The 72,089-nt window shown below is 39.1% G+C and overlaps 1 protein-coding gene across 1 annotated transcript; it reads left to right on the top strand.

The window, feature by feature from the left end:
- The first annotated feature begins 17,524 nt into the window (after positions 1 to 17,524).
- LOC126298844 (tubulin alpha-1 chain-like) lies at positions 17,525 to 60,202 on the top strand. The gene is made up of 4 exons (XM_049990330.1): positions 17,525 to 17,700; positions 43,749 to 43,968; positions 53,330 to 53,631; positions 59,237 to 60,202. Exons 1-4 carry the CDS (start codon positions 17,698 to 17,700, stop codon positions 60,056 to 60,058), a joined length of 1,347 nt encoding a protein of 448 aa, XP_049846287.1. The 5' UTR covers positions 17,525 to 17,697; the 3' UTR covers positions 60,059 to 60,202.
- The last annotated feature ends 11,887 nt before the right edge of the window (positions 60,203 to 72,089 follow it).

Genomic DNA, 72,089 nt, shown 5'->3' with positions numbered 1-72,089 from the left:
ACTCCCATGCCCGAGGGAAGACTCGGACCTCCGCCGGGACCAGCCGCACAGTCCATGACTGCATTTAGTAAGTGCTATTGACGTTTCAATATAGGAACACTTAGAAACTGCAACTGTGTTTAAAGGTACATCCAAAACAGCTTGTCATGTTCACAGCTATGCTCGTCAATGTAATTTAGTGCTGCAAAAGCTGCATCTATAAAGAAATCAGGTTGAATATATTTTTCTAATATCTCCGGTTTTTCAACTTTTTTCTCCTGGTCGTCGCACAGAACAAGTGTGCTAGACAGACTGAATGATAGCAGCTACAAGATGGGTGTTTAACATTTGGACAGTCAACACAGTTAAGAAGAACAAGAAAAATCTGATTGCGAGTTTAGAAGAAATTACCGTCTCTGATCGTGCAGATGACAAAACCAGACCAGAAAGTTACCGCCTCCTCTCCAATATGAAAGACCCTGAGTTCTTATTTTGGCAAGAAATTTTTCATAGGATCATGCCACACGCAAACATACTCATCACGTAATTGCAGGAATATGAAATACTGCCATTGAAGAACTTTCGTCACCTTGTGAAGAACAAAGTCGGAAGAAAAGAAAATCAGAAAATAAAGTAGCAGATGCGAAGGAAGTTTGTGACCCCATTATAAGTCGTGGTGCTGCTGCAATGGTGCAGCTTCTATTAGATAATAGTTTAGATCTATACACATTTCCACAATTATGTAAACGATTGAGGATAATTATAACAAGTCCTCTTACAACAGTTGAACATGAATGCTGTTTCTCAACAATGAGAAGGATGAAAACCTATCTTTTAAACACAATGACAGAGGACAGACTTGTGGCATTGGTAATGCTTGTAATTGAGAAAATGTTTGTGAACATACTAAAGACTTCAATCATAGAGTGAAGGAGACATTTGCGAGATTGAAAAGAAAAAATTGGTTCAAATGGTTCTGAGCACTATGGGACTTAACATCTGAGGTCATCAGGCCCCTAGAACTTAGAACCACTTAAACCTAAATAACCTAAGGACATCACATACATCCATACCCAAGGCAGGATTCGAACCTGCGACCGTAGCGGCCGCGCGGTTCCAGACTGAAGTGCCTAGAACCGCTCGGCCACAACGGCCGGCAGTGGGTAGCACATTGGACTCGCATTCGGGAGGACGACGGTTCAATCCCGCGTTCGGCTATCCTGATTTAGGCTTTCCGTGATTTCCCTTAATCGTTCCAGGCTAATTCCGGGACAGTTCCTTTGAAAGGGCACGGACGACTTCCTTCCCCGTCCTTCCCTAATCCGATGAGACCGATGACCTCGCAGTTTGGTCTCCTACCTCAAAAACAACCCAACCCAACAACAAAGTTTCACAAAGGCGAGTCTTTCTTTCGTCAGACAAGTTATGCATATTATTATTATTGACATTGAATGCAGTTGAACAAATTGGTTTATAATCACAACTGTAATACAGCACATACTGTTTCACACATTCAGGTTGATCTGAGTCTACAAGTTTGTGAACACCCAAAATGCATACTCACGAGTCGCCACTGGCCACAAATTTGCATATGTCACTAATAGGCAGTGCATCTGTACCTAAAACAGCCTATGCCTAGATATTCGCACTCAGATAATTAATTTCGAGTTAAAAATTCAGGTACCTTTATCATGGTGGGGCTATACACTGTGATTACTAAAATATACTGTGCTATTATTGGCTGTTTCCCTTTAACGAATGCCATAACTTTTTTCTCTGACACCGCCATCTTGCGTTTTTAAGCACCTTAATTGTCTGTTTCAATTTTAATGGATGCTAAAAAATTTCCCCTCTTACTTTTTTGAAGTGCTGTGAGTGGTTGAATAATTTAAAAATTTCTCGCCAGCACCATCTTGATATTTTTAAATTTCTCACAAACGTGATGGCATCGAAAGAGAGGTCTGATTTGTGACGTAATGCTGATGGCGTCATAGATAATGAGGCGCGGCTTTTGACGTCACAAATGTGAACTAATTAAAACTTTTAACTTATGAAGAAAGTGTTCTGGAAGCTCCGCAACCTTACTATCGCCACTCAGATTCACCATGCCCCTTTGTGGTTGGGTCTTCGTCTTTTTCGGTGGTTTCAGGAGGACGACGGTTCAAATCCGCATCCGGCAGCGTGATTTACGTTTCCCTTGATTTCCCTTGATCACTCCAGGAAAATGCCACGATGGTTCCTTTGCAAAGGCCAAGACAGATTTCCCTCTTCATCCTTTCATAAAACGAGCATGTGCTCTATCTCTAATGACCTCGCTGTCTTTTTTTTTTTTTTTTTTTGTCATCAGTCTTTTGATTGGTTTGATGCGGCCCGCCACGAATTCCTCCCCTGTGCTAACCTCTTCATCTCAGAGTAGCACTTGCAACCTACGTCCTCAATTATTTGCTTGACGTATTCCAACCTCTTTCTTCCTCTACAATTTTTGCCCTCTACAGCTCCCTCTAGTACCATGGAAGTCATTCCCTCATGTCTTAGCAGATATCCTATCATCCTGTCCCTTCTCCTTATCAGTGTTTTCCACATATTCCTTTCCTCTCCGATTCTGCGTAGAACCTCCTCATTCCTTACCTTATCAGTCCACCTAATTTTCAACATTCGTCTATAGCACCACATCTCAAATGCTTCGATCCGGTTTTCCCACAGTCCATGTTTCACTACCATACAATGCTGTACTCCAGACGTACATCCTCAGAAATTTCTTCCCCAAATTAAGGCCGGTATTTGATATTAGTAGACTTCTCTTGGCCAGAGATGCCTTTTTTGCCATAGCGAGTCTGCTTTTGATGTCCTCCTTGCTCCGTCCGTTATTGGTTATTTTACTGCCTGGTAGCAGAATTCCTTAACTTCATTGACTTGGTGACCATCAATCCTGATGCTAAGTTTCTCGTTGTTCTCATTTCTACTACTTCTCATTACCTTCGTCTTTCTCCGATTTACTCTCAAACCATACTGTGTACTCATTAGACTGTTCATTCCGTTCAGCAGATCATTTAATTCTCCTTCACTTTCACTCAGGATAGCAATGTCATCAGCGAATCGTATCATTGATATCCTTTCATCTTGTATTTTAATTCCACTCCTGAACCTTTCTTTTATTTCCATCATTGCTTCCTCGACGTACAGATTGAAGAGTAGGGGCGAAAGGCTACAGCCTTGTCTTACACCCTTCTTAATACGAGCACTTCGTTCTTGATCGTCCACTCTTATTATTCCCTCTTGGTTGTTGTACATATTGTATATGACCCGTCTCTCCCTATAGCTTACCCCTACTTTTTTCAGAATCTCGAACAGCTTGCACCATTTTATATTGTCGAACGCTTTTTCCAGGTCGACAAATCCTATGAACGTGTCTTGATTTTTCTTCAGCCTTGCTTCCATTATTAGCCGTAACGTCAGATTTACCTCTCTCGTGCCTTTACTTTTCCTAAAGCCAAACTGATCGTCACCTAGCGCATTCTCAATTTTCTTTTCCATTCTTCTGTATATTATTGTTGTAAGAAGGTTCGATGCATGAGCTGTTAAGCTGATTGTGCGATAATTCTCGCACTTGTCAGCTCTTGCCGTCTTCGGAATTGTGTGGATGATGTTTTTCCGAAAGTCAGATGGTATGTCGCCAGACTCATATATTCTACACACTAACGTAAATAGTCGTTTTGTTGCCACTTCCCCTAATGATTTTAGAAATTCTGATGGAATGTTATCTATCCCTTCTGCCTCATTTGACCGTAAGTCCTCCAAAGCTCTTTTAAATTCCGATTCTAATACTGGATCCCCTATCTCTTCTAAATCGACTCCTGTTTCTTATTCTATCACATCAGACAAATCTTCACCCTCATAGAGGCTTTCAATGTATTCTTTCCACCTATCTGCTCTCTTCTCTGCATTTAACAGTGGAATTCCCGTTGCACTCTTAATGTTACCACCTTTGCTTTTAATGTCACCAAAGGTTGTTTTGACTTTCCTGTATGCTGAGTCTGTCCTTCCGACAATCATATCTTTTTCGATGTCTTCACATTTCTCCTACAGCCATTTCGTCTTAGCTTCCCTGCACTTCCTATTTATTTCATTCCTCAGCGACTTGTATTTCTGTATTCCTGATTTTCCCGGAACATGTTTGTACTTCCTCCTTTCATCAATCAACTGAAGTATTTCTTCTGTTACCCATGGTTTCTTCGCAGCTACCTTCTTTGTACCTATGTTTTCTTTCCCAACTTCTGTGATGGCTCTTTTTAGATATGTCCATTCCTCTTCAATTGTGCTGCCTACTGCGCTATTCCTTATTGCTGTATCTATAGCGTTAGAGAACTTCAAACGTATCTCGTCATTCCTTAGAACTTCCGTATCCCACTTCTTAGCGTATTGATTCATCCTGATTAATGTCTTGAACTTCAACCTACTCTTCATCACTACTATATTGTGATCTGAGTCTATATCTGCTCCTGGGTATGCCTTACAATCCAGTATCTGATTTCGGAATCTCTGTCTGATCATGATGTAATCTAATTGAAATCTTCCCGTATCTCCCGGCCTTTTCCAAGTATACCTCCTCCTCTTGTGATTCTTGAACGGGGTATTCGCTATTACTACCTGAAACTTGTTACAGAACTCAATTACTCTTTCTCCTCTTTCATTCCTTGTCCCAAGCCCATATTCTTCTGTAACCTTTTCTTCTACTCCTTCCCCTACAACTGCATTCCAGTCGCCCATGACTATTAGATTTTGATCCCCCTTTACATACTGCATTACCCTTTCAATATCCTCATACACTTTCTCTATCTGTTCATCTTCAGCTTGCGACGTCGGCGTGTATACCTGAACTATCGTTGTCGGTGTTGGTCAGCTGTCGATTCTGATTAGAACAACACGTCACTGAACTGTTCACAGTAACACACCCTCTGCCCTACCTTCCTATTCATAACGAATCCTACACCTGTTATACCATTTTCTGCTGCTGTTGATATTACCCGATACTCATCTGACCAGAATTCCTTGTCTTCCTTCCTCTTCACTTCACTGACCCCTACTATATCTAGGTTGAGCCTTTGCATTTCCATTTTCAGATTTTCTAGTTTTCCTACCACGTTCAAGCTTCTGACATTCCACGCCCCGACTCGTAGAACATTATCCTTTCGTTGATTATTCAATCTTTTTCTCATGGTAACCTCCCCCTTGGCAGTCCCCTCCCGGAGATCCGAATGGGGGACTATTCCGGAATCTTTTGACAATGGAGAGATCATCATGACACTTCTTCAACTACAGGCCACATGTCCTGCGGATACACGTTACGTGTCTTTAATGCAGTGATTTCCATTGCCTTCTGCATCCTCATGTCGTTGATCATTGCTGATTCTTCCGCCTTTAGGGGCAATTTCCCACCCCTAGGACAAGAGAGTGCCCTGAACCTCTATCCGCTCCTCCGCCCTCTTTGACAAGGCCATTGGCAGAATGAGGCTGACTTCTTATGCCGGAAGTCTTCGGCCGCCAATGCTGATTATTTATCAAAATTTAGGCAGTGGCGGGGATCGAATCCGGGACCGAAGACGTTTTGATTATGAATCAAAGACGCTACCTTTTTTTTTAATCTCATTTTGATCGCATGTGTTCGTTGCATCTGTTCGGGGCGGACGTCTTAAGACATCAATTTATGTTCGTTGTTGATCGATTGACTCAGTTTTTTATTACAGAGGGCGCGTAACCCTCTGACCGAACACGCTGAGCTACCGTGCCGGCTCCCCTAGACTACGGCTACATCGCTGTCTACGGGACGTTAAACTCTAATCTCCCATCTTTTTTTTTCGGTGGTGATGAATCCATGTGTTTCCACTGCTTGCTTTGCTCCTTTGTTACGGGGTCGTACTGATATACCAAGCATTAGCCCATTGGTGATTAGGAAGCTAAATAAGTCATCTGGATTGGCCTGACACACTGCAACATTTTCGCTTATGCCTCAGTTCGAGGGGCTCTCTTTGAATGAGTGTGTGGAATCGTGGTATCCAGCCAGTGACGACGTTTTTCAAGTTCAAAATGTCGTACAAGATATTGACAACCGATCCAAAACTATTTTCACTTTTTATACTGTCTCCTCGATTACGATGCGCCTATTTCGAGAACTAGGGCTTCAGCTTCTCTTGCGACTTCCGGTTCTTTCCAGATTGACATGTCACTTTGTTCTTCACCATTCAGGCTTGTCCGAGCACAATGGAAGCGTATGCGACACAAACAACGGTGTCATATCATGACGCATTGCTACCATACGCTTACACCAACTCAGCATGTATTGTTGCAGCGTTTTCCCCTTCAGATTTAGAAAACGAATTATCTCGTGATACTCCACTTTCCCTGGTCTGCACCACTTTGTTTTGCCTCCTTTAGCGGTGTACTACGTTACTGTGGCATGGTAATTTCAATGTGCACCAGGAGTACAGACATAGACCTACGAACAAATAGACGAAATTAATTGCATAACTGGTTTTGCACCTTTGCTCAATCAACTAATTGTAAGTACACTGCGCAACACAACATCCTAGTAGATAGTGTCGGAAGTTCCATGCGGCTTTTCGCGGATGATGCTGTAGTATACAGAGAAGTTGCAACATTAGAAAATTGTAGCGAAATGCAGGAAGATCTGCAGCGGATAGGCACTTGGTGCAGGGAGTGGCAACTGACCCTTAACATAGGCAAATGTAATGTATTGCGAATACATAGAAAGAAGGATCCTTTATTGTATGATTATATGACAGCGGAACAAACACTGGTAGCAGTTACTTCTGTAAAATATCTGGGAGTATGCGTGCGGAACGATTTGAAGTGGAATGATCATATAAAATTAATTGTTGGTAAGGTGGGTACCAGGTTGAGATTCATTGGGAGAGTCCTTAGAAAATGTAGTCCATCAACAAAGGAGGTGGCTTACAAAACACTCGTTCGACCTATACTTGAGTATTGCTTATCAGTGTGGGATCCGTACCAGATCCGGTTGACGGGGGAGGTAGAGAAGAGCGGCGCGTTTCGTCACAGGGTTATTTGGTAACCGTGATAGCGATACGGAGATGTTTAGCAAACTCAAGTGGCAGACTCTGCAAGAGAGGCGCTCTGCATCGCGGTGTAGCTTGGTTTCGAGAGGGTGCGTTTCTGGATGAGGTATCGAATATATTGCTTCCCCCTACTTATAACTCCCGAGGAGATCACGAATGTAAAATTAGAGATTCGAGCCCCCACGGAGGCTTTCAGACAGTCGTTCTTCCCGCGAACCATACGCGACTGGAACAGAAAAGGGAGGTAATGACAGTGGCACGTAAAGTGCCCTCCGCCACACACCGTTGGGTGGCTTGCTTAGTATAAATGTAGATGTAGATGTTAGATGTAGAAACCTAATGCCTATCCTCGTATTAGGCGCTATAATATGGACTTCTTGAACCATGATTAAAGTGCATAGTCATGAGAAGGGAAAGAAGTCACATATTGCAACGTAGGAAGATTTGGACGATTAAGCGTCTCCTCACCATTGAGGTCACTAACGATGGAACCCAAGTTCGGATTGGACGAGGCTAGCGAAGGAAATTCAAATGGAACATGCTGACATCTGCCTGAGGAGATTTATGAAAACTCTCGAAAATCTAAATCGGTATAACTGGAAAGGGATTTGAACTTCGTTCCTCCTGCATACTATGCCAGTGCGTGAACAATAGTATCTCCTCGCCAGGAAATAATTGTGAAGGAAGTAACAGCGGTGACTAAGCGACGCGTGGCCTTGGCATTAACTACTCTCTAACCAGAAGCGAAGCGTTAATTTACATCTGAAACAGGAAACACATGTTAGTTCTCCGCTGCTATTGACGGAAGGCAGCAGCTGTTGCCTGCAGTGGAAAATCATTTACTGCTCTGACGACAGCCTTCTTCTGTTCTCGTTACCAATATTTACATTCCTTACGCTCCTAAAGCCAAAGAAATTTCTCGTTGTACACCAGGAGTAAAGTGAAGAAAAATCAGTTTTTCCCGTAATTATTAGTGGTAGAGAAAAATAAATGAAAAGCATGCGATGTAATTATCGTTGACTGACAGACTGACAGTTTAAATTGTCCCCCCCCCCCCCCCCGCCCAATTCAAAACCGTATATGTAACATATTCTTCTGGAATAGAGTGCAGAGGATTCTTGAAATCATTTAAGAGGATTCTCCAGCCGTAGAATTTGTTTCTGCTATTATGCTTGTATTTAAAGGCCCTGTTAAACTGGTTTTGCACCTTTTCTCAATCAACTATTCGTAAGTAAACTGCGTAACACAACATCCTTTTCGAAACCCCGTAATTGTCTCCCACTGCGACGCAGAAGATTGAAATTTTATTGAAAGCTGCTTATAATCTTCTTCTGTTATGGCGCAAGAGAACGGCGCCCTGCGATGTTACCCACGGGCTCGACAACGCTTCAAATTGGAAGCTGTTGACACTAGCGAAGAATTACCAGAGCTGAAGACATTCATTTGAGGTGTAAGATTTTAATGACATCAATTGGCAGAGTGTCACCACAATTTACCACAATTTTGTCCAATGCTACCGTGGACGCGTCAGATGATGGGAAGGTCGTTACACCTCTTCTTACCCACATTTCACTCCTTTTTTCGACGACTCTGTGATGGAGGTCAGAACGGCGACGCCCAGCGTAGAAATCATGCGGTTTTCTTATGTGTGGCCGAGGACAACATTTCAGACACACCACGTCTCTGTACCAACACGAAAAGGCATCAGGGTGTGGCATAAAAGGCGCCAGTCAAAGCACCAAACGTGTAATATGTTGGAACAGGACTCAAATTCCCCATTAAGCAATCCAGATTAAGGGTTTCTGTGGTTTCTCTAACATGATTACGGCAAGTTTCAATAGGGTTTTCTCGAAGGGGAAATGGTCAATTTCGTTTCCCATCTTTGACCTATCCGAACTGTACTCTGTCTCTGACGACTCCGCCGTCGACGGCATGTTAAGTATTGATCTTACTTTCTTTGGTTTTCAGACATAAAGGAGCAGTCAATGAAAAGAAGACAGATGGAAATGATTAAATAAACTGTTTATTACTGTAAGGAGTCAGGCAAATCCAACACCTTCCATGAAAACCTTGACATGATAAGCAAATCCAGTAGTATGTCACATAGCTCCGAATAAAGCGTGACATTAAATTAATCAAAGTAATACGAGTAAAGAGTGAGCAAATGGAATACCACAGACTAACACAAGAATGCCTAAATGCATGTCATACCTTCCCACCGTGAGACAGACGCAGTTCCGAGGGGAGAAACGAGAAAAGAAGCCGACAGCAGAACCGTGTTAAGCTAGAAGGCCCATGTTAAAAGCTAGAGCCCTCCAGAAGAACAGTATAGATCTTACGACAACGATAAAAGGACCACACCAGCTGCAGGTTTTAGCGTGAGACTTTTTCGCGTCTCTGTTACGTTGCAAACTTTAAAAACATTGCCCCACCACTTAAAGTATAACGTTTCTCATTGGATAGACAGAATTTTTGTAGGCGGAGCTTAAGGTTAACATTGAGACCCTGATTGGTCAGATGAAAACACAGCCAGATAGTTTTTTTTTTTAACCAACTTCGGTATTGTAGTAAGGAGAAGTTAGGAGAGGGTTGCTTCCGAGATGGCGAGGTGAGCGGAGCTATGCTACCAGCCGCTGCCCTGACGCTGCCTGAACACCGACAAGGTAATGAACGCACGCGATGCCGCAGTTTTGAGCGCATAAGGCTTCACTCAAAACTGCAGAAATCTCATCTGTTACACCCCCTTTTTGCGTAATACTGGTGTCGATCGTCAATTAAAGCTCATGGTGTTCACATTTGCCACTTCAAGTAAAAATCTGAAACGCGGTGATTTCTCTGTTATATAATTATTGAGAAGTCACATCAGCCACTGTAATTTACGACAAGTTAGATAAGTAATTAAAGATAATTGAGGGCCACTGTAGACCATTTTGATAGTTTTCTCTTTTGTGAAACTTAATTTAAACCTAGATTATAGATGTGATATGGCATAGGTCATCCTTCGATCTATTGTAGAACTTGGAAACCCATTCAGGGAATATTCGTTCACAGTTTTGTTGAACGCAGTTGGTTTTTGCCATCCTGTATTAAAATTTTTTTTTATCAATAGTGCAATTTATAAACGATGTTTTGTGAGTAGAATAAAATTTCCAATGGTAAACATAACTGCTTTTTCGACGTTATTTTACCAGCTAACCAAAAATAGTAAAGCCTTGAACCCCTTCCACTAAATTTAGTTAGTATTAAGATTCTTTTACAGGGAGTTCAGTGGAGCTGACGCTGAGATCATTGAGTATTTGGTCATATCACCGCTAGTCTCACTGAACTCTTCTGAATTCTACATGTCATGTGTGGTCTGGCGTCTCCTTACCAGCAACAGGTCCCAGGTTGAAACTAGTCAATTCCCTAAAAAACACGCTCAGAGCGTCGTTGCGCAAAAGTGGTAGGGAGACACGATATAGAACAAACAGACACCACCATGAATGTTTAGATTACTTCAAAAGTAATCACCATAACTGTTAATACATTTATTCCACTGTGAAACAAGACGATCAATGTCTTATGGAAAATTGTCTGCTGTTACCCACGGAACTATGATTCTATCCCTATGTGCGCTTCTTCGTTCGAAGCCCATCGGCGGCCACGAATGTCTCTCATCAGGGCTCCAAAAATGTGGAAATCACATGGGGAGAAATCTGGACTGTATGGAAGATGTGTAAGGGCTTAGCAGCGAAGCTTCTGCAGCGTACTCGAAACAACGTTGGCAATATGTGGGTGGTCCCACATGTTGCAGTAGTTTCGGTGGAAAACCCTTGCACATTCTCCATACAGTCCCGATCTCTGCCCATGCGATTTGCGTTTTTTCTTGGAGACCGGAAGAAAGACACTGGTATTCGTCGATTTGATTCGGACGTCGAGATGCACGCCTAGGTACAGTCATGGTTCCGTAGGCTATAGTAGTATGCTACACAGATTCAAGTCAGCGTTGTTGGACGTACATCTGGACGAGTTTCTTTCAGACACTGTTAGATCTATCGGTTGCATCTAGATTGGAAAGGGTCCTTAGAGTGTAAGTCGTTGGTCGCATCCAGCTGAGTAGTGTCCACTCTTGAACTGCGTGAGATGTTCTCTCTTGCAAGAAAGAAAGTGTCTGAAGGCTTGTGCTTGCGATAGCTCGAATAAGAGCGCCGGTGGTGTTAGTACTTGCTAGCCGTTACATTCATTTAGTCTCACAAACGGGCACTGGGTTCTGGAACTGTACAGTAATATAACCGTGAGCGTATATGTTCTGAAGATATCTTAGGAAAAACGCCAGTTTATATATTTTACGTAGCTGGATCAGCTTTTGACTCTTCAGATAGGGCAAATGACGCGTGGTTCGATAGGTTAACTGTCGCTGTTTTGATCTTTTCCTTCCAGGTCTGCCTTTTTTCCATTTTTTTGTGTTTGTGTGTGGAGCAGGAGGGGGGTAGGTTTTTCCTTTGTATGTTGTTTTATATTTTTATGTTTAGCTTCCTCAGCCTACCGATAAGAATTAATGAGCTTTATTATGCTATTTTCTGATGATTTATTTTCTTATATGGAAGAGAAAAGTAAACTTTCCAGCTTGTCTACAGCAGCTACAGTACTACGAGGCAGGCACCGGTGTTTTTGGCGATAGTAACCATTGATACATCCACTTGCACCATTACGACAGCCGTTTATCCAACATTAACTATAAAACGCATACAGTAGAATCTATATACACCGGTGTGCAAAATTTAAGGGCGAAAGTAACTGCCAAGTAACATGGCTCGATGGAACGAGGATCATGCGTAGAACGAACTGCCACGGTAGAGTACAGAAGGTAACTGAAGAAATACGCAGTGAGACGAGCAGAATAGACACTTTTATTCACTTATTTATTAAGCTTAAGTCACTGCGATTCATGATGGTCCCCTGGAAATTCGAAAAGGCGCGGCATGGATCTTATGAGGCGCGTTTGAAAAGTCCGTGCAAAGTCCGAGAGATGGCACCACCGGCGCGTATGGAGGTCATGTTAAGTTGGTAGCATCTTTGGAAAGAACGCACACCAAGTTTCAGCCATATTGGTGTATTTCTTTGTGTTTGGCATTCGTGTGAATCAAGGAAGTCGAGTGATTGTCAAAAAATGGACGAAAAAGAATTTCGTGTGGTGATGAAACATTACTTTATGAAAGGCAAAACGCCTCAGGAGAATAAAGAGAAGTTTGATAAACATTACGGCGACTCTGCACCTTCGATTAGAACGTTACAAGTAGTTTGAAATTTTTCGGACTGGCCATATGGGCAAAAGGGTTGCTGAACGTTCTGGACGCCCTGTGGATGTTACGACTCCAGAAATCATTGATAAAATCCATGGTATGGTGATGGATGACAGAAGAGTTGAGTTGGGTGAGATTGCTAGCGCTGTGGGCATCTCGAATGAACGGGTACATCATATTTTGCATAAACATTAGAAAATGAGAAAACTATCCGCAAGATAGGTTCCACGATTGGTCACGCTTGACCAAAAACGGAATCGTGTGAAGTATTGCAAGGATGGTTTGCTGCTGTTCAGGAAGGATCCGTAGGACTTTAAGCATCGTTACGTCACTGTGGATAAATTGCTATACTCCTGAGACCAAAGAACAAACTAAACAATGGGTTACCAAGGGAGAATCTGCACCAAAAAAGGCGAAGACCATTCCTTCGGCCGGAAAGGTTATAGCGACTGTCTTTTGGGATCCGCAAGGGATAATCCTCATCGACTATCTGGGAACGAGTAAAACTATTATAGGTGCATAGTATTCATCGTTATTGGACCGTTTTTTAAACCGAGCTGCAAGAAAAACGCCGGAGATTGGAGCGCAAAAAGTCCTTTTCCGTCACGACAATGCACCAGCACATACCTCAGCAGTTGTGGCCGCAAAATTAGGATTCCAATTCGTTTCATATCCCCCCTATTCTCCAGAATTGGCTCCCTCGAACTACTATATGTTCCGGAATTTGAAGAAATGGCTGGCGGGACAAAGATTTTATTCAAACTATGAGGTGGCTGCAGCAACTAATTGCTATTTTGCAGACTTGGACAATTCCTATTATTCAGAAGGGATCAACAAATTAGAACAGCGTTGGACGGAGCGTATAAGTCTAAAAGGAGACTTCGTCGAAAAATAAAAGTGGTTTACTCCAAACACGTAGGTAGTTTTTATTTTTGCACGGACTTCTCAAACGCCCCTCGTAATACGCTGTGTGATCACCACGGACGGCAGTGCATGCTCTGAAACGTGCTTCCATGCTGGCCGCAAGGTTGGTTAGAAGTTAATGTGGTAGTGCATTCCATTCCTCCACCAGCGCGACTGGCAACTGCTGGATGGTCGTTGGTGCCCGTGGAAGTGCTGCAATACTATGCTCAACACATCCCACACGTGCTCTATGGGGAGCGCAGAGGCAAGTCCATTCGCGAATATGCACTCGTTGCAAGAGCTCCTCCACCCGTGCTGTTGATGGCGCTGCGCGTGATGATTCATAAAAAATGAAGTAGTGGCCGAATACACCCCTGAAAAGACGCAAGTGGGGAAGAAGTACAATGTCACAACAACGTTGACCGATTTTAACGCCAATGTACCCACGCAACGTTATGCTTTCCCACACCACAGCACCTCAACCACCAAAACGATCATGTTCGACAATGCTCAATGCACCTTCATATGGCGAGAGGTGGGCGCACCAGTGCACCCAGCAACATTGTCTAGCATCATCGTTTTGGTGGTACAGGAATTACGGCGTGAGGAGGTATACAATGTTTCGCAAAGTGCTTCACTTTCGCGTGCAACTGTGCTGTACCCAGTGCACAGGCGTTTGAAAAACAGGTGTAGTAGTTTTTATCTGAAGCCGTTGCATGTTAAGATAAATGCTGTCGTTTTGTCCAGTGTTCCGTTTTTCTCCTTCATAATAATAACGTCTATGATCATTCTTCCTGAAATTGCACGTTCATGTTCCCGATGTTGCGGCACATTATAGTATCATTACAAAATCTGAGTATGTTATGAATTGCTCGATTATTAAGATAGTTATCCAACTTTTTTATTCCTACCTCTTTTCCTCCCTGTTGTACTGTGGCAGCGCCCATCAGATTGCTGACAATACGTGCCATCTGCATAGTTTTCAAGATACCTATTAATCCAGCTAATTCTTTCTTGGTACAAAAAAGGGGAAATATCATAATTCTTTCTCCTTTCCTAACAATGACGAACTGATTTTGATTCATTGGTACTTACTTACTGTGCTTTGGTTTCATCTTATTTGAGGATTGGTCAGGAAAACTCCCCGTTCAAAACACTCTCTTATTCTGTTTCGTGTAAATACTCTCCGGTGGTCCATCCAAACCGCTAGGATTATTAAAGTGTTGGTCGTTCTGTTCCATGAATTTAATCTCACCAGCAGCTAAGGACGTACGTTTCGTCACAGGCAGATCGCAGTATACACAATAAAGCAAAATACAACTGGATGCATCAAGCGCCGCAAAAGCTGCTGGCTAGCGACTGTTTCACATCAGCTGCCCAGTCCATGGACACGCAGCTGAAGTTGAACTTGAGATGGTTTTTGTTCTAGAGTTTGTACCTTCCTTGCTGTCTGAGTGTTAACGACAACGCCCCTGTTCTCTCTGACATAATATTCCACTGTCTTGACAGTATGTGGTTGCTGAAGAGTTCCCAGAGCTTATGGCTACAGGGGTTTGGAGGCACCAATCAGTCTCCAGTTGGGGCATCACAGGTTCGGCAAATCCAAACTCAGTCGTAGATGACTGCGATCCCTGAGCCGTTAGCTATTTGGCAGGATCCTGGAAGCACATGTAGCGTGAGCACGGTGAGAATTCTGTTTGATGAGCTTTAAAAGGTATTGGTTTCACTGTCTCTGAGAAGCGATAGTTATCGACAGACTTGGTTATTTTCGTGTGTCGTATGATCCCAAAGCGATCCCTTGAAAATGGCAGAGAAATCGTCATGTTCGCAACAATAAATTATCGCATTACTGCAGTTGTCACTGTACACGTACCATCTGCTTACAATTTTATTTGCGACCTATTTTTAGACTATATAGCAAATTACCCGTTTCGTCACAGAAAGGGGGCGGGGAGTGTATTCGTAAGAAGTAAAAATGGTGAAAACGTGTGGTTATGGCGCATATATCGGCATGATATGTAGTAGCAAATGCATTTATGAAATATTTCATATGAAACGGTAATATACGAGTACAAATGTCGACAATTCAGCTTTGATAAAGCGGATATGCTATTTATAGTTTTCAGTAAGTAACAAACGTTATTGAACTATGATCTTCAGCCTTTCTTACGCATTGTGTTTCGTCGCTACATATTCTTTAAAATTCAAATCATGAGAACGTTCTTTGCAAGTGAGAGAACACGTGTTTAGTGAATAAAACTCCAGCTTTTTTGTTTACTTATGAACTTCTTTATAATTAAATGAGTGTTATCGTTTGAATCTTTTGTACTTCGCTTAAAGAAAAATCACTGTATGTTGTCGGCATATGTATTTATAACCACTCTTATTCATTTACAGAAAGAAACTGAAGCCAAAGTAGCTAAGTGTCCGAATAATTTTTCACACTGACCGTAACACGTTATTGACTCTATCTGCATTTTCCAAAAGAGCGTTTGGACGACCCTGCATAAGTCATGCACATGTATTTAATAATGATAGCTAACCACGATCACTATCTACCCTCATTTGCATTTTCCGTGACTTTTCAAGTTTCTTCTGTGGAGTTGGGACGTTTACAAATATTCCACAAGTAATCCTTTCACATCTTTTATCTCAACATATGTCAGAGGAATAGTGATAGTTTGGATTTGTGCTATGTTTCAAGAAAGCAGGGACAGGTCAAGTTTTGTTCGTAAAATTTGTGTAAATCCGAAGCTTCCCATCATCTAAAAAATTGCGCAGGTGATGAGGAAAATGGGATTGCACATGACAGAAATTCAAAATGAGAAGATCGGGCACGAATATCTGGAGGCATTCTCAAGTCTCTCTCTAAGTTGAGTTTAAATCACGAGACTGGAAATACACAAAGCGTTTGTATTTCTGTGCTGATTAATGACGTAATTCATTTCCCTTAAGAAGATACAACATCTTCCACTTTCTCTTCGATTTGGTAGGAACGAGGTGGTCCTCTCTTCAATACAGCATAAACGTTCTGACCATTAGGATTTAAAATTTCTATCGTATTTCTAGATCACTGAGGTGAACACCCTGTAATTCCTGGACACGCCAAAACCCATTTCCTCTCCTATCCTTGAAGTATCTCTAATACCTCGAAGTCCGACAGAAAGTTGTATTCTAACCTTCCTCCCTTCTTCGACGTGTATAGAATTCTCGGGAACGATCAAAATCTATTGCAACACTCATTCTTCATTCTCAACTGAATTTATCAGATGATTTTTAAATTCAAGAACGATATCTAATGAATAGTTGAAACGTAATGAGAAATATCCTTAGAAGCATCACTCGATCATGGGGAAATAATGAATCGTTTTTCACGCTGCTAAAGACCTGGTTAGAATAAGAATGGGTATTTAGTGATCAAACTTCGCTTCTAAGTGCTCTGTAAATTCGGTTTTATGGTACAGGCATTTTAAATCCATTCTGAGAACTAGCAGAGATTGGTGATTTGAAATATGTGTAAATTAAAAAGAAAAGGTCTCCTATCTGATAAAAATGTTTACTATCGATTTTTATTAGTTTATGGTGACAACTCATTAGGTAAAGCACAATACATTAAATGTCCAGCCATTTAAGCAAATAAAAAAAAGAAACTGGATGATCACAAGATCCAATGAAAAAGTAAGTTTCACAAGGAAACTACAAATTCAAAAGCTGAGGCGACGTCAAACTGCGTTAGCAACATCTCTAGACTGAAAAGATAAAATTAATCTTGATATAAAAAGAAGTGTGCTTCACTGGTTAAAACCTAAAGAAGACAAATAGAAATATTTCAGTTGCTGTAAACAGTATTTTGGACCGCGTGCAGTATAAAGACTAACAAAGAAAAGTGGAAATTGTCCTGACGTACCCAAGTTCTTAAGGAAGCTTCCAACCGTAAGACAAGTTCATCTTTGTTTGTGAGACCTGTAGTAATTTGTATCCTGCTCAAAATTGTTCGTTCGTTAATATATTTGTGTGTGACAGGTTTGTATGTGTACTGCGGATACTTCTACCGGTGAAGTACCCCATAGTAACACGCCAAGAAAAGAACTGTAATTTCGGGAAAGAAGTCTGTTTGTGTGACTCTTCAGTACCTCAGTGACCTCTTTGCGAGAATACAGGGCAGTTTTATGTATTGGCGGCCGTGTCCGCTGCAGTTGCTTCGACTTATACTTGTCCCATCTCTCCCCGACACATAATTGAAATCCCGGTCCTCTCATTCTTCCGAAACGAGCCGCGTGTTGTCACAGTGTAGGAAGCTCCACCCTGAGGGCCATTTCTTGCGTGGCGCCCCAAAAATAAACCTTCTCCGGCCGTCTGCCAGCAGAGTCTTTAGTAGCGAAGACGCGAGTGTCTCGAATACCTGTTGCAGCGAGAGATCTTACGGAAATTGGACAAAAATGGTTGGTTTATGTACCTTATTCATTTCTTTTGAACGTAGTTATAGTTTTACGTATGTTTTATCTTTCCTCATGTTCGAAAGCTGTTGTAAGTTCAAATTTAAGGATGTGTGTGACCACGTGCATGGAACTTGTGGAGGTATGTATCTATACTCTCGTGAATGACTGTAGTTATTTCAGAATACTATCTGAACACTTAAAAGCTAAGCTGTGTAAAGGAACAAAGGAAACTGCACTATTACATTACGCCTGAGTGAGCTGGATAAATTCTGGTTTAATAAGCAGAAGTACTGAGACGTGATCACATAATTTATTAATGTTTATTTCCTTCTCCTTTTATCGTCGAAGACTGTGACTGCTTCTAAATACAAATTCATGAGATGATGTAATCTGCACACTTGGCAATACGTTACAACTCTTTGGCATCTTCATAGAAAGTGACAATGATCCTATATTTAATGACTAATCAAGCCGCGCAACGAGCGTCAGATTCTTGAAGCTTTGAAGATGATATCCAACTGAAAATTCATGAAATCTTAGAATATGGATGCCAACTTTTGCAAGCGCCTTTGTTTCGTTAATTGCATTGATAGTGGTACGGTAGCATTCCATTAAGTACATACAATGATGTCAAAGGGGTGCATTAGAAATAAATTTTGCGTCTTCTTCCGGTCTAGGAATATATTTACAAAATAGTGCCTCTTGGAATGTTCTTTTGCCTTTTAGTATACCAAGATTATTGGGCAGATCGCAAGAGAGGATCAACTCACAAAAATAACAGACTATTTTGATGATCAGTTCCATGTACCAATATCAATAGTGGCAAGATTGCTCAGTGGAAAATTCATTGCAAGGTTTAGAGCAGATTAGCAACACATTTGCCAGAGTAGAAATATATAAAATACACAGAAACTGCATCAAATTCAGTTGTTTGGATTCGAGCCATGAAGTGACCCACAATGTTAATTTATCTCAAATACTGACAGGAATGGTAGCTACAAGTAAGCAGTGATAATGTAAAAACAAGGTAAACTGTTGATACTGGACATAAAATCAAAGGAAACCTACATTTTAAGCTAAGATTTCATCTAATGAGAGGTAAGAGGCAGCATCAGTACATAAGTCAATCATCTGACCAGAATATATAGTTTCAGTTCACTGGTCTTTCATTCTGTCCTCCTGTTCAGCTGAGTGATAAGATGCTTGCCTCACACGTACTGGGCCTGGGTTCGATTCCGGGCTGGGTTGGAGATTTATCTCCGCATGGGGACTGGGTGTTGTGTTATCAATATTTTTTCCTTATCATCGGCCGCAACTCGCCCAATGTGGCGCCGACTGAAATAATGCTTGCAATTGACGGCCGAACCCAAATGGGACCTCCCGGCCAGCAGTCCTATACGACCATTTCATTTCCATCTGTCATGCTGTGTTAATTTCCATTAGGTCACAGGTTTACAATACAGTTTTTTTCTGTCTTGTTTGACAAGTCAGGAATACTGCAAATACCGAATATAAGCGTTATGTGTTTATATACATAGTAAAATAACGTAAAACTTAAGTATTGCAAATACTTGTCAGCGAACGTGCTCCAATATGAAAAAAGCCACGAAACACTGTTTTAATTTTGTTATACGAGAAGTATGTCTTTCTCCTTCGAAATATTTAACTGAGTTACCTCCTACATACAACAATACTTACAGCAATTTAATTGCATGTTGTAATTCTTTTGCATCTTCACAGAAAGTGACAATGACACTATATTTACTGGCTAATAAATTCGCACTACTTGTGTCACGTTCTCAAAGCTCTGAAGAAGAAGATGTTCAGCTGCAAATTCATGGAATCTCAGAATATGAACTAAATTCGTAAAACCGTATCCTGATATTACTATCGAGTTCTATTATTTATCCAGTTGTGTATACGGCGCAAATGGAGGATAGAGCCATTGTGTGAAAGGTTCTGCAGTTTGTAAAGTAAGCAGTCAGTTATGTATCGACATCAAGGTTCAAATGCTATACCTCATCATTGTGACCACACTGTTCTGCTAAGAGCTATTGAGTTCTTGACTTAGCAGATTTGGATGCTCTCCATTCTGTATACATCCTCAATACGCTGACCTCAAAATTTTTCAAATTTAGTTATTGTGTTGAATTATGGAGCGTATGAAATGTATTTTTCTGTTGTTGATAGTTTTCACCATGTACCTTAATAGGGTTTCCATAATTTATGTGTAGCTAATCGGGAAATTTCTCTTAAACTGACTAAAAATGGACGCAATTTCGGAAGCAGAAACCAAGATAAAAGAGGACACTTCTCTTAAGCTTAAAAAATGACTTAATTAATAAAAATATTTTATCGGCTTTGTGATTGCAACTGTCTGTAGCTATACTTTTTTTTGTTAGGGTATCACGTGCTAACACTGATTACACAATTGCTGTTGATTTTATTCCGCCCGACGTAAAATTTTTTAGTATTCGAAATCATTAAAATGTTTGTTTCAAGAACATGTGATGTTTAACAGTTGATAGCACATTGATGATTCCTCTGCTGTTACTAATTTGCCTTGTTTAAATGAATTTGGAACAAAATAACTGTCCATTTTTTCAGGTTGCCATCCATGGGGTGGGTGCACGCAACGACTGTGGTTATATTGGGTTAGATAGAGCAGGAATCAGTCGTGGAATTAAGTTGTTTTAATATGACATTTATAGTCACAACGTCTTGCAGAGTACACGTTTGTTTTACGTTTTACGCTAGTTGAATGATCCTTAATATCTACTCTACCTGCATGTGCAATGAAAACGCAACACTTACAAATTCTGCTTCATAGTGACTTCTACCTCATTTTATGGAAAACCTCTTGGAATGAACACTTCCCCTTTGGCACTGTAAGTTCATTTGAAAGGATCAAATACTTCAATAACAAATGAACTGCGACGTGTCTCAGAGCAACAGAGAAGCACGTAAGTGGAAAGCTTAACCTGAATTGAGATACGGGGCAATAATGGAAATTTAGCAGCGTTACCACACAATAAGATTATTTAAGGGACTCAGTCAGATGCGATAATAAAAACTTTCGTTATTTAGATAACAGCTGGAGTTGAAATACAGATTAAGGCAAGAATTTGGAGAAAAAGTAGATAGTGTTAGAACATTCCTCTGAAATCCGAAATCCGGGTCAAAGTGTCGTCCGGAAAACCGGGACATTTGGCAACCCTAAGTCCTTTCTTCATTTATCATTATTCTCTCTTCGTTTGTATTCATTTCAGTTCAACGTGTTATAGGCATTTCTGTCCGTATTCACATTTTTTTCCTTCTTCTTTCTTCCAAGACATTTGGCTTAAACATGTTCCAAAGAGGGCTGTACCAAGTGCATGACGAGGTAAGCCCACGCCAAGGGTACAAGTACAGAGAGGGCGCAATATCTGACCAGTTAAAAAAATGTGGTTTACAAATTAACCCGAAGAAGTACGTGTATTCTCCTACCCCTCGTATTCCTACCTTCCGCCTATGAGAAGAAGCATTTCCCTCGGCCGGTGACTGTAAATGCACGCTGTGTCCTTTCTAAAGTGTCATTCCGTCCATGCAGTATGATGAAGACACTACTACGACCAAACAGACGTCTATCGATAACATGGTTTACGTGGCAACAGTGAACTTGATTCACGCAGTTTGTCGTGTACACAACTTGCTCCTGTTCAACAATGGAGCTCTTTCTGCAGCTTTGATGCGGTATTGTACGACCTCGGAGGTTTGCTGAACGAATATGGTCTTTTGTTGAGGGCATCTGATTTTGCCGTCCGAGGACTGGAGCGACACTGTCTGAACAGGAGTGCTTTAAAGTATTTAACAGAATCATAGGTGCACCAGATAACATATCTCACAAGTACAAAAACATTTTATCTGACTAACTTCCTGTCAGGAAACGCCTTAAACGAAAGCTCTGCGTCTTACAGTGAAAAACGTGCAGCTAATTTTGCTGCCAAATATAGCAGAGATATTGAAACAGCGTAGCTAGTTTAAGTAGTAGCTACTTTGAAATTCCAGGTTTTCAGAACAGATCAAAAGTATTGAAACGGTTTTCCATTTGGATATTTTGAAGGTTTTGCAAAGCACTAATGTTAGTTAGGAGATGCTTATCCAAACGTCGAAATAGATATGCCAGCGACTGCAGTATTTTGAGTGAAAGGAGGCTGTTAACTCTAAAATAATTTCCATAGGATGTGACACATCTGTTAAACTTGACTTCAGTGAGGTAGTCACTGAGTTTTTGTCGCTCAAAACAAAGAAACGCAAGGTAAAATTATGATGCAAACGTAATTGTTGAAAGGGATATTTTCTCAGCTCTTAATTATAACCCGTTTTCTTCTATTTCTGATTAGTAATGTGTTCACTATTGACAATTTATAAAGAACAAATAAAATCTGTTCTTTGTTATTGTTGTTGTTATTATTTGCATATGGATCCTGCTGGATCACGCAGTAGTTTCAGATTAGTTTTCCAGATCTTCCACATGGCTCTCATTCTCTCTGCGTAGGCCATTTTTCTTTCTTCACTTCAATTGGTTCCTTTTTCTTCTTTAGTCTTTCGACTGAACAGATTCCTGTCTACCACTTCCATTGCTTTTCTCGACGTTCTTTTTAACTTGTTTGGTCCATGGAAGATTCTTTAATTGTCCAAAATCTTGTGTCTAAGCCTCGTTGTTGGGAGTCTTTGAACATGCCCATAAAATTTATATCCTCGTTTTCTAATGTCTGCTGCCAGGTTTGACAGTTTCTCTGTTGCTTTACGGGATTTCAGTCTCAGGTCTTCCGTTTTGCCTCGGCCAAGAATTTTCCTCACAATTCTTTGTGCTTTCCCCAGTACGTTTTCCAGCTCGCCTTTTCTGTAGAGAATTGAAACTTCCGCTCACGTACAGAGCTTCAGGTCCGATCACCGTGTTTTAGTGTCTAACTTTTGTCTTGGTTGTAAATGTCGTGAGTTCTCCTGCACGCTGTCTAGAGTTGTTGTCATCGAAGTCTCAGTGTTTCCTTTACTGGTCTCGTTTGTTCTATGTCCTCACCGATAACGTTGAAGTGTTTGACCGTTTTCGTTTGCCGCAGTTCGTGTCTAATTTCTGAACGTCAAATTTAGTACAAATCAAATCAGCCAAAAAAATAAAAAAATAAAATAAAAAACAGGGATTAGTTGGCCAGCTTTTTCATCGCATTCTTTGAAGACTTCTGTCATTGCTGTAACTTCACTGTCCGCTGATATCGCTAAATCTGCGAAAGTTAAGCAAGCGTTATTAGTGTTATCTTTATTCTTTCAGGCAGGACAAAGTTCCAGAGATTTCGGTTTTTTAATTCTTTTTACCATTTGATTTTTTAATTATTTTTCTCATTTCCTAAAGCATTCACCTAAGATGAGATTGAAGTTGAATAGTGACAGCCCATCTGCTCCGCGAACTCCTGTTTGAAGTTCAAGGGTTTCCCATCTTTCCCACTCAAATTTTACTTTTGACGTTGTGTCTGTCAGTGTTTCATTAATAATACTTGTTGTTTTTCGGTCTAGTCCCTGCCCTTCTAGGATATGAAACAGAGAATGTCGGTCAACCAAGTCATTCTTCTTGAAGTCGACGAAAGTGTAGATGATAGACCTGGTTCGAATTGTCATATATTTTCACGTTCTTTTTAGATTGAAGCTCTCTTCTACGCATCAGCACCACGGTAGAAAAATCGCTTGGTATTCGCCGATGTTAAGTTCACGCTGTGCTTGTGTTCCTTTGAAGTAAACACACTGAGAATATCTTCTATGTGACTCGAAGGAGAGGGGTCCTCCTGTAGTTACTGAAGTCTGTCGTGTCACCTTTTTTGAGGGGTGAATGGATGAGTGCGTACTTCAAATCATCTGGCAGTTTTTCTGTGTGCCAAACATCCGTGTTGATTTATGTAAATTCTGAAAGTGATTTTTTCCCTATGTGCTTCAATGACTCTACGATTATTCCATTTTTCCCAGATGTGCTGCTGCATTTTTGTCAGCGTGTTTGTGATTTCATCTCTGGCGGATGAATGTGATTCTTTGTGTGTGTGTGTGTGTGTGTGTGTGTGTGTGTGTGTGTGTGTGTGTGTGTGTGTGTGTAATAGTAATAGTAGTAGTAGCAGTAGTAGTAGTCTCCCTGGGAAATCTTATAGGTGGTTCTGGACAGTTGTGTAGCTCAGAGAAGGATCGAAATTGCTCCCTGCAGTTGTGAATTATCAGAGCGAGTTTACCGTCCTGCTTTCTAAAGCACCATTTCCGCGTTGTGTATTCACTGATCTCTCCACTGAACGACCTGTAAAAGTCACGATTGTTGTACTTCCTAAAGCTAATTTAAAAAAAATTAATATTGTTATTGATGTGTCTCCTCCATCTCTACCTGATTAATATTGCCACCTGCTTTTTCATCTCGAAAAAGTGTTGTTCAGTTGACGGTGCTTTTTTACTGTTGTATTTCTGTAAGACTCTCTTTCGTTCTTCCAAAGTGTGTTACCATGCTTTGTCCCAGTAAGATTGTTTCCAGTGGGTTAGCTTTATGGCTTTCTGTATGATCTTGGTTTGGAACTCTTCCCAGTGTCTGCCCTTTGTTTCTCCCAATCCTCTTTTATATTACAGTAGTTTCTTGGATCCTTTTTGAGTCAATTTTTGGAAGGTGTATACTGTTGCAGTATGCTCTTTTGGGGTAAATTTAACTTTGCTGCTAACAAGATCGGTCCGAGTCGACGTCTGAAGCTCTGCGCATTTGAACTTATTTCTGTGGAGGGTACATGAAGGCAACGTGATGGATTTGATATCATCATGCATTGCATGGGTTACCACCAGGTCATTTGCTTTCGAAAATGTTTTCTCAGGAAGATCTACATGATTTTCAAATTTTTTTGTTGGCGCAACGCGATGAAACGGCCCAGTCTTGTTTGTGAATTTCTGTCGTGATAAATTGATAATCGTTTTTTGATGTAATTTTTCAAGTTGTACTATGAAATTGCCTAGTAGGACTCTTACACCTGTTCTTTATTATACATCATACTAAAGCCAATGTATAGTAGCTCCATAAACAATACATCAATACAATACCGTTTTACTTTTATACTGCTTGTGGTTTTTTTTACTGTAATGATACATTTAGTTCGTTGTGTGCGATTTTTTATATAATTATAGTTCAGTTAAGTAATATTTTCAATAATGATTAATTTTTCTTAATCCTGCTCAAAAATTATAAAACTTGGTGAAACTACGTAGAAAAAATGAAGAAATGTAATTTTACGATGCAAGAGGGAAGGAGGAGGAGCAGAATTAACAGTTCTGCAAAGGGTACAGGATCACTTCGGTAAGGCGCCGGTTTATAATAAAGTTACTGTGTCGAATTAAGAGAAAGTATGAAACGTAAAGTAATTTGAAACGTTTTCAGCTTTTTGTGCCCCACAACTTGCAGATCATGTTTCACACCTCCGTCAGCTGCTATGAAAATCTTTATAACTGCTACTAGTTTTGACTGCTACCACTCATCAACAGGAGCAACAAAATTTTCAAATACAACATCAGTGTGCATACATACATGACATTGCATCTCACTTTACACGAAGTATAAAACAGGAACTGGACAAGAGACCTCAGTTCATATAATCTTTAACATAGTAGCACACCGCCTCCATGAAAAGTGTTGATTTGAAACCGTGGGAGTACGCTGTAGGTTTCACGTGCTTCATCCTTTTCTTCAGTTCTGTGAAGAAAGTAGGAGGGTCAACGCTGGTTGTTGTTTGACATTCCTGGAGGAAGTTTCCGAGTAATTTCAGCGCAGTACCTTAAAACATGTGGGGATGTCACTCTACAAAAAGTATAGTACCAACACGTGCTAGCTGGTACGGAAGCCACATATTTCATTAAAATTCAGTGCGAGATACATAAAACACTACAACAGCCATCAATTGAAAGAAACGTACTAGTCTAAAGGCGGGAAGACAGAGAGTCTAAACACAAAGATATTTTACACTTAAATGTACAGAGATAGTTCTCGACTAATTCGACTAATTACGTCGCCACATAGGTTCCCTCCCCCCCCCCCCCCCCCCCTCCCCTTACAGAGTGGAGCATCTCGAATGAAGGGAGATTCGTGACGTACAGTTCTATCAGCCCCAGTGCGGGTTGGCGGTAAAATCGGAGAAGCTTATTGTCTGATGGAAAATGGTCTGGTGATGACGTACACCTGACAACAGCCGTGTCGTCCTATTTAGGCGTCAGGGCGACTATGGTGGTAGCAGCCCAAAGCATTGTCCTCTTGAAGCAGGTAGGCCAGTCTGACACGTTCCAAGGACACCGTAGCGGGCTTACCAGTAATCAGCATTGTCACAATGTGTTCATACCGTGACAATACAAGATAAGGAACTGAGTAAGGTGTTTTCAATGGAATTTTGACAGAGTCAGGACACAGTATAACATGAGAGTATGTATATAACATAAAAGCATGTACGTAAATCTTCATGTACGAAGATATCAAGATCCGCTTGTCAATATGCTGGAGATGGCGAAATTTGAAGATACAATTACTGACTTGTTGCAAGAGGAATGGAGGGTCTCGCAGCATGTAGTCGTATAGCTGTTCTGAAACTTTCGAAGGATGTCTGAATTGTTCACCATGCATTAACTCTCTTGCAGAAGCTCGAATATCCGGTTTCATTGCAGCACATAGTCTCAGTAACACTAGCGGTAGGGCAGATAGCCACAAAGATCCATGGCAGATTAGGGAAGATTTGAAAGTGTAGTCTTATCGTTCCATCATCTCGTTGCTGACCGAATGATAGCTGGTGGTATGATGGTGTTTAAAGTCATGTAAGTCTGCCAGATCGTGGAACCAACTAAACTTAAATTGCGTCCTTGTTCAGTTGTGATGTTGTTGGTTAGACACTTCAGTTCAGAGCGACTGGTCGTGCTTATTTCCGGTCGCTGTTGTTCTTCGGGTAGCTGCAAGGAGTTGTGCATTTTCTTTCCTCTTGGCCGAATCGGAAATAATACCAATACCAGATGTGTAACTGGTTGTTGACATCGGGGTGAGAGTTGCGTCTGCTGCTGTGCTGTGGCTTTTGTGAATTGGTGCTGTTTCTGCCAGACTGTGGAAGTGCCTGCCCTCTAGAGACGTCCAAAGCATTTAAATGTGTGACACTATTACTAAATGGTTCAAATGGCTCTGAGCACTATGGGACTTAACAGCTATGGTCACCAGTCCCCTAGAACTTAGAACTACTTAAACTTAACTAACCTAAGGACATCACACAACACCCAGTCATCACGAGGCAGAGAAAATCCCTGACCCCGCCGGGAATCGAACCCGGAAACCCGTGCGCGGGAAGCGAGAACGCTACCGCACGACCACGAGCTACTTTGTGAGTCCCCGCACGAGTTGTTATGTAATAAAATACTACGTATGCGTTCAGTTACCAGTAACTAAGAATACAAGTCCGCAGTATCATCTGAAACTACAGCACTTTTGACTAAATAAATCTCGGGTGAACATCCTGGTATGAGTGTTCATAGGACACTCATACCAGGCTGTTCATCCGAGATTTATTTCGTCACAAAATACGCCTGGAGAAATGTGAGAATTACAGCACTTTTGATAGCGAAAGGCCAATGACTGTAGCATATTTGTTTTAATGTTGCATCAGACACTTCAGCTTCAGTCACTGGTGTTCGTATGTGACATCAGAATTCAGACGGAGATTTATCACTAGTAACTTTACTTTTCAGAAACTGTTGAATGCTTAGGTCTCTTGATTTGCCAACGTAGCGGAGCATATCGTCTTTAAGCTGTGCATACTTGTAAGGAAGGTTGTGTTATGAACGATGTTTGACAAAAACAAGAGTTTGAGTGTCTAAAGCACTGACGGTCGGGACGAAGTATGATGCAGCTAATCATAAATTATCTATGGGCTAAATATCATGTGGGAGCACTGGAAGGGCAAGGATTTCAGTTATTTTTTCGAATTGCACGGTAACTGTTCTGACGAGACGGCGTTTGTTGCACCCAGCGTAGTATCGCCACACTTAATGTGTTTCTCACGATCCATAGTTTTCTCTGCAGTCACCTCTTCTGAGGACATCGATCCACAGGAAATACAATAAGTAGTAGATGATAAAACCACATAATTTATTAGAACTCAATGAGAGATACATGAAAAATTACAACAGCGATCACTCGAAAAAAACTTGGCAGCCAAAAGATGGGTAGACAGAGTGTCTAAGAACAAGGTTATTTTACACTTCATTGGTGTCCATAATATTATGGTTAATATAATAGATTAGTCGATTTAGCTGTTACATAAGCTTGTATGGCACTCCTCAGTATACAATGAAACCTTTAAAATTTTTCCATTAACTTGATGGTGGTATCAGTAATCCTAGTCTATTTACTTTGCTAAGACTCGGGATATGCTAGACTGAAACTGTTGTATGGTTCCAAATCTGATAATCCATGAATCAAAAGAGTTTTGTTGCTTCTGCAAGTGGGTAAATGGTTCGAAGGAGTACCACTTCTATCCAGCTGTAACTGTAACTGTGACCTTCCGGGGGTGTTTGGGTGTTTTTTTGAAAATTAGATGCATTAAAACATTTTGGCACAGTTTTTTCGTCAGAGAGATCAAGCAATATATGTGTGGTATAGGCGATGTAGCAGGCGTTATAATTTTGCTCTCCTCGCAGGCTGTAAAAGCCTTAGTCAGTTGTCACTCATCCTTCTTTAAGTTTGGCCAGACAAATTTGTATGCTATGAGCTTGACTGAAGATCTCTCTCTTGAATGAGCCGTGTTGTGGCAATGCTAGAAACTGCGATCCTAAATTGTTTGGGAATATATAGACAAACGGTTTCAACAGATATATCACACTACAGTCTTAATTCATTAGGATTAGTAAACTGCTTAGATTTCAGTGAAGTGCTGCAACTTGACTTAAGAGATTGGGCTTCATCTTTCTCTTTTGAGATAGCTATTTCATCGTAGTCCATCATCTGTAATTCTTCCAGTCTAGACAGATGATCAGCCACTTCATTTTCTGTGCCAGACACAGAACACAAATCAGGAGTAACTACGAACTATAGTGGAGGTAAAGGAGTAGTAATGGTGAAGCCTTTGCATTCTTCTATTTGAATGCATTAGTTCATGGGATACTATCGGTGCAGGTAGAAAATGTTATTCCTTCAAGTAGATATTTGAAATATTTTACCATTAAATAAAGACTAAGAGGTTTAGTATAATTTTACACATATATGTTCGTAAAATAAGTGAACATAAAATTATGAACTGCCTGAGAAAAATTAAGTCATTGTTCTAAGTTTTGTATGGCCTAACACCACTACTGTCAGTCTTGATTCAGACGTATGACAGATGTTGTTCCAACTGTTTATAAGTCTCCAGACGCGCTTGGATTCTGCGAGCTATTATATTAAAAACATAATTACTGGCACATCTAAACAATGTTTAGTTCTGATATCCAGTTTCTGTTTTTGGCATTATATACGAGTGCAGGGAATATCGTGTAGCCTGTGTCTTGTCACAGATACTGTAACTGAATTACTTCTTGTACCTGCTGATAAGTAACAATCGAAACTGCTAGAAATAATAGCGCTTTTCATAACAGCTGATAATAACCTGTCCAGATAGCCATGCATATTAAAGCACCATTTCAGGGATGGGAAGGTGCACTGGCCGCGTATTGAATCTGCCTGGCAGATTAACATTTAGGGTCAGTGAGTTGGCCAGCCTGGATGTGGTGTTTAGGCAGTCTCCCACATCCGACAAGCTGAATACCGAGCTGGTACCCAAGTCCCAATTCAGTTATATGATTCACAAATACACTCCTGGAAATGGAAAAAAGAACACATTGACACCGGTGTGTCAGACCCACCATACTTGCTCCGGACACTGCGAGAGTGCTGTACACGCAATGATCACACGCACGGCACAGCGGACACACCAGGAACCGCGCTGTTGGCCGTCGAATGGCGCTAGCTGCGCAGCATTTGTGCACCGCCGCCGTCAGTGTCAGCCAGTTTGCCGTGGCATACGGAGCTCCATCGCAGCCTTTAACACTGGTAGCATGCCGCGACAGCCTGGACGTGAACTGTATGTGTAGTTGACGGACTTTGAGCGAGGGCGTATAGTGGGCATGCGGGAGGCCGGGTGGACGTACCGCCGAATTGCTCAACACGTGGGGCGTGAGGTCTCCACAGAACATCGATGTTGTCGCCAGTGGTCGGCGGAAGGTGCACGTGCCCGTCGACCTGGGACCGGACCGCAGCGACGCACGAATGCACGCCAAGACCGAGGATCCTACGCACTGCCGTAGGGAACCGCACCGCCACTTCCCAGCAAATTAGGGACACTGTTGCTCCTGGGGTATCGGCGAGGACCATTCGCAACCGTCTCCATGAAGCTGGGCTACGGTCCCGCACACCGTTAGGCCGTCTTCCGCTCACGCCCCAACATCGTGCAGCCCGCCTCCAGTGGTGTCGCGACAGGCGTGAATGGAGGGACGAATGGAGACGTGTCGTTTTCAGCGATGAGAGTCGCTTCTGCCTTGGTGCCAATGATGGTCGTATGCGTGTTTGGCGCCGTGCAGGTGAGCGCCACAATCAGGACAGCATACGACTGAGGCACACAGGGCCAACACCCGGCATCATGGTGTGGGGAGCGATCTCCTACACTGGCCGTACACCTCTAGTGATCGTCGAGGGGACACTGAATAGTGCACGGTACATCCAAACCGTCATCGAACCCATCGTTCTACCATTCCTAGACCGGCAAGGGAACTTGCTGTTCCAACAGGACAATGCACGTCCGCATGTATCCCGTGCTACCCAACGTGCTCTAGAAGGTGTAAGTCAACTACCCTGGCCAGCAAGATCTCCGGATCTGTCCCCCATTGAACATGTTTGGGACTGGATGAAGCGTCGTCTCACGCGGTCTGCACGTCCAGCACGAACGCTGGTCCAACTGAGGCGCCAGGTGGAAATGGCATGGCAAGCCGTTCCACAGGACTACATCCAGCATCTCTACGATCGTCTCCATGGGAGAATAGCAGCCTGCATTGCTGCGAAAGGTGGATATACACTGTACTAGTGCCGACATTGTGCATGCTCTGTTGCCTGTGTCTATGTGCCTGTGGTTCTGTCAGTGTGATCATGTGATGTATCTGACCCCAGGAATGTGTCAATAAAGTTTCCCCTTCCTGGGACAATGAATTCACGGTGTTCTTATTTCAATTTCCAGGAGTGTATATTTAGAAAACTTTTTCCCACTTCCACGTGAATAACGCTATATGCAGACAACTGGGGTAGATATCCATCACGGGGGAGGGTGGTGGGGGAGGTGTAAGGAGGAAGGGGAGGGGGGATGGGGTGGTACAGGAAGGGCATCCGGCTGCCCTTTACATTAATCATGCCAAAACCGATCCATAACTATGCCGACCCTGTGCAAGATGCGGGACATATGTGTATGGAAAATAAGGAGATAGCAGCTGACGATAGTGCAACACCATTTGATGTGAAATAACATGAAGAATGTTCCGTATAATTGAGCTGCCATAGCTGTTAAAACTTTAAAGTAACTTATATGTAACTCACCACTGCAGCTGAGATAATGTGTTGCAAATAAGTTCAACCAATGAAATGTAATTTTCTATTGTTGATTCTGTTCACGAGTTACCTTTCTTTATCAATCATTATCCCCTGTTCGTTTATTCTCCTCTCAATTCAGTGTTAGCCAATGGGCAACGTTTGTGTAAAAGCGTGCTGCCGATAAATTATGGAAGAAATTCTTCCTTGCACTCATTTTCTTTTTTTTTGCGAGAGCAGAATTGTTTTATTGGAATATATCTGATCTAATAATTTTAGAATGTGAAATATTTTGCACATAATCACAAAATAATTTATACACGAGTTCTGCAAAAATGATGAAAATAAAAATCTCAAGAATATGAAGATAGCAAACATTGTCTCAAAATTAATACACTGTTGGAAGGAAATTAGAATATCGTTTTAAAAAGTTTTCAATTCACTCAAGATCCTATTGTTGCAATAATGCATATGGATTACATGAAATGATTACATTTAAATATCAATAGCACAGTCGGGTCCGAGGCATCAAGCATCGACCCCTGTTGAAACACCCATATTAGTATGTGGCGTAGCCTCCAGAGTAGATACAGGTGCTGACTAGCATCTAGTCGATCATGCAGGTGGAGAATACTGTCGTGGGATACGTTATGCCACACGATTGACCTGTTAACATGTTTTTGTAGGAGTTATTCTCTGACAAGTCACACGAGCCACTGCCCTGATTGAAGACATGCCTGGTGATCGTGCTAGCAAGGGAAGTTGCTGCAGGTCTTGTAAATCATGTTCAGTTTTAGGGGAGTGTGTGGGCGAGAGTTATCGTGCTGGAACAACACATCACCTTCCTGTTGCAAGGATGGCAAAAGAACGTGTCTAGCAACATTTTGCAGGTACTGAACGCTGGTTGGTGTCCACTCCAGTAACACCAAAGGTGAACAAGAGTTTTAGCTAAACACACACCAGACCACGAATTCTGGGCTGGGGACAGTGTGTCTTGGACGAATACAATTTACGAGACAGTGTTCACCCGTTCTATGTTGTACATGCAAACGACCATCACTTGTGCGGAGGCATAATCTGCTTTCATCGCTGAAGACCGTAGTGTGCTATTTCATCTTCCAAGTGATCCTCTAATGGCACCAGTCGGGCTGTGCACGATGATGCTGCAGCATGAGCGGAAGACGGGCCAGAGGTATGCACACCCATAGTCCCGTTGCTAATAGAAATTTAGCAACTTTTCGTCTCGACACGTCTGGGCTTACAAGCCCTCTTTTTCTCTGCTTAGTAGCTGTACGATCTCTCACTGCTGTCCTTACAATACTACGATCCTGGCGGGTGTCTGTGCTGCGTGGACATCCAGAACCTCATCTACGAGTGAGGAATGTTCACGTGACCACTAATACCAGCATTGTTGCACAACTGACGCAGCACGTCCAACTTGTGAGGCAATTCTTCGAAAGGACCGTCCTGCCATTCGAAAATACACAAACTGATACCTTTCAAAGCCGTTCAGTTGGCTGTAGGAAGCACGAGTTCGTGCACCTCTGTGGCATAGTTGCTTGTTTGCTTCACACGCTTGCATCACACTGAGCCTTCTGACTGGTAGAAATCCCTATTAAAGGGTAGACACAGATGGCGCTCAGCTAGCTATGCTACTATGCTATCAGTTGGCGGGTGACACTGAAACCATTATCAGTATATCTACTATTCCCATGGAGACATATGACGTTATCGGAGCACAATCGACGTCTTCTTATCGCGTCTAGTAATTCTTTCCTTGCGGGAGTGGAAGGGTGCAAATACATATTTGCTACTCGTACTGTTGGATGAATAGCACTGAAAGAATAGCAGCTCAGCAAGTACTGTATACTGAAATAATTAAAAAAAATTAAGTGTACTATGAGAGTGCTAGAGCAACCAGTTATATAAGTCAGGGCACTAAGAAATACTACAATCTAAATGTTTAATAGAAGCTGAATGAAAGATTGCAGCAACATAAGAATCAATTAATACAAAAATTGGAATAGCAAAGTGAATAATACAATAAGATCATTGTTAAACCATTTTCATGTTTTACCTATTACAATGACCATACATTTTAATGCCAACTATGAAAAGATATTTGGCCATGTGGTCATTAAGCATTGTTGACGTAATGACAAAGAACTATTCTCTACTAGGTGAGAAACCTGATGTTGCCAGAGTATGTATTTATAGCTGTGCCTCAGACTTTATATGCATGGAATTTATTTTTGACTTGTAAAGCGTCTTTGTATACAATGTTTGAAGTAGTATGTTTAGGGACATGAACACAGAGCTTATTTGCTTCACTAACACGGGAGAGAGCGACATAGAGCTGGCAGTACAAAAAGCAATTCACAGTAAGGTGCTTCGCTCATGGTCATGGCATAATATAAACTCACCGGTGCACACGTTTAAAGGTTCAAATGGCTCTGAGCGCTATGCGACTTAAATTCTGAGGTCATCAGTCGCCTAGAACTTAGAACTAATTAAACCTAACTAACCTAAGGACATCACACACATCCATGCCCGAGGCAGGATCCGAACCTGCGACCGTAGCGGCCACGCGGTTCCAGACTGAAGCGCCTAGAACCGCACGGCCACAGCGGCCGGCAGCGTTTAAAGTGAAGTGGTTAATTGTTAGGAATAAGGGGGTATAAAATCTCTTTTGCCTGCGCTACTTCTCAAAATTTCTGCTTTGGTCAGAAGTAACATTATGTCTCTGAAGGGTCCTGAGGAACGAGACAATGCATGACATCCTCGATTAGTGTTACATCACGCCTCACTTTCGGAAGGAGTTCCCACAGAGTGAATTAAAGCCTGATGTTCTCGAGCCACAGCAATTCTCACCTCACGATATACATTGGATTCTTGAAACAGCATAGTCCTCAGTCTTTCAGTTGTTCCGGTGTATTCAGAAAGACTCGACTGTTCTCTAACCATTTTTATTCTTAAATATAATGAAATAAAAATGTAATGAGTAGGCACGCAGATCACAAAGCAAACCTGATAAATCAATATTTTCTAGGAAAAAAATATAAATAAAATTTATCGGAAGAAGCAAGACAGTGTCGTTAAGTTTTAAGACACAAAGCGAAATCAGTAAATCCATACATATTAGCCAAGTAATTTCGCTGTTAGTTTGCATTCGTAAACGTAAGAGTGTGGCGCTGAATTCTGTCACTGCCATAAATTTCTGAAAATACATCTGTCACTGAGTTAAAATAAGCCCTGAATAAAGGAAGTAGGTACAACCTTTTATGTCTGGATTGCCGACAGTTGAACAATGTCATTGGTCAGTTTAACACCACATGATAGGCAAGACAGCCATTTTGGACCCAAGTTGCACAGTAGAGTAAATGGGCTAATTGATCTAATTAGCGGTTTTCTTAGTGTATAGGTGCGTATGAAACGTATAGCCTCATTTTATGTTACATTAAGAGCTTAACAAAACCGGTCTACTTTTCTGTGGCGAAGACTACCGCAGTGTTATGCAGTAAACTATTGATGGGCAGACCGTGGTAGTAAGTTTTTCCAAATTCCACAAGCCAAAAGGAATGCAGAAAGATGCAAAATATGACTACATCAAATTGCGAAGATAGATACGTTTCCATACAAGACTGGTAAACTGTGTGAAGTATATAGACATTCCTTTAATTGATGCTTACTTAACTATGAACTTATTATGTTTCATTGTATCAGAGTAATACTGCATGTGCATTTAAAGCGCATTTAATAGCGGGCCAGATTAAAAATTCATACGATATTATATTTCAAAACCGTTATCTGTTTTCATTTCTTAGCTCCATTTAACACCTAATGAATTTGAGATGAATTGCAAAGATGACGTTAAGAAATTATATTTCACGCCTGATTGGAGCTTGCATTCTGAAGGATCTGCGAAACTGTTTAAAAATTTCTGGTCACATTACTCTTCCGAAATAAGTCGTTGAAGACAATAATCTGCCAGTTAAAAGATTTTTTCCATACAGAAAAAAGAAAAAACTTAACATTGCCTGAAACCTGCAAGAAAATATAATAGGAGCAGGGCGTTATGATAAAATGAAAGTTGACCCTGCTCACCAGTTTCAGATCATAGTTTTTCAGCAGCTGTTAAATATAAAGTAGGACAAAGGATACTTTAAGGTTCTGTTGTGTCAGCTGCATATTTTATAGGCGGTTTTTTGGTGGTTTAAACTAATGACCTCGAGGAACAGAAAAACTACAATGCATGCAGCTGTTGAAGGCAAACTCAATGGTGCTGGCAGTTCTTCCTGAGTGTTATCAGGTCTACGCTGTCTGGAAATTTGGGAAAGAGGTATTTGGGAAACGGAAGTAGTAATGGCAACAACCACAGCAAGTACCAATAAGAATTATCTTCTGAACGAAAACGGTTTTCATATTGTTGTATATGTAGGATTTCATATGATGCCTTGGAAAACCTTCTCAGTATGGTCCAAGCGATTAATTCAGTTCCATATTTTCCCAGTTGCAAGACAATAATGTGCCTTATTGCAGTGTCGCAGTATTTTCATCCCAGTAACCATGGCAATTATCATCAATAAATGCTGAATTCTTCATCGACTAGCTAGAACACAAGAGCAGGCCTATCTGTGATGAGTCAGAAATCAACAACGATGCAATTATGCATTTAGGCATAAGGGACAAAGATGAGATTGTGTGAGGAAGGACAGTCCTTGCATTGCCTAGTTGGGAGAACAGTAAAACAAGTTAAACAGAAATATGCATTGCAAGATGTGGGCTACATGCGACTTACAGTAAGTCAACAGTATGAATGTAAAAGAGTTCATAGAGTAACACATTACCGCCAGCAGAGATGAGTGCTACAGCAAAATCTGGCTGTGAAAGTGTAAACATGAGAAATGCGTACAGTTATTGTAAGAGATAGTCACGAGTCAGATAATTTACTGCTTGTATTTTTCACTTCTTAAGATAAGTTGATAGTTATATTAATGTGAAAAGGGTTATAATCTGCAAAGCAAACAGAAACGTTAAAGACACTAACATGTAATCAGAAGTATGAACTTGTGTTTCAATATGGTTATCAATTCCAAAACATCTCCCTGAAGCAAAGTGAATGAGAATAATATATATTGCTGTTACATCTAAAGGATACATTACATACGTACAAAATCAAAACAATTTGGAATATTATTACAAGGGAGACAGGACAACCAAGAGTAGAGGATGATGGCATCAGCATCAAAGCGAATGGAAACTTGATAAACAACAAGCCAGACGTCGAAAACATTTTGAATAATCATTTTTTAAATGTTGTAGAGGAAATAAGACCTAAATGTTCATTAGAAGAAGCAAGGCAGTTAATGGAAGAGGCCTTACCCACACCATTTGATACAATTCAAATTCCACCCACCTCTCCATGTGAAATTAGGAAGATAATAAACTCTCTCAAGAATAAAAACTCACATGGGATTGACGGCATTTCCAGCAGGATAATAAAAGCTTGTTCCCAAGAAATAAGTGGGATTCTTAGCCACATATGTAATAGCGCTCTGAAGCAGGGTATTTTCCCCGATAGACTGAAGTATGCCATTGTTAAACCACTGCATAAAAAAGGGGATTCGTCTGATGTCAACAACTACCGCCCAATCTCTCTTCTGACTGCCTTATCCAAAATTCTTGAAAAAGTAATGTATTGTAGAGTAACTTCACACCTTTGTAAAAATAAAGTTTTAAAAAAATGTCAGGTTGGTTTCCAGAAGGGATTTTCAACGGAAAATGCTATATATACTTTCACTAATGAAATATTAAATGCTCTGAGTAACCAGAAGTCACTCATTGAGATTTTTTGTGATCTATCAAAGGCTTTTGATTGTGTAAATCATGGAATACTTCTAGATAAGCTCAAATACTGTGGTATGAATGGGACAGTGCTCAAATGGTTTAAATCATACCTAACTGGAAGAGCGCAGAAAGTTGAAGTAAACAGTTCACATAATATGCAAAAAACTGGTGATTTCTCAAACAGGGGAACAATCAAGAACGGGGTGCCGCAAGGTTCGGTCTTGGGTCCTCTGCTGTTCTTAATATATATTAATGACTTGCCATTCTATATTCACGAAGATGCAAAGCTGATACTTTTTGCCGATGATACAAGTATAGCTATCACACCCGTCAGACAAGAATTAACTGGTGAAATTGTAAACGATGTTTTTCAGAAAATCATTAAGTGGTTCTCTGCAAATGGGCTCTCATTTAACTTTGACAAAACACAGTATATACAGTTCCACACTGTAAATGGAATGACCCCATTAATAAATATAGACTTCAATCAGAAATCGGTAGCTAAGGTAGAAGATTCAAAATTTCTAGGTGTATGCATTGATGAGGGGTTGAACTGGAAAAAACACACTGAGGATCTGCTGAAACGTTTGAGTTCAGCTACTTATGCTACTAGAGTCATTGCAAATTTTGGCGATATACATCTGAGTAAATTAGCTTACCACGCCTATTTTCATTCTCAGCTTTCATATGGCATCATATTCTGGGGTAACTCATCATTGAGTAAAAGAGTGTTCATTCCATACAAGCGTGTAATCAGAATAATTGCTGGAGCTCATCCAAGGTCATCCTGCAGACACTTATTTAAAGAGCTAGAAATCTTCACTGTAGCCTCACAATATTCACTTACGAAATTTGTTATTAACAATCTGAACAAATTCAAAAGTAATAGCAGTGTACATGGCTACAACACCAGGAGAAAGGACGATCTTCACTACTCAAGGTTAAATCTAACTTTGGCTCAGAAGGGGGTAAATTATGCAGCCACAAAAGTCTTTGGTCACTTACCTAATAGCATCAAAAGTCTGACAGATAGCCATATAGTATTTAAAAAGAAATTAAAATAATTTCTTAATGGCAACTCCTTCTACTCATTAGATGAATTTTTGGATATAGTAAGTGGATAATTTCCCAACCTAAAAAAAAAAAATTGAGTGTCATGTAAAATTTTGTCTAATGTAATATCTTGTATAGACACCTTTTATTAACCTGACACGTTCTGCATCATTACGAAGTGTCGTATTCATGATCTCTGGAACAAGTAATAATCTAATCTAATCTAATCTAATCTAATCTAATCTAATCTAATCTAATCACAAAAGTAGCTCCAAAGTTAAATTCTTCGTAAATGAGCGTTTAACAATTCTGTCCATAGCGCTGCTGTAGCTTCTTGCGTCCAAAACGGCGGCCGCCGCCAAACTTGAGGTACTTTCTTTACTCAGGGCTTTAAGTTAAAAACAAAAACCTAACGTCATCTGTACTACCAAGCTGTACAGATGATTACAGATAACAAGTTTAATTATGATATTTTGTTTCTGTGTTCTAATTAGAATGAACTGAAGCCTGTATGTTGCCCCAATCTGTGCCCAAGTTAGTTATAAAAACTCCATGACAATGAGTCAAGTACTTTTGGAGTATTTATGGATGACATAGTAATAAGCATCCTGGCGTAGAGAAACAACTGAAAGTACTGAAAACAAATAAGTCGTGAAGTCTGGATGGAATCCCAATTCAGTTTTACAAAGTACCCTACGTCATTGTCCGCTTACGTAGTTTGCATCTATTGCGAATCTCTCGACCAGCGCAAAGTGCAAAGTGACTGGAAGAAAACGCAGGTGACTCTGGTATATAAGAAGGTATAACAACGGACCCACTAAATTACAGACCAATATCCTTAACATCGGTTTGCTGCAGAATTCTAGAGCATATTCTGAGTTCGAATATAATAGATTTCTTAGACACCGAAAAGATCATGTCCACGAATCAGCATGGCTTTAGAACGCATCACTTGTGGGAAATCCAGCTTGCTCTTTTCTCACATAATATACCGCGAACTATGGATGAAGCGCAACAGGCAGATTTCGTATGTCTAGATTTCCAGAAAGTATTCGACACAGTACCCCATTCTAGACTGTTAACGAAGGTACGTGCACACGGAATGGGCTTCCAGACATGTGACTGGCTCGATGATTTCTTAAGTAATATAACCCAGTATGTTGTCCTCAATGGAGAGTGTTCATCGGAGACATGGGTAACATCAGGAGTTCCACAGGGAAGTGTGATAGGATCATTGCTATTTTCTATAAACATACATGATCTGGCACACAGGGTGCCAGAAATCTGTGGTTGTTCGCTGATGATGCTATGTTATACAGGAAGGAGTTGAAGATAAGTTACTGTAGGTTGATACAAGATGACCTATACAAAATTTCTAGTTGGTGTGATGAATGGCAGCTGGTTCTTAAAGTATAAAAATGTAAGTTAATGCGGATGAGTGAAAAAAAAACCTTTAATGTTCAGAAATAGCATTAGTAGTGTCCTTCTTGACACAGTCCTGCTGTTTAAATATCTGGGCATAACGTTGCGAAGCGATATGAAATGGAACGAGCATGTGAGGATTGTAGTAGGGAAGGCAAATGGTCGACTTCAGTTTATTGGAAGAATCTTAAGGAAGTGTGGTTCATCTGTAAAGGAGACTGTATAAAGAGCGCTAGTGCGACCTATTCTTGAGTACTGCTCGAGTGTTTGGAATCCACACCAGATCAGATTGAAAGACGACATCGAAGCAATTCAGAGACGAGTTGCTAGATTTGCTACTGGTAGGTTCGATTAACAAGTAAGTGTTACGGATATGCTTCAGGAGCTTAAGTGGGAATCCCTGCAGGCAAGAAGACATTCATTTCGAAGAACACTACTGAGAAAGTTTAGAGAACTGGCGTTTGAAGCTGACTGCAGAACTATCCTATTGCCGAAAACACACATTTCGTGTAGGGTCCATAAAGATAAGATACGAGAAATTAGGGCACATACAGAGGCATATAGACACACGTTTTTCCCTCGCTCTCTCTGTGAGTGGAACAGGAAAGGAAACCACTAGTGGTCATTAAGGGTACCCTCTGCCACGCATCGTATGGTGGCTTGAGGAGTATGTAGATATACAGAGTGTTACAAAAAGGTACGGCCAAACTTTCAGGAAACATTCCTCACACACAAATAAAGAAAAAATGTTATGTGGACATGTGTCCGGAAACGCTTAATTTCCATGTTAGAGCTCATTTTAGCTTCGTCAGTAACGTGATCAAATTGTAAATTTAACAATCAACATGTGTGGGCTGACCAGAATCCGCACGCAATGGTGCAATCACGTCATCAACACAGATTTTCTGTGAACGTTTGGGCAGACATTGTTGGTGATGTCTTGATTGGGCCCCATGTTCTTCCACCTACGCTCAATGGAGCACGTTGTCATGATTTCATACGTGCTACTCTACCTGTGCTGCTAGAATATGTGCCTTCAGAAGTACGACACAACATGTGGTTCATGCACGATGGAGCTCCTGCACATTTCAGTCGAAGTTTTCGTACGCTTCTCAACAACAGATTCGGTGACCGATGGATTGGTAGAGGCGGATCAATTCCATGGCCTCCACGCTCTCCTGACCTCAACCCTCTTGACTTTCATTTATGGGGGCATTTGAAAGCTCTTGTCTGCGCAACCCCGGTACCAAATGTAGCGACTCTTCGTGCTCGTATTGTGGACGGCTGTGATACAATACGCCATTTTCCAGGGCTGCATCAGCGCATCAGGGATTCCATGCGACAGAGGGTGGATGCATGTATCCTCGCTAACGGAGGACATTTTGAACATTTCCTGTAACAAAGTGTTTGAAGTCACCCTAGTACGTTCTGTTGCTGTGTATTTCCATTCCGTGATTAATGTGATTTGAAGAAACGTAATAAACTGAGCTATAACATGGAAAATAAGCGTTTCCGGACAAATGTCCACATAACATATTTTCTTTCTTTGAGTATGAGGAATGTTTCCTGAAAGTTTGGCCATACCTTTTTGTAACACCCTGTAGATACAAATGTCGATTAGCGTGTTCAAACAAACATAGTTTTAGATAAAACTTTAAGTCACGATTTCTTTTTTGTGTGATACGATTTTGACGAAATAAAGCCTATACGTTGCCACAAGCTATGCTCAAGTTACTGTGAAAGCCCTATGGAACTTGGTATAGTAGTTTTTGAGATTAGCGTGTTCAAACAGACAAACATACATGTCAGTTTTAAAGTTTTATTATCAGTACCATATAGATATACACTATGTCATCAAAAGTACCTGGACACCTGGCTGAAAATGACTTACAACTTACTAGTGCCCTCCATCGGTAATGCTGGAATTCAGTATGGTGTTGGCCCACCCTTATCCTTGATGGCAGCTTCAATTCTTGCAGGCATACATTCAATCAGGTGCTGGAAAGTTTCTTGGGGAATAGCAGCCCACTCTCCATGGAGTTTTCCACTGAGGAGAGGTATCGATGTTGGTTGGTAAGGCCTGGCACGAAGTCAGCATTCCAAACATTCCAAAGGTGTTCTATAGAATTCAGGTCAGGACTGTTTAGGAGTGTAGAAATTTCGTGTACAGACATATGACACAGTGACATCCAATCACCTGACAACGTTTGAAGTCGGTGAGTTCTGCAGAGTGCACCATTCTGCTCTCCATGATGTCTAATGACTACTGAGGTCGCTGATATGGAGTTCTTCACGGTACATGACAGCCCAATGCACCTAATACAAAAAAACGTATGCTTTTGAGGGTGTCTGGATACTTTTGATCACATAGTGCAGATCATGCATCAGAGGGAAGAGCAGAACACTATTTTCTCCTGGTTGGTAATGTTGTTTGGGATGCATATCAGTTATATGGTGTTTATAAAATTTAGTGGTAAACCTTAATGGTTGTGAAGTATTTATGAAATCCAGAGAAGTCAAGTGTTATGGACAGTTGTCTCAAGTGATATATAATATATCTTGATCACATAATATCACAACTAAGCATTCTGATGTCAACTGCTCTCCTTATAATAGTTTTTTGTATAAAGTCCATAGCCATTATAAATTTCTTGAAAGGCATTCTTCTGAGTTAACTTTCCCTTCATACAATTGAAATCAACATTCATCATTAACGCTTGACTAATTACTTCCACCAGGGCATTATCAAGACACATACATATAAGTATTAGACACTATTTTTGAATTTCATTGATTTGACAGTGGACATTCTGTACAAAGTTTTCTATTGCCAGAATAAAACAATGTTATTAATGAGTTAGTCTACATGTGCATCTTTCTCGTGTCTTCAGATCTATGTACCAAAAATGTAGATATCAAAACGCATTATGCTCACTGAAATTTTGCATAGATAGTAACAAAATAAAACAAAATTAATGATAATGTGTCTCACTGGTAAAATGTCAATTATTAATTATGTGTTATAGTTTCAGAACTGTAAATGATTGCAATAATGGCTGACACATGTTCAAGGGAGAAGCCACACCTATATCAATGTTTTTTAAATATTTATTACAAGAGTCTTAGTTTTCATTAGTCATGATTGATGGCTAACCCCGATTACATTTAATTATAAATCTTCAGATCTGACTGATCACTTCTCACAGCACATGCTTAATCAGACCTGAAGATGGTCATTAAATATGAGGGATTCTAGATATCAAGTGTGACTAATTGCATCTGAGACTGTTGTAACAAATATTTTAAAAATAGCAAATGATTGTGTCAAAAAGTTGTACTTCATTAAGGTTCCAATAAATGGTAGACTTTACTTCTAACATGTACTGTACATCAATAAATATTGTGACTATTTGGTGATAGAATTCACTCACAACGGACCATGAATTTAAAGTTATATTAATAAACATTTAAAGTTATTTAAAGCCATTGTTATAGTATAAGAAAAACTTAAAGCTACAGTTCTACATCAAGTTAATACCTCTGGGATTAAAAATGTTCTTAACTAATTAAGCAATGCAGCTTTATCTTCCTTTCTACAAATTTAAAGTATGAATTAGTATTTATAAATTAGTATTTAATCAGTTGACAAATGGTTATAAAGCAAGAGGAAAGTAATGGAATGATGTAACAGTTTTCCTACTGCTCATTCACAGCATCTTTTACCCAGTGAACTCAAGTGTGGAACTGTTTTTTGTTGTATCATTCAACACTGCAAGATTATGTTGGTTCATTCTTTTCTGTTATGCATGTTACATTTTCATCAGTTTCAGTTGATAAATAAAGACAAATAGAAACCTAACAGATTTAAGTATATATTGTTCTTATGACCTACAGATTTACATTATGAAAGTTTGAAATTTACTGAACAATAATTTGTTCTGTATATTTTATCAATATCTTTACAGTATTTGGTTGTATAATATGGACTGTATAAGTTGGGATAGTTGTTGAAGCACGTTATTTTTTCTTTTGTGTCAATTCTGAAACACAGAATTGAATGCTGTGTAATGTGTACTTGTAAATAGAATTCGTATTATTTTCTTATTTTCAGCGTGAATGCATCTCAATACATGTTGGTCAAGCTGGTGTTCAAATTGGTAACTCTTGTTGGGAACTTTATTGCCTTGAACATGGCATCAGTCCTGATGGGCACATGCCATCAGATAAAGTGCAGGGAGGTGATGACAGCTTCAACACATTCTTCAGTGAGACAGGAGCTGGGAAGCATGTACCAAGAGCTGTCTTTGTTGATCTAGAACCAACTGTAATAGGTAAATAATGTAGACATACTTTTTACATTACACATCTATAAAACGTTCTAAATTACTGTATTTTAATATATCAGTATAAGATAATTTTCATAACTGGCCTGATTATCATAAATTCTGTAATGATTTTTTTCGGATGCCTAACTTACAAGTTAGTCACAACACACCTAAAAGGTGTAAATACTTACAAAAATTTTTAAGGTATAGAATAATTTAACTTATGAAAGAAATCACATGACTATGTATTACAGTTGCAGACATGTATTTGTAATGACAGTAATTTTGAACATTTCTAGTTCATTAAGAACACAATTGTGACTGATGGCTGAATCAACGAGAGAAATAATACAACACCATCAACACATACCTTTTTGTGCATGTAATGTTTTTCTCCTGCATTCAGGATCTAAATTTGATAAATAATCAGCTTTTAGATCTGTACAACTCTCTGTATTACATAATTTTCTGCTGTAGCAATGTGGAAATATGTAAAAAGTATACACACAAAACGCACTGTCCAGTCCCAGGATTTAGGTGTGAATAAGTAATGTGCTGTTCGAATACTGTGGCACATTAGTAGGTTAAGTAACACAAAAAATAGCAGTCCCGTGTATAAGCTGCCAGTGGAGAAAGTTGTATTCTTCATCAGACAGCTGGGGAGAGTATTAATAAGAATTTGCACAAGTAATTGCTTTACTGGTACAGTACCCCTGCACATTGAAATCTTAATATTGATTTTATGTTAGAAAGCAATGATTACATGAACTCCAAATAGCTGACATCTCATTTTGGCTTATTTCCTACAGTAATATTTTCAACAAAGATAGAAGACTGTGTTCCATTGCCAGTTAGTTTATAACTTCAATTGTCTTTCATGAAACAGATGTGAAATTCTCTATAAGTAATTTGAATGACTTTGGTGTCCAGTATTATCAACAAAAATAAAAAACTTGAAGTTATGTATACAGTATGCAATACATCCTTTGAGTGTTTGTTTATTCATGTCATTCTTTTTTCCCAAATTGTGTGCATGTATGAAAAACACCACACTACTTACCTTACATTAAATGCCTAACAAAATTACACAACAGATGTTGGATAACATGAGAAGTAAACTAGCCCTGTGACATGCAGCCCACCCAAGATTGGGAATCTTGACATATGGATAATCTATCTTTCTACAAACTTAATGAAAAATTACTCATCTGACCAAAATACTTGTGTCAAATTCAGTCAGGTCCCTCTCACCCTTAAGAATCATATACAGATTAAAAGTGATTCCTAAAAGTAGTAACGTGAAAGAAAGGTGGTATGTTTAATGAATTTCATTTGTTTTCTGAACAAACAAACAAACAAAAAAAAAAAGAGCACACTGAATACATTTCAGTAACACTGCTGATTGAGTGGTGAATATAAGCAACAGTTATTAAAAAAATGAGTTTAATTCGTTGACAAATGGTTATAAAGCAAGAGGAAAGTAATGGAATGTGCCCTTCCTGATTAACAATGAATGTGCATTATAAAATAAAAGTTGCCATGCAAGTCTAAAGATCAGCTGAATCATGACCAGAGCTGAGCAAGGAGGAAACATCAAGATTCCCTAAACTGCCTGAGTTGAGCTGTACTTTACCATATAAGCATAAGTGCTGGATTGTCATTGTTGTGAAAGGTGGTGTGTTGGCACAGTTTAAGTGCTACATGATAGATCTATTTGTACAAACACTTCTGCTGGTTGGTGTCCAAAATCTTGCCCTACTCTGAAATAAATACTGAAAAATCCCTGTTCAAATTTATGTTAATGAGGATGATGGTAGGCATCCATTCCAATGTACAGCCTATCTTTAAACTTTCAAACAACCAAATCTGCAAAGTTATTGAATAGTCTCTTGATATGAATAAAGTCAGAAGGACCCAGTTCAATAAAATAAATGATGCTCATATCGCACCTGCACTTAGAGTGAAGCTCTCCTACTTGGATCAGAAAATGCTTAGCACTCTACACTTTCAGAAACCTGAAACAAACATCCATCAAATTTCATATCTATTGACAAAAATTTAATCAGACAATTGTTTGTTGTTGTGGTCTTCAGTCCTGAGACTGGTTTGATGCAGAACTCCATGCTACTCTATCCTGTGCAAGCTTCTTCATCTCCCAGTACCTACTGCAGCCTACATCCTTCTGAATCTGCTTAGTGTATTCATCTCTTGGTCTCCCTCTACAATTTTTACCCTCCACACTGCCCTCCAATACTAAATTGGTGATCCCTTGATGCCTCAGAACATGTCCTACCAACCGATCCCTTCTTCTAGTCAAGTTGTGCCACAAGATCCTCTTCTCCCCAATTCTATTCAATACCTCCTCATTAGTTATGTGATCTACCCATCTAATCTTCAGCATTCTTCTGTAGCACCACATTTCGAAAGCTTCTATTCTCCTCTTGTCTAAACTGTTTCTTGTCCACATTTCACTTCCATACATGGCCACACTCCATACAAATACTTTCAGAAACAACTTCCTGACACTTAAATCTATACTCGATGTTAACAAATTTCTCTTCTTCAGAAACGCTTTCCTTTCCATTGCCAGTCTATGTTTTATATCCTCTCTACTTCGACCAGTTATTTTGCTCCCCAAATAGCAAAACTCCTTTGCTACTTTAAGTGTCTCATTCCCTAATCTAATTCCCTCAGCATCACCTGACTTAACTCAACTAAATTCCATTATCCTCGTTTTGCTTTTGTTGATGTTCATCTTATATCCTCCTTTCAAGACACTGTCCATTCCGTTCAACTGCTCTTGCAAGTCCTTTGCTGTCTCTGACAGAATTACAATGTCGTTGGCAAACCTCAGAGTTTTTATTTCTTCTCCATGGATTTTAATACCTACTCTGAACTTTTCTTTTGTTTCCTTTATTGCTTGCTCAATATACAGATTGAATAACATCAGGGATAGGCTACAACCCTGTCTCACTCCCTTCCCAACCACTGCTTCCCTTTCATGTCCCTCGACTCTTATAACTGCCATCTGCTTTCTGTACAAATTGTAAATAGCCGTTCGCTCCCTGTATTTTACCCCTGCCACCTTCAGAATTTGAAAGAGAGTATTCCAATCAACATTGTCAAAAGCAGTTTCTAAGTCTACAAATGCTAGAAATGTAGGTTTACCTTTCTTTAATCTAGCTTCTAAGGTAAGACTTAGGGTCAGTATTGCCTCACGTGTTCAACATTTCTACAGAATCCAAACTGATCTTCCCCGAGTTCGGCTTCTATCAGTTTTTCCATTCGTCTGTAAAGAATTCACGTTAGTATTTTGCAGGTGTGACTTATTAAACTGATAGTTTGGTAATTTTCACATCTGTCAACACCTGCTTTCTTTGAGATTGGAATTATTATATTCTTCTTGAAGTCTGAGGGTATTTCACCTGTCTCATACATCTTGCTCACCAGATGGTAGAGTTTTGTCAGGACTGGGTCTCCCAAGGCTGTCAGTAGTTCTAATGGAATGTTGTCTATTCTAGGGGCCTTGTTTCAACTCAGGTCATTCAGTGCTCTGTCAAACTCTTCACGCAGTATCATATCTCCCATTTTATCTTCATCTACATCCTCTTCCAATTCTATAATATTGTCCTCAAGTACATCGCCCTTGTATAGACCCTCTATATACTCCTTCCACCTTTCTGCTTTCCCTTCTTTGCTTAGAACTGGGTTTCCATCAAAGTTCTTGATATTCATGCAAGTGGTTCTCCTTTCTCCAAAGGTCTCTTTAATTTTCCTGTAGGCAGTATGTATCTTACGAGATAAGCCTCTACATCCTTACATTTGTCTTCTAGCCATCCCTGCTTAGCCATTTTGCATTTCCTGTTGATATCATTTTTGAGACGTTTGTATTCCTTTTTGCCTGCTTCATTTACTGCATTTTTATATTTTCTCCTTTCATCAATTAAATTCCATTTTTCTTCTGTTACCCAAGGGTTTCTACTAAACCTCGTCTTATTACCTATTTGGTCGTCTGCTGCCTTCACTATTTCATCCCTCAAAGCTAACCATTCTTCTTCTACTGTATTTCTTTCCCCCATTCCTGTCAATTGTTCCCTTATGCTCTCCCTGAAACTCTGTACAGCCTCTGCTTCTTTCAGTTTATCCACATCCCATCTCCTTAAATTCCCACCTTTTTGCAGTTTCTTCAATTTTAATCTACAGGTCATAACCAATAGATTGTGGTCAGAGTCCACATCTGCCCCTGGAAATGTCTTGCAATTTAAAACCTGCTTCCTAAATCGCTGTCTTACCATTATATAATCTATCTGATACCTTTTAGTATCTCCAGGGTTCTTCCATGTATACAACCTTCTTTCATGATTCTTGAACCAAGTGTTAGCTATGATTAAGTTGTGCTCTGTGCAAAATTCTACCAGGCGGCTTCCTCTTTCATTTCTTAGCCCCAATCCAAATTCACCTACTGTGTTTCCATCTCTCCCTTTTCCTACTCTCGAATTCCAGTCACCCATGACTATTAAATTTTCATCTCCTTTCGCTCCCTGAATAATTTCTTTTATCTCATCATACATTTCATCATTTTTTCATCATCTGCAGAGCTAGTTGGCATATAAACTTGTACTACTGTAGTAGGCGTGGGCTTCGTGTCTATCTTGTCCACAATAATGCGTTCACTATACTGTTTGTAGTATCTTACCCATACTCCTATTTTTTTTATTCATGATTAAACCTACTCCAGCATTATCCCTATTTGATTTTGAATTTATGTCCCCGTATTCACCTGACCAAAAGTCTTGTTCCTCCTGCCACCGAACTTCACTAATTCCCACTATATCTAACTTTAACCTATCCATTCCCTTTTAAATTTTTCTAACCTACCTGCCCGATTAAGGTTCCTGATATTCCATGCTCCGATCCTTAGAACGCCAGTTTTCTTTCTCCTGATAATGACGTCCTCTTGAGTAGTCCCCACCCGGAGATCCGAATGGGGGACTATTTTACCTATGGAATATTTTACCCAAGAGGACGCCATCATCATTTAATCATATAGTAAAGCTGCATGCCCTCTGGAAAAATTACGGCTTTAGTTTCCCCTTGCTTTCAGCCGTTCACAGTACCAGAACAGCAAGGCCATTTTGGTTATTGTAACAAGGCCAGATTAGTCAATCATCCTGACTGTTGCCCCTGCAACTACTGAAAAGCTGCTGCCCCTCTTCAGGAACTACATGTTTGTGTGGCCTCTCAACAGATACCCCTCCGTTGTGGTTACACCTATGGTACGTCTATCTGTATCGTTGAGGCAAGCAAGCCTCCCCACCAATGGCAAGGTCCATGGTTCAGACAAAGCCAGAGGCTAAACATGAATCTTTCTACTTGGCTGAATGGTAAGGCAGAAGGTCATTCCAAAATTGCATAGCACCACATGCCAAGGCAAAAGTTTTCCTGAAGTCATATAGGTTCAATAAAATGACTGATTTGTGAAGTTTACAAACAATGATGCCAGACACATCTGGTATCGGAGTATCAAGAATGTCCATAGTAGAGAGAAGAGAGATGCATATGTCTCCTAGTGGGAATTATGTTAACTTGTACCACCACTATGTTTCTGTCTTTTCCCCTAGTCTTTTCCAATCACAGGCCTGAGATACATAACGTCTCCTTATTACCAAAAGAAAAAAAAAGAGTCTTATCCAACGGAACTGAACACTTGGTTTCAGTCTTCTAGAACAGATGAGGAGTACGACAGTTGGCCCAATGATGTCACAATGTCTTTGCCAATAGAAATTGTGCTCTCTAAATGCTACAGTATTCCCATGCAACAGCTTGGAGGTAAAAAAAAGGAAAACATTTTAGAATTGGGTGGTGGGTGATAGCTTTGCATCCCTGTCCACATTTTTGGAGTTACAATCTGCTGATAGAGTTATCTTCCCAGAATGGAGATAGAGAGAGAGAGAGAGAGAGAGAGAGAGAGAGAGAGAGAGAGAGAGAGTAGATATATAGACATACTGGAGAGTAAATAAAAAATAAACAAGGGAGAATGACTAACATCGGTATTTAAAGTACTATGAATAGGGAACATCTAGATCCATACTGTGCGAACCACTGTGCACTGTATAGCATTGTACTACATATTATGACTTCTTCCTGTTCCATTCATGTATGGAGTGCAGGAAAAGGACTGTTACATAACCCTATTAATTTAATCTTGTCCTCAATGATCCCTATTGGAGTTATTTGTAGGACACTGGAGTGAGTCCCTAGATTCATCTTTTAAAACTGGTTCTTGAAACTTTGTAAGTAGGTTTCTTAGGATAGTTGGCATCTATCTTCATGTATCTGCTAGGTCAGCTTCTTCAGCATCTCCATGACCCTCTCCCATGGGTCAACCAAATTTGTAACCATTTATGCTGCCCTTCTCTGTGTGTGTTCAATATAACCTCTTATTCCTGTTTACACACTTGGAGCAGTATTCTAGGATGGTGTACATGAGAGTTTTGTAACAAATCTCCTTTGTAGACTGATTGCACTAAAAATAACTTGGCTAAGTAGCTTATTATAAATGATACATTTATTTTTAGTATGAATGTGATGTGGGACATTCAAAGCTTATTCACTAATGAAAAATCTTGGTTTCAGATAAAGCACATTTTAAACGGAGTTTGAAAGACTTTTTGGTAGGCAACTCCTTTTACTCTATAGATGAATAGCTTAACAGGGACTATTAGACCAGCTTAACCAAAAATGTCTGTTAGATTTCAGTTCTGACAGCACTTGGTCACAATAGTCAAGATCAGGTTTTTTGTATATGATAAGATTATTAAAAGTGCATAACCATGTTTCATTCTGACAGTTTACTGATTCTGTAAATATTACCAGTTCCAGTGTACTGTAATGTATTCACATAGCATACTTCATGGATAGTGTTAAGTTCTTAGGTATTGCTATAGATAGTAAACGGACTTGGGAGCCACATATTAAATACATTAGTGCAAGGCTGTCTAGAGTGGTGTGTTTGTTAAGGAATTTAAAAAACGATGTACCTGCGACCTATGTAAGATTGGCTCACACCTTCAGGACATTTTGGTATTTCAGAAGAAAGTAATTCGAATTACAACAAACAGTGATAAACTGGCCCACTGCAAACCACTGTTTATCGACTTAAAAATATTAACTGTTATAAACATGTATATTTACACTGCCCTACGGCATATAAAGAGCAACTTATCAGAATACCAGCATAGAAGAGATGTACACTCTCATGGCACCAGAAATAGTAGCCATCTTGACATACCTTATTACAGGTTATCCAAGTCACTGAACAGCCACGAAGTGGAAGATGTTTAACAAACTGCCACTAGAATGGGTAGAAGCTCCATTTGATTTATTTAAAGATAAATTATTCACTTGGTTAGCTGCAAATCCTTGTTACTCACTTCAGAAATTTTGTGATTGTAAAATTTCATAGTGGTACCGGTTTGCGGAGTTCAGCATAACTTCTTTAACTGAGTCACCAACAGTGACATATTGATCTTCAACCCATGTATATATGCTGTATAACTTGTATTTATATAACTTGACTTTATCAATTGCTGTAATAGCTAAACGACAATAAAATTTCATACAATTCAGTTCAATCTCCTGGAAAATGACTAGGGATGTGAGTATTATATTCAAATGTTCTATGTTTTTTTATCTAATACGTTCTGACATATTCCACACCCATAGCAATCATCTAATTTTTGGGTCTATGGAATGAAAACTGAAACTAATCTGAATCTAATCTAATCCAAGCAAATAACTGAGAGATGACAGTTGGTTCACAAGTTGTGGCACCACTTCCTCATCAATATTCCACAACCAGGATAGTGCATAGCTTTTCAGCATGAAAAATTGTCATGTATTATGTTTTCCTTTTTTAAAATTTTGTAATTGTATACAATCACTGTTAAGAAGCACCAACCAAACTGATAAAACTGGAACAGAAGCCCTTCAGTTTTATATACACCAGCAGTAAGAATGTGTCAGTCTTTAATTTTGTGACACTTCAGTCATTGGAAGTACAAAATGCCAGTGACCCAACTATAAATTTAAAAGGGGTTCAGCTTTCAATACATACAAAATATCTACATGCTGGATGCCACATACACATGTAATTCTAAAGACTATGTCATACGAGTTGATCAGAAGACTTTGGAAAGCTGTTTATTCAGAGCAGAAGATATGCAGTAATTGTGTACTGACTCAAAACATGACATAACATTAATAACATCTAAAGCTCCTCCACCTACAGTGATGTGATGCAGACATCATCATTCATGGCTTAAAACTCAGATACTTTTGTTTTATGGATATAAGTGACAAATGAAACTGCAGTTCTTATATTTGTAAGCTAGACACATATACATGAATTACAATCACACAAGCCACCAAACTAGCATGATATCAAAAGGTAGCACAATGCTACTTTACAATTTACAAACAGGAGGTCTCCTGTTTGTACTTTAGAGGACACTGTTGTTAAAGGAAATGTTATTTCTGTAAATAGAAAAAAATATTTAAAGAATGAAACCTATATATCTGAGATGAATTCTATTTCAGCAAATCCCACAGAAAACTTATTAAGATTCTAATTTTTTGAATGAAAATGTCTTGTAATAAATGGTGTTATTATTTAAGGAAGAAAGATTTAGAAATCTATACCTGTAGTTTTTGCAAACTTCAATGAAGTTCATGTGTATAGATCAGTCCTCAGAAAATTATTTAAAATGTAAAAATAAGTGTAATAAAGTTAGTTATATCTTCATATACATGTAAAATTTTCAAGAAGTGCTAAGTAAACATTTTGTATTTCTAGCCTATCTGCGTTTCTTATTTTAACTACAAATCATAATTTAATAATTTAATTTTACCCATTTGGGAAATAAATATACCCCCTGTTCACAAATTATCCTTGTGTTCACCAACACTGGATTTACATACACTTGAAGATAATTGTGGAAAGTATAACATACATTACTGTTCCATCTTATAGTATTTTCAGAGCTTACTCGACATACGATTGAGATTATTGCTGTATTAACTCTATAACAATTTTGATGTACAACATTGTAGCCATGTAATCTTCCAGATGAAAAGTGGAACTTCTGTAGTTTTCAGTAATTGACTAATAATAATAAATAACTTAGTAAGGTGAAGAGTTTTATAGAATTCATTAGCTTACTGAATGTATTTATGTTTATAATTCTTGAAATTAAATTTTGTCACACAGCTGTATACCAAGTTTCTTTGGGTGACAGGAATCATGAATATGAAGTGTGTGACTGCTTGAAAATGCATAAATTCTAAAATGAAAATAACTTGTTTGCAGATGAGGTTCGTGCAGGTCCATATCGACAACTATTTCATCCAGAGCAGCTTATTACTGGAAAGGAAGATGCAGCAAACAACTATGCAAGGGGGCATTATACAATTGGAAAGGAATTTGTTGATATTGTTTTAGACCGTGTAAGAAAACTTGCTGATCAGTGTACAGGTCTTCAGGGATTTCTCATTTTCCATTCATTTGGTGGAGGCACAGGATCTGGTTTTACATCACTTTTAATGGAAAGACTGTCTGTTGATTATGGGAAGAAGAGTAAACTGGAGTTTGCTATTTACCCTGCCCCTCAGGTATGACATTCACAATATTATATGTGTGTGTATCCTAAACTATTGGATCCATTTCAACCAAGTTTGGCAAACATATTACTTATTGTCTGGAAAGAAGTTCTATGTGGTAAAAACTATCTAGCTCCCTTAGGTATCGGCTCAGAGTTAAGAGATATGGTTATACCTGACATCTAGGCTACCCTGCACAACTGGTGTATTGTGCAAATAGTATCTGAATGTGTTTCAGAGTGTGTGCATGCAAATGGGCATGGTCAAGCAGAGAGAGGGGGGAAGAGGAGGTGGATAGTGAGCACGGGGGAGGATGAGATGGACAGATAGAAGTGCGAGCAGGAGATGGACAGAGGGAGGGAGGAGAAGTGAGTGGAAGGAGAGACAGAGAGGGGGAGGAAGAGGAAACACGCACAGAGAGTGGGAGAATTAGATGGACAGAGAGAACAGGGAATTGGGGAAGGTGTAGAAGACACATGGGAATGTAGAGGGGTAACTTTCAGGTGGAAACAGAAGAAAGTGTGAGGAGGCATGTGGAAGGGGGATAGGCTCTGAGGTGGAAGAGTGACAGTGTGTGTGGAGGCTGGTGGAAGAGGGACAGGTTGTGAGATGACAGGGGCAACAGGTATATATTGTGAGGGAGCAGTTTCAAGAGGGGAGAGAAAAGTAGTTCATTTTCTGTTCCTTTCTAATAGAAGACTCTTTGATTCATAAAGTGTCTTTGAGACTGAGTCAGTTTTATTATGAACACAAAAGCTACTGTTCTAAGATAATGTGACTTTCACTATCACATGACAACCATAATACTGAACACATAACATCCAACAGACTACTGTACATCTTGGTGTTAATATCTGCAATTATTCAGATACCATCAGGAGATACACGCGAACACAAACTTGTCTATTTAGTTTCTAATTCACACATCATTTTATGCAAATGTCAGCAGAGAAGCTTCAGAGACATGAAACAAATGAAAGACTATAATAATGGTACTAAGCTGCTGCTATAATTTTTCTGTGTTTTTCAGTTACTAATTATCAATAATGACAGAAAATATATACATGTCAATTTTTTTTAATGGGGACAAAATATTATCCCTGAGAGAAAAGGAGAAAAAAAATCATATGGACATACACCCACAAACATGAGCCAAGGGAGTTACACCCACTTGAAGGAAAAGATAAAAGATTTTTGGTAGTGTAGATTATAGTGATTAAAAGCACACTTGAGACCACACCAGGCAAATTGGAACAGTCAGTATGTACTAGTGTTTTAGCTACACACTGAAGAGGACAGTGAGATGGAGCATCACAATATCATAGTCACACTACCCTTCATACCACAAAAGGCATATCTTCCAGCCAGGGAGACAGGGTCACCCGCAGGAAGTGCACAGATATCTCATGTGACAGGCATTTTAGAAGAGCAACTGGTCCCTCAAATCAGTCGCCAATAAACCCGTATCACTCACTAAGGCTAAACTGGTGCTATAGTTCTCTGCCACCATAGCTAGGGGATTTTCTGTAGCCTACTGGCACATGTTGTGAAAGTTAATGATACTGCCCTCATAGAGGTAGCTTTGTATATGGTTAGAATGGATGACAGAAATCTCAGCACAATGGTGGCTTGTGGGATGGGCCAGTGATGGAATTCAAGCCCAGCATGTTTTATAAGTGATACTGACAACTGCAGTTGTCTTACACAACATTTCACTTGGTCATCTGGCTTACCTCAAGCTGATGGGCCACCTGCCTGGTGCTGATACCAGGGTGTGGTAAAAGAACTTTTACATCCATCTTCAAGTGGGTGTACTTTCCTTGGAACACATTTCCTTCTGTATGTATATATGACTTGTTATCAGGGATCATTTCCTGTAATTGGTCCCCATTTAGTAAAAGTGTGCCGTATAATGTTAATCACATGAACCTGTTTCAACAGATGTAAGCTTACAATGATTGTAGGTGAATACATTGCCTGAGGTACAGAAATACCATCTTTTTCAACAAATAAATATTTAGCAAATAAATTGTGGATCCACAATCCTAATGAAGTACACATGTTTCCATTTGTGTCACAAGTCACTGGTCATGGACAGTTAGTTACTTGTGTGCTCCAGGGTTCGTAATTGTTACCTGTTGCTGTGATACAAAAAGAGTCAGTTTTAATAACAGTACATCTTCTCAACAAAAAATACGGCAGCATGCCATTTACATGATTCCTTTCTTTTGTGTGCATACAGTAGCTTATGATTAAGTATGTTCATTTTCATTGTCATTGACTTACACACACACACACACAAAATTTGGAAATTTGTGGTAAGTTCTATGAGACCAAACTGCTGTGGTCATCAGTCCCTAGGCTTACACACTACTTAATCTAACTAAAACTAACTTACGCTAAATAAAACACACACACTCATACTCAAGGGAGGACTCAAATCTCTCTCAGGTTCTCTTTAAGCCTGCCTTTGGCAGCCAGAGGCAGTAGTCACATGTGAATTGTGTGTGTGTGTGTGTGTGTGTGTGTGTGTGTGTGTGTGTGTGTGTGTGTGTGTGTGTGTGTCTATATATACATGGTATACAGGGTGGTCAGTTGATTGTGACTGGGCCCAAATAACTCATGAAATAAGCGTCAAATGAAAAAACTACAAAGAACTTGTCTAGCTTGAAGAGGGAAACCAGATGGCACTGTGGTTGGCCCGCTAGATGACACTGCCATAGGTCAAACGGATATCAACTGTTTTTTTTTTTTTAATAAAAAGTCCCATTTTTATTATATATTCGTTTAGTACATAAAAAAATATGAATGTTTTAGTTGGACCACTTTCTTCGCTTTGTGATAGATGGCGTTGTAATAGTCACAAACATATGGCTCACAATTTTAGACAAACAGTTGGCTACTGGTATGTTTTTTAAATGAAAATACAGAATGTAGGTACATTTGAACATTTTAGTTTGGTTGTTCCAATGTGATACATGTAACTTTGTGAACTTATCATTTCTGAGAACACATGCTGTTACAGCATGATTACCTGTAAATATCACATTAATGCAACAAATGCTCAAACTGATGTCTGTCAACTTCAATGCATAATACGTGTAACAACAGTGAGTAGTTCGCCTTCCGTAATGTTTGCACGTGCATTGACAATGCACTGACACATGTTGTTAGGCATTGTCGGTGGATCACAATAGCAAATATCCTTCAACTTTTGCCACAGAAAGAAATCTGGGGACGTCAGATCCGGTGAACGTGTGGGCCATGATATGGTGCTTTGACAAGCAATCCACCTGTCATGAAATATGCTATTCCATACCTCTTTAACCGCACGCAAGCTATGTGCCAGACATCGATCATGTCGGAAGTACATTGCCATTCTGTCATGCAGTGAAACATCTTGAAGTAGCATCAATAGAACATTATGTAGGAAATCAGCATACATTGCACCATTTAGATTGCCATCGATAAAATGGGGGCCAATTATCCTTCGTCCCATAACGTTGCACCATACATTAACCCGCCAAGGTCACTGATGTTTCACTTGTCGCAGCCACCATGGATTTCCATTGCTCAATAGTGCATATTATGCCGGTTTACATTACCGCTTTTGGTGAATGACGCTTTGTCACAAAATAAAATGCGTGCAAAAAAATCTGTTATCATCCATAATTTCTCTTGTGCCCAGTGCCAGAACTGTACATGACATTCAAAGTCATCGCCATGCAATTTCTGGTGCATAGAAATATGATAAGTGTGCAATTGATGTTGATGTAGCATTCTCAACACCGACGTTTTGAGATTCTCTATTCTTGCACAGTTTGTCTCCTACTGATGTGTGGATTAGCTGCAACAGCAGCTAAAACATCTACTAGGGCATCATCATTTGTTGCAGGTCATGGTTGACATTTCACATGTGGGTGAACACTTCCTGTTTTCTTAAATAATGTAACTATCCAGCGAACAGTCCGAACACTTGGATGATGTCATCCAGGATACCGAACAGCATACATAGCACACGCCCGCTGGGCATTTTGATCACAATAGCCATACATCAACACGATATCAACCTTTTCTGCAATTGGTAAACAGTCCATTTTAACACAGGTACTTTATCATGAAGCAAATACTGTCCGCACTGGCGGAATGTTACGCGATGTCATGTACTTATACGTTTGTGACTATTACAGCGCCATCTATCACAAAGCAAGAAAAGTGTTCGAACTAAAAAATTCATATTTCTTTATGTACTAGAAGAATATGTAATAAAAATTAGGGGTTCCTATCGATAAAAAAAAAAAAAAAAAACACAGATGATATCCGTTTGACCTATGGCAGTGCCATGTAGTGGGGCAACCATAGTGCCATCTGGTTTCCACCTTCAAGCTAGACAAGTTTCGTTGAGATATTTGGCCCAGTCACTATCAATGGACCACCCTGTGTGTGTGTGTGTGTGTGTGTGTGTGTGTGTGTGTGTGTGTTGTCTAACTCTGGAGAAGGTCTTTTGGCTGAAAGATTACTTGTTTAGTGTTTAGAAGTCCTTTTAGTGTGCCTGTCTGTGACTCATTTCCATTAGATGGTGACTAACAGTCCATTCTTTTCATAATATTATGATTATTCCATCCTGGATTTTCCATTGTTTCATTTCACTGCTTTCTGTGTCACACCAATACTGTGTTATGGATAGTGTATATGCTTCCTCCTCTAGTATTATATGTATGAATGTTATAATTTTTTAACAAACCTCACAATGTACTGTAAGACTATTGTCAGAATGCTCAACTGTTTACAAGAGGTTCCAGACTGAACACCACACATTATCCTTACAATATGCTTTTATGCAACACAATCATTTTTTCTCACTACTGAGATATTGTAAAATATGATGCCATAAGACATTACTGAATGAAAACAGGAAAAGTAAGTAAACCTTTCTACATTTTCATCTCCAGAATCTGATGTTGTATGTAATGAAAAAGTTGCAGAGCTAAGACATTTAAAATCCATACCATAACACGTGATTTCCAGTTCATGTTATAAATATAAACACAAAATAATTTGGAATTGTATGACTTGGTTTTTTTAAAATTCAGTGAGAGACCATTTGCAGAGAAGTTATAAATTTACACACATAGCTAGACAGTTTATTCTGTCATAAACTAAGTCTTCATGCTGTTAAATTTTTCTGTTGAGGAGTTTTGTATTATGCCATATTATTGTTGAAAAGATCACTTATACCTACTTTTCTTTGTCCCCCCCACTCACACACATGTATTCAGGATCAAGCATGTTATGGGAATTTCCTCATTGTGGACATTATGTTCACATTTTCTCCTGTTTGTCTCCACATTCATCATTTCCCCTTATGGATGGCTCAAGAGGACTACCACAATTGCCACCTACTTATGCACCATTTAAAATCTAGTCTTTGTGTATTAACATCTTAATGTTCATGTGTTGTCTATCTGAAACTGACATGTGATTAAAAGCCAGAATTCACTAGAAATGCAGAGAATCATTGGAACAAAAATGAAATAAATGCAGATTATAAACCTTTTATTTTTGAGTTTATAATAAAGTATTGCAGCATTATAGTGAAACATGCTTTTTGTTTCAGGTTTCAACAGCTGTTGTGGAGCCGTATAACTCTATTCTTACAACACACACAACTTTAGAACATTCTGATTGTGCATTTATGTGTGACAATGAAGCCATTTTTGATATTTGCCGACGGAATTTGGACATAGAGCGGCCTACATACACAAATCTGAATCGGCTTATTGGTCAAATTGTATCATCAATTACAGCCTCTCTGAGGTTTGATGGTGCCTTGAATGTGGATCTGACTGAATTCCAGACAAATTTAGTTCCATATCCTCGAATCCACTTCCCTTTGGTGACATATGCTCCAGTAGTATCAGCAGAGAAAGCTTATCATGAACAATTGTCTGTTGCAGAAATAACAAATTCATGTTTTGAGCCTGCAAATCAGATGGTTAAATGTGATCCACGTAATGGAAAATACATGGCTTGCTGTATGCTCTATAGAGGTGATGTTGTTCCCAAAGATGTTAATGCTGCTATTGCAACCATCAAAACAAAACGGTCCATTCAGTTTGTTGACTGGTGTCCAACAGGATTTAAAGTTGGAATCAATTATCAGCCACCAACTGTAGTCCCAGGTGGAGATCTTGCTAAAGTCCAGCGTGCTGTCTGCATGCTGTCAAACACAACAGCAATAGCTGAAGCATGGGCACGTCTAGATCACAAATTTGATTTGATGTATGCTAAGAGAGCTTTTGTACATTGGTATGTAGGAGAGGGTATGGAGGAAGGTGAATTTGCTGAAGCACGAGAGGATTTAGCTGCCCTGGAGAAGGACTACGAGGAAGTAGGATTGGATTCAGTTGAAGTTGAAGAAGGCCTTGAAGAGTACTGATGTTATTCCATAATCACGTGAATTTTCTTAAAACATACTCTCTACTTAAATAGGTACCAGTAATATGCTATTTATGAACCATTCTGTAACTTATTGTTTCATGCAGTATTACATTTACATTGAAATAAATTTTTTTGCACTCCATTTCCTGTTATTATTTTATTCATTTTTTAAATCCGAGATAAAAACTTATTAATTGCAAACACTATTTTTACTAATATCTGTTATCTGCAACCTAACAATACAACATACAAATAATGAATTTAATACAAGTTACCAAACTTCTCAGAGAGAATTTTTTATAGCATCCATACAACTGGAGTCAGACATTAGATATTATACTTACTTGTATTACCAGCCAGAGACAGTGGTCATGTGTGTGTGTGTGTGTGTGTGTGTGTGTGTGTGTGTGTTGTCTACTTAAGAAGAAGACCTTTTGACTGAAAGCTTACTTGTTTAACAGTCTTTTTGAACAGTCTTTTTGTTGTGCTTGTCGGAGAATGAACATCTCTACAATATTGTGAGTGGCAATCTATCCTTCTCATAATATTGTCATTGTCATGGATATTTTTCATTGTTTGATTATACGTTTACTAAGAATGACATACTAGCATGCTTCTTTGCCTGATATACAAGCCCTGCTCTTTTATTCTTTCAAATTCCCTAAGAGTTTTTCTGCATATTTGACAGACTGACCTGAACAAAAAGTGCCACAACAATGTTCAGTTGATTGTAAAGTAATATATTCACAGTAAAAAGCATTTGACTGTGGCTAAGACATTTCCTCCATATACTTTTAATGAGGAATGCTATTTCAGCCAGTTTAGCCAGGTATGAGAACTTCTTCATTGTATCTTTTATTCATTGTTAATTTATACCATAGGTCCTTAGAGCAATGAGGTCATCCAGAATGTGTCTAGATTATTATTAAACATATTTCCTTGTACATCAGTTGAACATTATGGAATGAGTGCCCTTGGAATTGCTGTGGACCAAACATAGATTTTTATTCATAGTGAATGTCATTCTTATACATGGCATCATGAATCTGGGCATCTGTTTTACTATCAAAGAGTTAGAGTTTTTTGTTGAGGGGGACAAGAATTCCCCTGGAAAATAATTACATAAGATACCAAAACAAGCAAAAAAACAAAATAGGCTGCCTTTATTACTGTCTATCAAATTGAGAAAGTGCAAGAGGCATCTTTTGGTAGACTGGAAATTTGAATTGTGTGCTGGTTCTGCTGGCTGAAACATTGTTGAAAAAAGACAAACTTTCTTGGCACAATTTCTCAACTGGGAAACAGTTATAATTTCCCAGAAAATTTTGTTGCATTTTATTCTGTAAGAAATGTAAGAGATAAATTATGGAAGCAAACTGCTTAGTCTTAGTTAAGCCATTCTCCTCCACAACCTGTCTTCCAGAAATATTAGGTCATCAACTTATACACAAGAGTTTCTGCAAAGTCTGGAAGAGTAGTAAAAGGTGCCAGATTGAACCTTTGAGTCGGGTTATTGGGAATTCTAAGATGACTCATTTCATATGAGTATGCCATGTAGAAGTCAAAAGGATGTATTTGAATCCCATGTGAATATACAGATATAACTTTTCACTACAGATTCATTCAGGGAAAATTATGTATGTTGTAATAATCATGAATATATAATTTTACAGACATTTCCTTAGTTAAAACATGTACAAATACATTTCTAAATAATTAATGGAAAATCTCATATAAAGATGTGAAACAAATACTAACAAAGAGATAGAGGGGCTGGCCAGTGCTTACCTCAGCTCAGTACAGCCGATAGATAGACACACACACACACACAAACACACACACACACACACACACACACACACACACACACACACACACACACACACACACACACACACAAAAAAAATTCCTAGTTGTCCAACAACCATGCCTCCATCCTTGCTACCCTCCCTGTTTTCCTTTCCCTGTTGCTTCCTAACCTGGGTTGTGAGTAACTAAATCCACTTTCCCTTTTTCCCTTTCTTTCCCCTCTCTCCTCCCTGATGAAGGAACATTTATTCCGAAAGCTAAGAACTTCAATTTTCGGCTGGTTTTTGTGTATCTATTGGCTGTACTGAGCTGAGGTAAGTACTGGCCAGCTCCTCTATCTCTTTGTTACAAATACATTTCCACAGAGATGAATGTGCAATAAAATCTAGTGAGGTGGTGCAGTGGTTAGTGCACTGGACTTGCATTCAGGAGGATGACAGTTCAATCCTGTGTCTGGCCATCCTGACTGAGGCTTTCCATGATTTCCCTAAATTGCTTCAGGCAAATGCCGGGGTGGTACCTTTGAAAGGGCATTCCGAACTTCTTTCCCCATCCTTCTCTAATCCAATGGGACCAATGACATCGCTGTTTGGTCTCTTCCCCACACAACCCAACCAAACCCAATAAAATGGAAACATATTTTAATTTGAAAGCCATTCATACATGAACATACATTTTTCAAGAGGCAGTCAAGTGAAACTGAGAAAGATGGAAAAAAGTAAGTAAATTGTGTATTATTTCAAAATTAATTGCCATAGCTGTTAGTATATTTATCCCACTGTGATACACAATGGTTAGTGCTTCCTAAAAAAAAAAAATATTTGTGGTTGTCTATTGAAGCATAAATGTACCCTGTCATGCATGTCTTTGATTAAACAAATCAATAATCACACATGTCTTTCTTCAGGTCTTCAAAAACATGGAAATAACAGGGGCAGATATCAGGACTATATGGAGGATGGGTAAGGGCTTCCAAGTAGAACTACTGCAACATAACCAAAACAACAGCCTTATCCTTTTCCTCTGACTGCAAGGACCTGTTGCTCACTGACTTTCTGAAAAACAGCAACAGAATTAAAGCACAGTGGCATGTAAGCAGTATGGAAAAATTACAGGGTGCCATCAAGTTGAAATGCCCAGGAATATTGATGCATTGCATCATTTTCCTCCATGGTAAGCAGTCACTATAAAGAAACTTCTAAAGAAACAGAGATTACTGCACAATAGGTATAAAACAGTGTATAGGGCTATAGACAGAAAGATGCAGAATGAAACACATTTGGCTGTCAAGAGAGCAATGCATTATGCCTTCAATGACTTCCCCAGCAGAATAGTGTCAAATGATATTTCACAAAACCCAAAGAAATTTTGGTCATATGTACACACTGCTAGTGGCACCAAAGTTAGTGGCCAGTCTCTAGTGAATGAGACAGGAACAAAAATTGAGGGTAGCAATGCAAAAGCTGGAATGACTAACTCTATTTTCAAATGCTCCTTTATGAAGGAAATTTGAATTTAATTCTCATACCACTGAAAAGATGAGTGAAATAAGTATTAGTCTCAGTGGTGTTGAGAAACAGTTAAATTGTTGAAATTGAACATAGCTCCAGGTCCTGGTGAACCCTATCAGATTCTATATAGAATCTGTGGCTGAGTTAACCCCTCTTCTAGATATAATCTATCATAGATCCCTCAAGCAAAAATCCATTCCCAGTGGTTGGAACAAAGCACAGGTCACACCTGTTTACAAGAAGTTTAGAAGAACTGATATACAAAACTACAGTCCATTATGCTTGATGGCAGTTTATTGTAGAACCTTAGAACATATTCTAAGTTCATACATATTGGGATACCTTGAAGAGATTGACTACCTCCTTGCCAGCCAGCATTGATTCTGAAAACACTGATCATGTGAAATCCAACTTGCAGTTTTGTCACGTGACATACTGGAGCCTTTGGCTCAAGACGATCAGGTAGATTCAGTATTTCTTGATTTCGAAAAATCAGTTGACTCAGTACAATATCTATGCTTACTGACAAAAGTATGATCATGTGGGATATCAAGCTAAATTTGTGTTTGGATTGAGGATTTTTTTTGTAGGGCGGACGCTCCATATTACCTGGAATGGAGAGTCATAGTCAGGCGTAGAAGTAACTTCAGATGTGCGTCAGGGAAGTGTGTTGAAACCCCTGCTGTTCATGTTGTATATTAATGACCTTTCAGATGATATTAATAGTAATATCAGAGTTTTTGCAGATGATGCAGTTATCTATAATAAACTACTCTCTGAGAGACGATGTATAAATATTCAGTCAGATCTTGATGAGTTTTCAAAGTCAAAGACTGTCAGATTGCTTTAAATATTCAGAAATGTAAAATTGTGCATTTCACACACAAAAAATACGTAGCATCCTATGACTATAATACCAATGAGTCACAGCTGGAATTGGCCCACTCACACAAATACCTGGGTGTAACGCTTTGTGGGGGTATGAAATGGAATGATCATGTAGACTCAGTTGTGGGTAGAGCAGGTGGTAGACTCAAATTAGTTGGTAAAATATTGGGGAAGTGCAATCAGTCTGCAAAGGAGATTACTTACAATTCACTTATGTGACTGGTTCTAGAATATTGCTCAAGTGTGTGAAATTCATACCAAATAGGACTAACAGGGGCTATTGAATGCATACAGAGAAGGACAGCATGAATGGTCACAGCTTGTCTGATCCATGGCAAAGTGTCACAGAAGTGCTGGAGGAAACGAGCTGAAAGGCTCTTGAAAATAGATAGAAACTATCCTGAGAAATTATGTCGACAAAGTTTCAGGAACTGGCTTTAAATGATAACACTAGGAAAATATTACAACCCCCAATATATCACTCACATAGGGATCGTGAGGATAAGATTACAATAATTACTGCATGCACAGAAGCATTCGAACAATCATTCTTTCCATGAACCATACGTAAATGGAACAGTAAGAAACCCTAATAACTGGTACAATAGGACATACCCTCTGCCATGCACCTTACAGTGGTTTGCTGAGTATAGATGTAGGTGTAGATGTAGGTTCTGTTGCACGATAATGCCCACCCACATGTTGCCGAGGTTGTTTCAACTGTGCTGCAAAAGTTCATTGGGAAGCCTTTAGACATCTTCCATACAGTCCAGATCTCTCCCACTGTGATTACCATATTTTTGGAGCCATAAGGAAAGACATTCATGGCCATCAATTTACTTTGGAGAAAGAGGTGCACACATGCATATATTCATGATTCTATAGGTAACCACAAACATTTTTGCAAGAAGGCATTGAGCATCCTCTTTCACAGTGGGATAAATGTATTAACAATTATGACCAGAATGAAATTTTCACTCTGCAGCAGAGTGTGCACTGACATGAAACTTCTGCCAGATTAAAACTGTGTGCCGTACCGAGACTCAAATCAGGTCCTGAGTTCGAGTCTCAGTCCGGCACACAGTTTTAATCTGCCAGAAAGTTTCAACAACTATGATAATTATTTTTGAAATACTAAACAGTTTACTTTTTCCATCTGTCTAGTTTTCATTTTTCTGTCCTTATATCAATGTAGATCCAGTAGGAAGATTACCAGATGCTTAGCTCCTTTGTTCAAAGTCAGTATTTCGTAAGTTGCCTAAGTGTAACACAGTTACTGTAGCTAGGATTCTTTGAATTCATTTTATATAGCCAACAGTTTTCTTTTTTACACAATTTTCTATACAGCAATATGCAACAAAATTCAATATCTCCAGTTTTGCCTGTTTTATTCCTTTATTGGACTCTTCTTAATTCAAAGACTAATTAAATTTAGCAGACACTTGAACTTACAGATTATTACTGAATTTTAATTGTGTCATTTCTGCTGGTTTCCTTCCAATTTTCTTGAAGCTATTCTGGTAAAAACATGCACATTATAACGTTTATTGGGAGACCATAAAACAGGCATGGTAGCTGTGAAAAAATCATGAGCAACAGTAGCAAAGAATCTATTGTAAGGTCTAATTAGTGTGCTGAAATTTTCAGTAGCTAATGAAATGCCACAGTATGGTAAAGAGATGTTGCAGCCTGTGAAGTGAATAGAGTATTTCAGTAGAAAGTTGGATGTGACAATTCAAACACATTTTGTACTACAATCTAAGAGATGTTGTTATGCGACACAAATTCTCTAGCTGTCAGATGCAAGGTGTAAGAAAAAATCAATTATGAAAGGTGTGTTCAACAAAGTAGTACAGGAGATCCATACATACATATCTCATGTACATTTCTGAAATCTTTCTTGACAAAAAGTTCCCACTAAAATAACAATTTGTCATTGGTAAAGATATTACACCTATAGGAACTGGGGTCAAGTACATGTAAGGCCTACACTTCTAGTGTTAAATCCAAGTAATGTGGTTTCTGATGTGTAAGGGACCTATTTAGAAAAAAATGGTGGCTATGACACTTTTTGAATGTTGTATGCTTATATCAAGAATACCAGTAATATCAAGCAGAGTCATAGCAATGAATGTTCAAGAGTATTCAAGTTTATTATGTGACCTGTTGAGTGTATGTGTCTGTACAACAGAAAAGTCAGTTCTTTTCATTCCATGAGAGTGTTCACAGTGTCAAGGTAATTGTATTTCCCATGTTCTTAATAAATAATTTTAATATGGTACAATCTGTGGTTGTTAACTGAAAATTATTATTTGATAAAGTAGTGATTTGTGAAATTGGATATGGCTGACATTAAGAAATGGGTGTTTGATGGAGAGGACTATGAGAAATGGAAAAGGTGAACAGAAATGTATTTGAAGATTAAGAAATGATATATCAAGAGCAAAAATGAGCATTCACGAGCAAGGCAGGATTCGAACTTGCGACCGTAGCAGTCGCACGGTTTCAGACTGTAGCACCTAGAACCGCTCAGCCACCCTGTCCGGCTGGCCATAACTGTTAATAAACAAAATTTTTGATAGTAAGTTGAGAGTAACTCCTGGAGTCTTCATAAACAATCACTCCACAGCCCTCGAGTAACAGTGTGGTGTGCTGTTTCAGATTTTGGTGTCTGGAGTCCCTACTTCTTCAAAGAATACGGTCAAGTCATAACAGAGACATCTGCTCAACATTGTTACATGCTTTAAAATTTTATGTAACTGAAATTGGATGAATTATTGCACGTCCATGACAAGGACAACATCTGATTCCAGTGAGACGGTGCTAAAGACCATACAACATTTTTTCAACGGAAATTCTAAGACAAATATTTCTTGATCTGTTTATCTCTTTGGAAGGTGATGTTGGGTGCCCCCCTAGATCATCTGATTTAATCCCATGTGATTTTTTGTTCTCTGGGGTTACATCAAGGAAAAAGTGTAACACACCCTCCCAAATTATAAATGGATTGAAGATTACCATCACCAAATAAATTAATGCTATTTCCCAGAATATGATTCCCAGAGTCATGGACAACTTCTGGAATAGGCACCACCAGTGTGTGGACAATGGAGGTGTGTATTTGCAAGATATCATTTTCAGAATCGTGTAAATTAAAACAGCATTTTATATTCTTTCAAATAATAAAATAATTTTCATTCTATCTTGCTTTTTTTATTACACACCTTTCTGAAACTGGTAAATTCAGTATGACTCACCCTGTATATCGTCTGAAAAGGAAATTTACTGAATGAAGGTCCTTGATGTGACATTCATCAACACCATTTTATAAAGAGGCATCTGGTAATTGAAAGAACTTAAGATTCAGCTGTAAAATTTTATCAGTATCAGGGATGCCTCTTTACAAATATATCTTATGTAACACCTGAAATGGTCAAAAAGATTGGCCTTCAACCATTTCTTTACTGTTAGCGAAATCCACCAAATAAAAATCCCTTTGCATGAATTTCTGACATATATCTGTTAATAATATTCATTAACAAGATAAATACATTTATGTTTAGACTGTGAACATCCTCATGGAGCCTTACACATTTATTTTATTTTATTTACACGTCAAGTTCTGTAGGACCAGATTGAGGAGCAAACCTCCGAGGTCATGGAACATGTCAGCACATGAAATTACAACATAAAAGTAATAGCAGATAAAAATAAATGTTTATGAACCCAAAAATATCAGTCCATAAGTTTAAGTAACAATATAACAGGAATCAGCTTAATTTTTCAAGGAACTCCTCGACAGAATAGAAGGAGTGACCCACAACGAAACTCTTCAATTTCAATTTGAAAGTGCATGGATTACTGCTAAGATTTTTTAATTCAAGTGGTAGTTATTGAATATTAATACAGTAGTATACTGTATACCTTTCTGCTCAAGTCTTAAGGAAGTCCGATCCAAATGCAGGTTTGATTTCTGCCAAGTATTAACTGAGTGAAGGCTGCTTATTCTTGGGAATAAACTAACATTGTTAACAATAAATGACACTGAGGAATATATATATATTGTGAGGCTAATGTCTAAATAGCGACTTGCGAACAGGGGTCGACAAGAAGTTAGTGAACTGGCACTACTTTTCGCCCGAACTGCCTGTTTCTGGGCCAAAAATATCCCTTTAGAATAGGAAGAGTTACCCCAAAATATAATGCCATACAACATAAGAGAACAAAAGCAAAGTAGAGTAATTTTCATGTTGAACGATCACTCAATTCAGATACCGTTTGAATAGTAAAAATGACAGCATTAAGTCTTTCAACAAGATCCTGAATGTTGGCTTTCCACGACAGTTTACTATCTATCTGAATACCTAAAAATTTTAACTGTTTAGCTTCACTAGTCATATGCTCATTCTGTGAAATTAAAACGTCAGGTTTTGTTGAGTTGTGTGTTAGAAACTGTAAAAACTGAGTCTTACAGTGATTCAGTGTTAGTTTATTTTTTACAGACCATGAACTTAGGTCATGAACTGTACTATTTCAAACTGAGTCAATGTTGCACACAACATCCTTCACTACCAAGCTAGTGTCATCAGAAAACAGAAATATTTTAGAATTATCTGTGATACTAGAGGGCATATCATTTATGTAAATAATGAACAGGAGTGGCCCCAACACTGATCCCTGGGCACTCCCCACTTGACCACACCCCATTGAGATCCCACAGCACAGCCATTCTCAACATTGTGAATAATGACCTTTTGCTGCCTGTTGCTAAAGTAAGAGGTGAACCAATTATGAGCTATTCCCCATATTCCTTAATGGTCCAACTTCTGGAGCAATATTTTTTGATCAACACAATCAAATGCCTTAGTTAAATCAAAACATATGCCTAGCATTCAGAACCTTTTGTTTAACCCATCCAGTACCTCACAGAGAGAATATAGCATTTTCAGTTGTTAAACAACTTCTAAAGCCGAACTGTACATTTGGTAGCAAATTGTGTGATATAAAATGGTCAATTATCCTTACATACACAGCCTTTTCAATAACCTTAGCAAACACTGATGGCATAGAAATCGATCTAAAATTATCTTTATTATCCCTTTCTCCCTTTTTATAAAGCGGCTTTACTACTGAGTGCTTTAATCAATCAGGAAACTGACCATCCCTAAAGGAAAAATTACAAATACAGCTAAATACAGGGCTAACATGTGCAGCACAGTACTTTAATATTTTTCTGGGCACTCCATCATAACCATGAGAGTCCTTAGTCTTCAGTGATTTAATTATTGACTAAATCTCTCCCTTGTCTGTATCACAGAGGAGTATTTCAGACATCAATCTTGGAAAGGCATTTGCCAAGAAAGTTATATGATTCCTTGTAGAAATTAAATTTTCATTTAATTCACCAGCAATGCTCAGAAAATGATTGTTAAATACTGTACATATATCTGATTTATCAGTAACATAAATATTATTACTACGAACTGACTTTATACCATCGACCTTATGCTGCTGACCAGACACTTCCTTCATAACTGACCACATGGTTGTAATTTTATCCTGTGAATTAGTTATTCTATTTGCATAATTCATACACTTTGCCTTCCTAATAACATTTATAAGCACCTACAATACTGTTTGCAATGGGCTACTGTAGCTTGATTGTGACTACTTCTAGCACTTTGATACAATCCCCGTGTTGTTCTACATGATATCCTTATCCCACTAGTCAGCCACTCAGGCTGCCTATTACTGCTAGTATCCCATTTAGAATGTTCTAATGGAAAGCAACTCTCAAAGACCATGAGAAAAGTGTTAAGGAAAACATTATATATATCATCTATGTTATTAGCGCTATAAATACCCTGCCACTCTTGTTCCTCGACAAGGTTTAAAAAGCTCTCTATTGCTGTTGGATTAACTTTCCTACATAATTTGTAATTAAATGTGTAAAGCCTTTTAGTGTCAAAAATTGTGCATCATTGTGTGAAAGGCCATTCACTCTTTTACGAACAGAATGCCCATCTAGTAATGAAGAATGAAAAAATATATTCTCTATGGCTCTGCTACTGTTCCCCTGAACCCTAGTTGGAAAAAAAACAGTCTGCATCTATTTAACATAGTCTGCATCTATTTAACAGCCAACATTCTTCTTTCTGTTAGATTTTGCAGCTGACCTGGGCCTCCTAACTGCTGATGACTGGTGCATGTTCCCTACATCTACAACTAGACAAGGCTCCTCTCCACTCAACTCTGACAGTTGGTCAAATCTTTTGCATATACACAAAGTGTAACTGTCTGAATACCTCCTCTTACCAGCTCCTTCTTGTCAACTGCCAGTTGCCATTCTCCACCACCCTTCACCCTCCTTAACCTATGTAGTTCCTTCTTTGCACATTGTAACTGCACCAGAAGGGCACAGATCTTATGCTCCTGCTCCTTTACCAACTTTTTTATGCTACAGATTCTGCATTCCCAGGGATCGTATGCTCCTGCTCCTCTATCAACTTTTTTCTACTACAGATTACACTGAACATTTCTCAGAAGTTTACAAATTTATCAGCTAAATTGTTTTCTGAATCTACTTTACAAATATATGAATATACACATTCATACTTTAAAAATGTCTATAATTCCATTCATATAATATTCAGTCAAAAAAGGTAGCATAATTTGAGACACTTTGAAACTTTAGGAAAGTTACCATACTTGGCAATATTGCCTTTGTGTACTTTAATAGACTTGTAAGACTTTACTTAAAGAATAATCAAAATACCTGGATTGTCTTAATCTCAGTGAGAGCTTTTTACAAACTAAGCGAAAGTATTAGATTTTGCAACACTTCCTTTTTTCTCAGATTTTCAAAATATTACATTTTCAAATAATCTAACTACATAAACTGACATGGGATTACAATTTAAATAATTACCCACGAAATCTGCACTACAAGAGAATCTAAGAGATCAAAATTTTCAATCCTTCCATAAGTTAAATTCAAACCTTTGGCTTGATACAAATATTTCAGTATGCACAAAGCATATTTAAAGTGAATATCATTGTAAACATTTTTAAATCTACTCATATAGTTTATACTGTAACTTATCTCACCCTGTGTTTCTCAGCCAGAATTTCAATGTGACTTTCCTGAAAAAGAGTCATTACATTCTTGGCCCAGTTATAGTTAATATTAATCTGAAGATAATTCTTTACCTTACCTAAGTCTTTCATTTGAAATTACTTGGTAACAGAGTCTTTACTTTTACAACAAATAGCAAGTCATGAACAAACACAATTATATAAACCACATAATTAGCAGTTATCAAGATGTGTAGGCAATAATCACCTTTATTTCTTTTATTATCTAGAATTTTTAAAACTCGCCCAGACAATAATACCATGCTCAAGGACTCTCTCAAACCACAAAGCACCTTAACTAGATTACAAACCCTATCTGTTCAAATCTTGTATCCTTGAGGTTGCTATAAATAAATTTCATGAGGAAACTTTACCACTTGCTCACACGGATGTGTGTGATGTCCTTAGGTTAGTTAAGTTTAAGTGGTTCTAAGTGCTAGGGGACTGATAACCTCAGAAGTTAAGTTGCATAGTGCTCAGAGCCATTTGAACCATTTAGTTCTGGCCAGGTGAAAATGGGCTGCATCCCTATGGATCAACAGCAGTATGAGGGATACTCTGCAGAATGTCATGTCACAAACCTGTTCATGTTTCAAGGTCTCTTTGACTTAACTCTTTCACTATTTGCATCTTGTATGAGTGCAGTTTAATGTCTCTATGCAGGGGTCTTTTGACACTATTGGCAGA

The sequence above is a fragment of the Schistocerca gregaria genome, chromosome X (assembly GCF_023897955.1).
Source record: "Schistocerca gregaria isolate iqSchGreg1 chromosome X, iqSchGreg1.2, whole genome shotgun sequence".
Taxonomy (NCBI): Eukaryota; Metazoa; Arthropoda; class Insecta; order Orthoptera; family Acrididae; genus Schistocerca; species Schistocerca gregaria.
Note: the sequence above shows the minus strand (reverse complement) of the source record. Positions and strands in the feature narration are given on the sequence as shown.

Bases quoted from the DNA above. Each gene is read 5' to 3' on its own strand.
- LOC126298844 (XM_049990330.1), top strand. The intron at 43,969-53,329 runs GTAAATAATGTA...ACTTGTTTGCAG, and splicing joins TCTAGAACCAACTGTAATAG to ATGAGGTTCGTGCAGGTCCA. The intron at 53,632-59,236 runs GTATGACATTCA...TTTTTGTTTCAG, and splicing joins CTATTTACCCTGCCCCTCAG to GTTTCAACAGCTGTTGTGGA.